The sequence below is a fragment of the Rhamphochromis longiceps genome, linkage group LG5 (assembly GCF_057381845.1).
Source record: "Rhamphochromis longiceps isolate RC_006_pf linkage group LG5, R_longiceps_female_GT1.1, whole genome shotgun sequence".
Classification (NCBI taxonomy): domain Eukaryota; kingdom Metazoa; phylum Chordata; class Actinopteri; order Cichliformes; family Cichlidae; genus Rhamphochromis; species Rhamphochromis longiceps.
This window is the reverse complement of record NC_140561.1, coordinates 20,537,913-20,598,860: the sequence shown is the minus strand read 5'-3', so window position 1 is coordinate 20,598,860 and position 60,948 is coordinate 20,537,913. Positions and strand designations below refer to the sequence as shown.

Sequence of the window (60,948 nt, the reverse complement as noted above, 5' to 3'; positions counted from 1 at the left end):
ACAAGATCTTGCCTGAGAGTTCAGTGCGTGTTGAAAAATGAAGATGACCAGATACTGATGTTCCAGCAGGTTAAAACTGTACAAACTTATTTTTGCCTCATATACTTTATTTCCATGTCTGCACGTTTCTGCATCTGCTTTGCATTTTCCTAGCAAATGTGAAGACATTAGACATGACTCAAGACTCTTGCACAGTACTTTATGTTGTTCCATATATGCAAATGTATTTATTTGCTTACCAGATACTTTGATTTTAGATCCCTGAACATGAACAAGATGCTGTTTGCCATTCACTAATGAATAAATTAGTTCAAGATATTTTAGGCTCAGTGATTTCTGAAACAAACATAAATTGCGTGACACATGAGGAATGAGTTAGGACTGGCTTCTTCTGCTTGGGACTATCATGTTTGGTGACTAATCGAAGCATAACATCTACCTCTGAGTTACATCAGGCCAGATGGACTCCCCTAAACTTCCCTGAAGACATTTCATTCAATTGTAAAACAAGCATGAAGATCCAAGAATAGCTGACATGTCTTTTACGTTTTTTACAAGGTTATGCAGAGTGCAAGTGACTTTTCACATGACCCTGCGCATCACATGACCCCACCAGCAGCAATTTTACTGCTGGACCCCGAGTTTTAAACCCTCCTCCCTGCAGACCAAAGTCCCCTCGGCAGTAACAGAATGCTAGAATGGGAACAGCTTCAGGCTTTTCCTTCAGATTCATTACTATGTTGCTTTAACATAATTACTGGAAACCTACACAGGATCTCAAAGTAAAATCCTGCCAATAGTTGTGATAGCTAAAGCTGTAAACAGAGCTAACGGCATCACTGATGACAATTATATGTTTTATGTTAGAATACATTTTTAAAAACGGAAGGTTAAGAGAGAAATGTATGATCAGTGATATTTATGAAATAAAAGAAATTGTAATAATATTGTTACAAATGTCATTTTTCCAGACAACCTTTAGATTTTTGTTTACAAAGATCAATCAGCCAAACGCGTGAGGTGCCCAGAAAAATCTAATTTACCGAACTGCTATTTTTAATTGAAGAACTTATGAGTTGGTGGATCAGGTCAGAGGTGTGACCAGCAGGATCAGTAAGAGAGGAAATTTAGCAACTTAAATTGTGGCATGTGCCATTTTGCCACCCTCTTGTTCATGTTTGGTTCTTTTGACGTTGTTACCCATAAAGTCACATTTAAAGTTGAATGGTCTCCCTTTTTGACACAGTGGAAGAGCTCCAGCACTTGGCAGCTCGTCAGCAGTGGACTTCTAGATATACATCATAAAATAACAGCCCACAGGAAGGTGCTGTGGTGGTTACCACTTTGAAGCCAGTCTAGGGCCTTTCTGTGTGGAGCTTGCATATTCTCCCTGTGTCTGTGTGGGTTCTCTCTTGTTACTCTGGCTTCCATCCACAGACCAAAGTCATGCATTTTAGGTTAATTGGTGATTCTAAACTGAGCATGCGTGTGAATGTGAGCCTGAATGTTTGTCTGTCTCTCTGTGTTAGCATTGTGGAAGATTGGCAACCTGTCCAAGATGTACACCCTGCCTCTCACTGAATTGATTGAATTGGATAAGAAAAAGAAAATGCAACAACACTGAAAGGGATAGCAGTATTTCAAATCAGATTTAGCGTTTTTGGAGCAGGAATCACATCACACTTAATGTTTCCAAACATAAACTTTACAGAAATCCTTAATTAATAAACTACATAATGACAATGCTGTTTGTTAACTGCTTAAAAATTACCTGAGGCGTTTCTGAATTTCTTGTTACATGACCCTTATTTACATGCATGCATTATCATTAACCTAATACTGGCCATTGTACTGGATAGGGCAATTCATTAGTCTAGCAATAATTCTATGCATCCATGCTACGCTAACAAAAATAAATAAACAGAGCTAAAGACACTGCCACTGCTCTTCACAGTAATCTCAATCAAAGCTGCAGGTGTTTGTGTATATTTGTCTCCTCTCATTCCACTGTATGTGTGAAGGTGCATTGACATCTACTGACACACAGAAAGGTTCTTTGGTTTTTTTTTTTACCAAGGTGATGCTTCAGATGGCCTCTGACTTGGACTGCTGGACTCTGCTGAGCTCAGCTATAATGATCGACTGTTATTCTTCAGCCATCAGCCTCTGCCTTTCACTGACCGTCCCCTCATCCTGAGGTGAGATGAGGAAGGAGATGAGACGATGACAGCAGCGGTAAAAACAGACTGTGTGTGCATGTGTGTACGCCAGGGTGTGGAAACAGTACATCAATAGATTGCTTTATTGAGGTGCCAGCACTAATTTGCATGTTTTTTCTGTCTGTGTAAATGAGAGAGGAAGAGATATGCAAACAACTCAGTGATGATGGGAAAACAATGGTGGTTTTAAAAGCTTTTCTTTCATTATGGTGTTCTGCTTAGGCTTTAAAAAAGTTTTGTGGATAAATCAGCTAATGGGGCTCTTTAATGTGCAAAGGATATAAAGAATTTGGTTTTAGAAGCTGGTTACATGAATAAAAGCCTTTTTCTAAAACTTGCTGACACAATTAATAACTATAATGACTGTTAAAAACAAATTATGTGAAACAAACTTCTCTGGTAAAAACAAACAAACAAAACAAACTCAACACTACAAACTATTAATGAACATCACTGCAAATCCATGAGGAGGGTTGTCCATAAGAAAAGAATGCTTTTATATTATACAATACCAGAAGTGTAATCTCTCTATATGTTTATATTATGATAACACATATGCAGAAGTCTGTATTTTACCTCCCCTTGACTCCTGAGACTAATAATACTAAAATGAATAAAACAGACGCGAAAGAGGAAAAGTGAAAAAAACAAACAAAACAGGGATGCCCAACTTTTATGAAAATTGAAAATAACTCTTGAGCAGCAGCTCACAGCGCCAGCAGATTTATGACTGAAATGAAAGAGGCAGTCTGCACTCACCACTGCTGGTGCCTGCTGCTCCTCATATCTAAAGAAGGGAGTCTTCAGGGAATATTTACGTTTTATCTGTATTATTATAATTATTATTATATTATATATAATTTATCTGTATTAGTATTAGTTTTATGTTTGTTTTGTTGTTTTTTGAGTTCTGGAATTTTTTCCGACAAATAAAAAATGTTCCTTTTCTAAGTGGACACATCCCAAAAGTTCTTTTTTGCAGAGTGTCCCAAATCCTAGCACTTACTGTTTCTGGCTTCTAACCCTTACATTTTTACTTTTTATTTATTGAAATAGCATTCAATATATCACATGTGCTAAAAGTAAATAAATAAATAAGCCATTATTATATTTCCACAGTTTGCATCATTTAAATATCTCTTTTGCCCATAAATTGAAGACCCTCCATAACCACAACTAAAGATTAAGTGAGATTAAGTGGCCACAACCATTTTGGTAATTTAAGTGAATTTCAGTCATGTTAAATTAACACTTGTGCAAGAGTACATGAACATCAAATAAAGTCAGATAGTCAGGTGTGCATATTTGTGGTTCTGACTTTGGCATTGTTGAAGTCAGAAACATTTTAAAAATGACTTGGAATTGCATTTTCACATTGTGCTCATCTGGTTACTGCAGACGTGCTTCAAACTGTTTTGGAAGTGAAATAAACCTTGTGACTTTATATAGGTTTAATGTTCTTCTCTGATCACATCCATATTTTACAAAAGCGCGTGTCAAGAACAAAACACCTAGAAAGACTTACACAGCTGATGGGAGGATCTGAGATAAGCGGCGCAGGAAATGGAAAAGTCGACAGAAAGAGGCCGCGGAGGTATTAATTAAACGCCGCTCATTTTAATCATAGCTAATTATATTTGCATGTGACGGTTCAGAGGAGTGATGAGGCCGAGGGTGATTCTATCCGTCTGTGTCTCATTAGTACGGTGCAGCTGTCTGATGGCAAAGATTCTTTAAAAAGCTATTTTAGACTCATTTGTATGGTAAAAATAAATAAATAAAATACAAATTAAAAAAAAACAAACACAAAGAATATCTGTAATTGCTTGCAAGGAAAATAAGATATAAAACAATGCAGAAGAATTAGTAATTTACCCTAGCCTCCCTGGATTAATTGTTAATTGATGATACAGCCGTTTACCAATCAAATAGTTGCTAATTAGTCTTTTCAAGCTCCTCTTGTCTTGAAATGCTTCTCTGCGGCCCTCCTCCTCTGCCTTGCCAATAATCTACTCTTCCTTCTTTTCTTTCTCCTACCCAGCTTGTTATCAGCGCTCATCAGCGAATGTTTTCCATCTATAAACAATCAGACGCTCAGACGTTGACCCTCGACTCCTGTCTGACCTGGAGGTCACCAGTAAAAAGGAAAGGGGTGTTGAAGGGAAAATGGTCATTGCTGTATTTCATCTCTTTGGAGGAAAACAGAAAGGGGGGAGGGGGGGGGGGGTGTTTAAAGAGAGCACATTACAGGATGTGTGGGAAAAGAGAATATGAGGACATGTAGGCCACAATGTTGCAGGAATAAGTGTAACCCCTCTGTCTCATCCATGCACAACAGGATTAGCATGCATGTTTAAAAAAAAAAAAAGGGGGGGGGGGGGGTGTTCAGTGTGCTCGCTATCACATCTGTATTAATGAAACACAAGATCTTTATCAAGGTAATCACGATCTATTATCTTTTATCCACCATGTTTTGATTTTAATGCTTTTGTTGTTTAAGGATATTCTTATAGTAATGGAGATTATGACATATGGAAACAAACCAAACATGCACACTATTGTTTTGTTACGTTTAAGATCTTAAACTTGGGCAATGACGCAAATATGTGCGCTGTCATGGTATGCCGGTTTAATTGTAACACTGGGGAAATATTTAGGAACCAAAAAGCTAATTTCCATGACAGCCTCATAACGAAGCCAGTAATAGAGAAAAAGGGGAGGGGGGTTCTATAAAAACCAGAATGAAAGAGGGGGAGGTGGAGCAAGAAAGAGAAATTGGAGAGACCAGGAGTAAAAAGCGACAGATTTTTTTTTTCTGTCTGGTTTTCTATAAGAGGAACGAGAGGAGATAAGACTAAAAGGACTGTCACTCAGAGGAACAATCCTTCCAGTGTCCCCTCTTGCTCCTGCTGCTCCTCCTCCCTCCTTACCCCCCCCCCCTCTCCAATTTCCACAGATTCCTGCTGAGATAGAGTCGCTGTTCACAGGAACAGTTTGCTGACATCATCCGCTACATATCGAGCGTCCTGCATTCTCACAGCCCCGCCCAATAACACTGACAGGATGGACACGTACATACACGCATACTCAGGCACAGAGACGTGACCGTGGCTGAACAGCAACTTCTCGATAACTGCTGATTAGCAGCAACACTGATGTCCCTTTTTTTAGGGTTTAAAGAAGGGAGACTAAATCATGTGCAAACCATTTTTCTTCTTGTGTCTGGAGAGTCAGAATGCACAAGACTTCCTTCTTTTCAACTCAAACAGCAATTCTGATTGCTTGCATTATTATTTGACGACATATAGTGTGCATTATATATTTTATTGACTATAAATTTAGCAAAACTAATGTCATTTCTGTAACTTACACTCTGCTGGAGCATTATCAGTATATAAACAGTACAGTAGGGCTCGTATTGAACCCCCAGTGTACTACTTTATGCATAAATACTCCCCCCCCTCCCGAAAAAAAAAACCCCAGTCTTAACAGGAGTTTTGTTTTAATTCTCTGAGATCATCAATATTGAACAGAAATCAAATATCATACAAACTGCCAATGATCACCGATTAGTTAAAGATGCAGCCAAACCCAGTCACTGAGCAAAGAAGACCTGAGTGAACGTGAGTTTAGTATTTCTACAGTGCTAAAGTCTTTATGCCAACAAGTTCTCAGATGAAATTTAAAATAAAAAAACTAAACACACACACATAAACAGCAAAGACAAAAGTTAGTTTCTAGTCAGAATGATTGAATCAATTCTGTTTTTATCAATAAAGAAGAACAAAAGCCTTGATTTCTTTCAAAGATAAATCAAACGTATTGAGATCTGTTGAGCAGCTTTCACCCTTCTGATGGAGCAAACAGGATTAGATCCAGCTCGTTAAACTGAGATAAAACAATCACTGCTTTGCATGCGTTTAGCGTCCCACAATCATTGCATTTCAGCAGACTGTCTCCATCTCCAGAAAAAAAGAAAGGCAATGAGAGTTAACACAGCCTGGCAGTCACCTCTCTTTGTGCCAAGACTTCTCAAACAACTTCTCTATCTTACTCTCTGTCACCAATGGTGTCTGTCTATAAGTGTGTGCAGCAGAGGTCAAGACTGAACCATCTTTTTATGGGGATCAAAGACATATCGCTTGAAATGCAAGTGAATGCTAACAGGCTGAAAATCTGTTCTGGGCTCCTCTTCATTTGCAGTTGCACCTTTGCTCCCACTCTTCCCTTTCTTCTTAGAGGCGGAGGAAAACAGCTGCTTGGTTTCTGGTCGAAGACCCTCTAAAGAAAAACATCAACATCAAGGTCAACTCAAACTGTATTAAAAACTGCATTGATGGAAACACAGAAAACGTTAAGATCGTTACTGTATACTGTCCGACAGTATGAACAGTAGTTGTGATGGCATATGTGATACATGATATGGATCTTTTCATTTATGTGTGCAGTTGATGTTGTAACAATGTGCTGACCTCAAAAACAACTGATGCTTTCGTGCTCCTGATGTAACTGACGACAGTATGTAGAAAAACCAGGTCGCAGTTGCTCCTAGTTATAATCTACACAGTTCCACGTTGTGTCGCATCTATCTGTTAGCTTCTCAGTCATCACTTTCCTCTCATATTGGCCTTATTCTAAGCCATACCAACCCATGCGAATGCTCAGTTTATTGTTCGATGCCAGTTAGGCGTGCAATGCAAGTCCTTCTCTATCATATCTTGTCGTCTGTCTGTATGTCTTTTCGAGGGAACAAACTGAATGCGTGTTTGCTTGCTGCCTTGCACACGGAAGGTAAAAAATGGTCTCAGTTCACTGCTTTACACGCTGGCTGTCTGACCTCACGTACAGCGGCGCCAGCATTCTTCTTGTTATCGTTATGCCAGCGTGAGGGTTGTTATGGTTGCAGCGCAGCCAGAAATTTCTTCTTGTTATCTTTGATCAGCTGAAAATGCCCCGTTCGCCACCACAAAACACGCCCTCCCACACCCTATCACTTGGGTTCAAGTGACACATGAGGATTGCTATTTTGGTTTCTGCCCACAAATGCTGCCAATGTCTTGGCATTTTCCACACACAGCAAAATTAAACTTTACAGGTACTACACAAACTTAAAGCGTCTCTCAAAGCATGACGATTTTTACTTAAAAAATATTTGTCAGATGTGGTTCAAAGTTAATAAGCAAAAAGCATAAAATACGGATAAAAACTGTCTTTGGTGTGAAGATCACTTTGTTTTCTGTGGAGATACGAAGTGACTGAATCAATACAACGACAGCAACCTAATGTATTACACAGTTCTTTTGGGCTTTTCAGTGGTAAAGTACACATGCTTGGAGAACATGTGCAGTGGCAAATATACTGACAGTTTTGTGTCGGTATATTTAGAAAAGTAGTAACAATCAGTAATACTCCGGTCACTACTACTTCTACTCTGTACAAGAAATCTGTGGATAGGCCTCTTACCTATTTCTAACATAACACACAATTATAGGAATATTATCTTAGACTATATGCTCAGCTGAATGATAAAAATAATCATTAGTTGCAGCCCTATGAATAATGCAGGTATGAACAGCTGATTTGAACAGGAAATAATCTGTGGGTGCAGTCTGTGTAAAAGCAGGCACACACATTAGAAACAGACCTGTGCTGGCCGCAGGAGAGCTCATAATATTTACAAGTTAACTTGTGTATTAGAGTAAAAGCATTTCAATACTTTGTTTTGCTTTGTTTTGTTTTTTTTTACACTGAGTGAGAAAGAAACTACTTCAGACTTCCAGCATATACAAACTGCTTTAACCTCCAAACAACTACATATTCGTCTTTTCCTCCTGTTATAAGCTTATTACATTTAAAAATAAAATGTTTCCTATCATGAATTTGTTGGAATCTACATTTTTTCAGGGGGTTTTTTCCTACAGGAAGTTAGATAAGGAACATGTTTCTATTTATGGCCCTTGAAATATATGTGGGTTTTTTTAACATTATAAGCTTTGTCTTTACTGTATTTTTCAGCTTCTAAACATTGCTCTTTAATATTTTGTGGTGTACCATGTGAGAATCAGAGATATCCAGAAGTACATGCAGTTTGACAACTGAGCAACCAGAACAACAAGAGCAACCAGAGCTGGTTGAGGAAATCTGTTTGATCAAGGAAAATTGTTGCTTTTGAGAATATGAGGACAATACATCCCTTCTAAAGCTGAGAAAAGATTTAGTAGAACTGGGATGCTGAAACTCCTCATTGCATAAAAAATATTGAAAACCAGGATTCATTACTTTACATACGTATGTCTGTACATGCTGCATGCTGATGTTAAGTTTCTGAACCATAAAGGGGGCATTAAGAGAGTTTGTCATCCTCCATCTTTGCTGTTGAACACATTAACGATCTGTTTAGACCTGTGTTTAAAATGATCAACTGCTAATCTCTCTTTTAGTTATACTAAAAGAGTGTGAAAGCAACCATAGCAACCTACCTTCTGTGCCTTTCGAGACTCTGGCTGGTCCTAGTAGATTCCTAATAGGTTTTTAGTGGCAATTTTTATCGCAATGATTTACTTGAACTGATTAACAAACTGGCAAATTGAAATTGAATTTTTAGCATGGATGGTGACAAGCTTTTCAGTCCAATCATTTATTATCTGTTTTAAGACCAGACAGTCTCACCACTTCAGAGGCTACTAACATCATGAAGAGCACAGGTGAGGCTATCCAATTTCTACACGCAATCAACATCGCCCACAGAGATCTCAAGCGATTTGTCATTGGCTTATCATACTTATTCATAAGAAATTTACTTTATTTTTCTTTCAACTGAGGGTGATTTAGTTACTAATGTTGTAATCATATCTTTTTGTTAGATTCCTGAATACTCCCAGCAGCCAGAGAACTTACTGTATTCCTGAAAGAGACCCGGTGCCCCCCTCAAGCTCACAGACTTTGGCTTTGCCAAGGAGACCACCTCACTTAATGATGTTGGTAAGAATCTGTATGTAAAGCCATTAAAAAAGTATTCTTATACAAAATATGATGGATTCACTTGAGGGTTAGGAGTACAACTGCTCAAACAGATCATAACCCATCATTCTCTGTCTTATACCCCTGAATGTCTCATGTTATGTTCCTGCCTGAAGATGTGCGTGACAGTATATGTAAGACTTTTGATTATGCAGGAGTAAGGCAGCAAAAAGGATGTAGGTGAGGCTCTCTTTCTAGATATTTTTGTTTTCTCTTCCCTCCTGGTGTGGAGTCGTGGGTTTTGAGCAACAGAAGGTAAAATAAACACTGATCAGGCTTCCCCCGGAACACGTGCAATCCCCAGAGGAATCCTGGGAATGTGGCTCGGGATGTCAGGCCGACCACTTTTACCACATCCTGAAAACTGTCCGGTGAGCCCCAAAAATTCAAGGAAAGACAGAGAATTTCCTCCTGATGTGAGCACTGATGAAGAGGGAGAGACTGTTATGTGCAGCAGAAAACATCAGGGTAGTTGTTTCACTAAATCCTTACCTTGTACGCGAATCTTGAACTTCCCGCTCTGGCCAAACCCACCCTCAATGACACCAGTTTCTCCTGTGGACAAGGTGACCTTTAACCCCACAAAGAGCTGGAGATTGGTCTCCTTCTTGAACAGGCTGCGGCCAATCACAGTGTAATCATCGGTTACCTGGGCACAAGAGAGCAACAATGATGCAAACAGTGTGCAAGGCAGCGTATGATCTAATAATTCATTTATTGCTCATCTTGTGGTGACTTAATCCTCCGTCACAAAGAGCTGATCTGTCCCACATCCTCATCAATTGCACCGTCCAGCTGCATTCTTCGAGTCCCGCGGCCTGGCTGTCTCGCACTCTCTTTTCCATGGTTGTGCACTTAATGGCATATTTGCTTTTATTTCTCGATTATCATCCATCACTAAGTCAATATAACCCGCTGCTAATCTGATAACGTGAGGGCACCGCTCTGTCTCCAACTCGCCCTCATCACCAGCTCTTCCTTTCTCTTCTGCTTAACCCTCATTCATTCTTGAACATTTGACCCTGATGTATCGCAAGCGTGACTGATGAGCTGATAAAAAAAAAATACAGTTGCTGTATACGTCGTTTGACAGACCGTCTGAATTGTGGCTGTTCGAGTTCGTCATATCTCAACAATGCCACTAATGTGTTCTTTTACCAAAAGGACATTCTTTAAGTTTGAAGCATAACTGCTGCATTCTGGGAGACACACGAGTGACAACGTTAACGTCACACGACCACCATCTGACCTCGTGCACATGCTGTTCTGCTCCTGAGTTAGCGAGTGGAGCTGTCAACAGCCTGAGGTGCTAAAGCAGGAAACTAATTCACACACTTGAACCCTGACCTGAATCTGCCTTTCTATGAGGGAAACATGCAGAGAAGCTGCACACACAGAATGTAACACACAGAATGACAACAGCTATTATCAACATCACACTTAGTGTGAACAAAAATTTAAATATAACTTGTTAAGTTTCTGAAAAAATGACAAATCCAAGTTAAGTCAGTTAGATGTTTGATGAAAACCACAGAGAGAGCGGCTCGGGATTCAGGACACAATGAAAAAGCAATCACACAAATATGAAAATAAAGGTGGCGAGAGTATGTGACAGAGAGGAAGAGAATGAGAGCGAAAGACGCCCAGGCAGACAGAAGGGAGAGTTAGGCTAGTTCACAGTGGATGTGGATATTCGTGTGCCACTCAGGTGTGTCCAAACAGCGCCAGCCTCTGACAGCTAGACAGGACTAGTGGCGTCAGGCGGCCACCCACGCACACCTCTGTCACAGCACATGCTAAGGCATGCATACCCATCCCATGCCTCAAATATTGCTCACCAGAGCTGCATATGCATGCTTGTTTGTGTGTACGTGTCTGTTTATGAATATACAATAGGGGCTCTGTCTGCGACACGCTCCAGTGCCACCAGCAATGAGAAACATCCAAAGATTCAGAGCATGCAAAAGGAGCGCAAGGTGACAGAGCGGGCAGAGATGCAAGGAGCGGACTCCAAAGAAGGCTGAAAGGTCACCACACTGATCATTTTAAATGAGAGACAAACTGCTGAGCGTGCACTCACCCTCTCCACCTGTCCCTCCTTGTGCTTGGTTTTGTAAATGCGCAGACGAGGTAGATCGGTCTCAGCGTAGTTTTTATCTTCAAACCCCTGCAGCAGACGGCCCTGGAAAGCCAGCCGGCATGCATTGGCGTGGATGTCTGTATCTAGCTTTGAGCCAATTACTAGACAGAGCAAAGGGCACGTGACTGGCCGCTCAAACTCCAATAGAGCCCACTGCTCTGGGTCAGGCCCCAAACTCCCCTCTCCCTGACCAGTTACATATTCATCCTGGTAGAAGTACTCCCTGTCGAAGGTGAACGGAGTTTCCAGTGAGCAGGGCTCTGATGGAGGCGGCTTAGAGTCTGGAGGGGGCTCTGAGGCACCCACAGGTGGCAGGCCAAAGAAGGTCACCTTTGCCATGACTGTCTCGTGACCCACTGTGATGTGGAACTTGGCACGGGTGGACAGAGAGCCCTTGAAGTAGCCTATCTTCCTTACAGAGATGACAGCTGCAAAGAGCGTGCGCAGGGATTCAGGGGTGCACACCACACCACGCTCCAACAGTTTAGGGTCAAACTGTGTTACGCACACACCCACCCGATCCCCCTGCATGGCCCCAGACACGGGCTTCCGAAACATCTGCACCGACTTTATCTTCTTGGTCACCTGATGTCAGAGAGCATAGAGAAATAAATAACACAGCTCAAAACACATTTAAATACAAACAATAAAGTTTCCTCATGTAAACGTAATAAGAGACTGAGATGTAACAGATACAAAGCTACAACTGCAAAACTGAGAAGGAGAAAGCATACTAGGGCTCTACAGTAAAGTTTACAGCTTAGAATTTAACTTCCTATAGGTTCCTTTTGAAAGAGAATAATGTTTTATATTCCCTTTATCATTTTTATTTTTATCAATGTTTTCATTTTAGAGGTAAAATTTGAAAAACAAACCCAGAATACATGTAGAGATTAAAAAGAAATGAAACATCAGTTATAATAGTTATCATTTTCTCCTGTACTCTGATATTTAAAACACACAAAAACGCCCTTTAACGGAATTTTATCAATAAAACATGCACACATGTAAACAAAAAGCTTGTATAAGTTACAGTTTAAAGTGCACTGTTCATCTCTAAAAGATAAGAACTATTTGTCAGCATATTAGCTTTGATAAATGCAAAGACAAATAATTAAACTTCTTGGATATTTAAAAAGTCCCATTAAAGTGTAAAATATTATACATGACTAATTTCTGAGAAAAGGACCTGAAGAGTAAAAATCATATTTGAATATATATGAAGATAAATAAGACACTGATTGAAAAATAGATGCCAAGCTTTGTTTTGTTACACCAAATACGCATCTCCAAAAACAGGTGAACGCATGGATGATTTAAAGGTGTCCAGATGAGCATCTATGTATACGTATATGTCACACCACACTCTCGATCCCTAGCTTGACACTGAGAATTTCATGGTTGTGTTTGTTGCCTATTACACAGACAAAATCACCCGTAAGCTGGATTGAGGCTCCTTAACAAGTGGCTATCAATCTAGCTATATGCTGCCTCCAAGAGGTGACCATGATGACTGCACACAAGACCACTGAGACATGCTCATAGTTTGCATCTGGTCTAAATTACCCAACTCCTGTGCTCCCAGTCCACCCCCAGTCCCCCCATCCTTCCCTCGTACTAAACTGACACATCCTCTGATCCCAGCCGGCAAGCCGTCCCTTTTTCTGCCCACAGCCAACTCAACTTCTGAACTTCCGAAACTGCGGTTCCTTCGAATGTTTTTCCACTGCTCGGGAATGTTTCGTGCTTGTACATATCAGAAATTCCAAATTCGTGCCCATTTTTTTGGAACACACCTTTAGCACTGGGATTTCTACAGTGTCATTAATGGCCAGTGACCCCTGCAGGATGGTCCCAGTCATGACTGTTCCTTGACCACGGATAGAGAAACAATGGTCCACAGCCATTAGGAGGTCACCTCCAGGGTCTCTCTTTGGTAGGTATGTCTGTTTCTTCAAAAGCTAGAAGGAGAAAGCACATATTCAAAATGAAATACAAAAAAGACACTCTAATCGATTTGAAAAAATATCTGAAGGTCACGTCTATGGTTTCGGACACATACAAGCATTAATGAGATCCATATCTTGTCTTCATTAATCCTGTTTTTGAAGCTCGGCCTCTTATGTTGACAGAGTTGATCCGACTCAGCAGTTTTTCACACTCCAGGAAAATGTACATTAACTCTCCAGAGTACCATCCTTAGGTTACGTTTTATTTAGCTTTATTGAACACTTGACTTAGTTTGACCAGTAAAATCAACCAATTGTTTATCGAAATCAGTGAGCAGTAAAGAAACTCCACGTTCCAGATGTGCCTGAAGTAATGTTTCCATTACAGTTTGACCACCAGAGAGCACTGAGCTTCTTTTCCAGCTGTCAAATGTTGCTCTTATTGCATACGTTTGTCTCTTCAAAACAATGAGGAAAATAAAAAAATACTAACAATAATGGCTTCAAAACTATTTATAATTTAGATACGCATAAAAAAAAGAATAGCCTAAAACATTATCATCACATTTTTATCTCATGGCAGAACTACAGACAAGTGTTGACAGCATTTATTTACATTAGTTAGAATTTATTTAGCTATGGCTCCTTGTGGATTATTTAATTTTCATGTACATCCCGTGAGCCAGTGGTGACACTTAATGTGGCCCACAAGTATGTGATACTCAACCCTACAGTTCATGATATACTGTGCTCAATGAGACACAGGAAGCTTTACTTCCCATGTATAAAAGGTAAAATTTACTCTTACATTTTATGCATATCTTTTCTGGCTTTGTGCTTTTAATATGTTTTATATGTTACATATTTAATAATATTAAATTTTTAGAATATTTGTCTTATTTTCTGTCTTTTATGTGAAGTGTTGGTTTTTAAATGTGCTCTATAAATAAAGTTATATTGTATTGTATTACTCTTCCACTCACTTGACTGAATGAATGAATCAGCACAAAACAAAAACCTATCAACATAAATCCAAACTCAGCAGACACATTCTAAATAATATCTAAAAATGTTTCACGCATGTTAACTCACTGAATTTGGTACTTTGAGAATGTGTGATTAAAGAAATACTTGCTGTGACCAACTCATTTTTAAGCACATCAATTAAGTAATCATAGTAAATTACTGATCACTCATTTATTATTGACTAACTAGTAACAACAGAGTGGAACCAGTCTCTTTTACCTCTATTAACTGTGGCACTCCCTGTGGCTCCTCTGTGTCAGGAGCCTCGGGACCCCCTGGCTTTGCTGCTACGGCAATCACAGGACAATCCTTAAATCTGTCCGACAGAAAAACAACAAGGTGGAATCATGTCATGCTTCAATGTTTTCGTTTTTTTTTTTTTTTTTTTGGGGGGGGGGGGGGGGGGGGGTTGTTTTCTTTAAAGCATCACTGAAATATAAGCAGGCTGAGCAGACTAACTCTGGACACAGAGGGAGAGATATGAAGTGTAATAAATGAGGGAGCTGACATGAGGGTTAGACCTGTGATTACTGCAAGTGCTTGGGATCCCCGTAACCCCACTAATGTGTGGCTCTACATTATGCAGCTGTGTAACCCAATTATCATTTTAGATATAATTGCAGACCTGGTGCTTTCCAGTGTTTTGTGGAGTCTCTTGGTCATTTTCTCAATGGCACTTTGTCTCTTGTTGGGTGGCAGTAGGTCAATCTTATTCAGGACAACAACCATGCGAGGGCAGGTGAGCTCCCCTATCAGCAGACACTCTGCAGTCTGAGTCTGCACCCCTTTCACCACATCCACCACCAGCATCATCAGGTCGATGATTTGGGCACCTAGAGGAGGCAGATGTCACAGAGGTCAAAGAAAAGTAGTGAGCTGAAGGGGAACAATGCAGTGCTTTGTGTTAAAGGCATTTCAGCTTTCCTGCTCTATAAAAAGATGCAAATGCTTAGAGGCTATGTAGCCGACAACAGCAATGCAAACAGGAATGGACACGGACACCCAAAAATAACAGGAGAAAAAGAGGAGAAATAAAGGGAGGGGGTGCACAGAGGCAAAGAGAGAATAAAAGGCTAGAGGGTTGAAACTGGAGCCGCAGCTCACTTGGTTGTCTTTCCTTTCCCTCTTTCTTTTCCTGATTTTGGCAATCTCTCTTTCCTGTGCTCACCCCACTTGGGACTACAGGGGAAGTTTAATATAGACCCCAATCCACACACAATTTTGCTCCTCCATAATCTACAGCATGTGCCACCTAAATGGCTCTTGCATTTTTTTTTTTCTTTTACAGTGCTGGTCACACAACACAAATGCATTTAGTGTTTAATGGGCTTCTAAAACAACCTTTTATTGTTCAGTAAATAAGAAAACAGGACTTCTTGCTCTGAACATCTGCAAATCCTAAAGTTGTTTCTCCAAATACTTCCAACCTTTAAACTCAACATACTTTCAAACAAGCTTTGAAAAAAACAAAACAAAACACACACAGACCCACTGAGGCGTGCTGAAAAAGAGAGGGCGCCCTCTGCTGGACAACAAATTGAAGCTCAAATGTAGCGAGGATGTAGTTACTATCCTATTAAGGCCTGTTGACTGCAGCCCTCACAAAGATCTGAAAGAATGATCTGTTGTGATTGATACAAACATACTAGTCTGATAATGTACACCCTTACACCAAACACTGTCAGTGTTTGTGCTACTGAAGGCATCCCAGACATGTTTTAATGTTTTTATGGACATACTGTTAAAACTTGTTTTGTACAAACTTGTTCATTCGTGACTGATCAGCACTAAATCTTATGATGTTCCAGCACTTACTTTTTCCAATTTTCATTTGATGGTTATATATAAACTTGGGTGATGTTGTGACTGCCTGTAGTCCACTCTGTTTCAAAGGCTATTTCCCAGTGAGTCAGTCATAGTCAGTCAAATATGTGTAAAAGAATTTGTGAATTCTGAATGTTTTTCCTGCATAAATGCCTTTTCTGTTCATCTGGACATAGCGTTTTCAGTGGGAGAAACATTTCATCACTCATCCAAGTGAATTCTTCAGTCTCAGCTGACTGCAGGTTTCCCCAATCTTATAAATAGTACATTTGTATAATGATTGAAACTAGCACCATTGAGGGAACAATGGGCTGGGAGGTCAGTTCCTTGATCAATTAATATGCAAATTCTCATGACAACAACCACTGATCAAAGCCCATTGATCAATGACCATGAGTACCATTTACAGGGAGTTGGGGAATGGCTACAATTACAGCATTGTAAGATGGCGGAGATGTACCCTTAGGCCCCCTCCTCAATTCAGAGATGGTCTTTCCCTTTTCACGTAAAGGGGCTCCTTGACTAAACGCTCAAACCAGCATTCCTCCCTGTCCAGGATGTGTAAATCCTCATCACTGAAAGAGTGTCCACTGGCCTGTAGGTGTGAATAGACTGCTGAGTCCTGGCCTGACGAAGTGGCTCTTCTGTGTTGTGCCATCCGCTTAGCCAGAGGTTGTTTGGTTTCCCCGATGTATAAATCCTGCCAATCCTCCTGGCACTTAACACTTACACTATATTTCTCTGTTTGTGTCAGGGGACAGATCCTTGGGGTGGACCAAGGTGCAGCCACTGAGACGTGGTGTTTTTTAAAAAATGCCTCACTTGGATGAGTGTTGAAACGTTTCTCCTTCTGAAAACGCTACGCCCAGATGAACAGAATCAACTTTTGGGGATTTACTTACCTGGATGATTGAGCATGCATCAATAAGGAAATTATGTGAAATTGAGGTTTATGAAGGTATTTTATGTCTGTGGTCTCACATCCAAACTTTTTGTACCCAGATTCCTGCAAGTTATTTTATTGCCCAAGAAGACAGCATGCAGTCACATACACACACAAAGTAGATTTAACTGACTGCATATTTACATTTTCTGTAAATATCGCGATAAAATCGTTGTTGTCATTTCTTTTGATAATCCTGTATTTAAAATGGGAAATCGTGACCCTCCTACATCAGAGCTCACCTCCAATGATAGTTCGAATGAGAGAAGCGTGCCCCGGACAATCCACCAGGGTAAACTGGAGGCTGTCATATGGCTGCTTCCCCACGCTGTCCCGCAGGTGATCGGGAAGATCCACAGTGAAGGAGGAGAAGCCGAGGTCCAGAGTGATGCCTCTCTCGCGGGACTGCGGGTTCTTGTCGAAGGCGGCAGTGGACGCGGTGCTGCTCAGCGCCCTGGCGAGCGACGTCTTCCCGCTGTCGACATGTCCGAGCACGCCGACGTTGAAATTTAACGTTTTCGTGCGGGTGTCAGAAGATTCGGACATGTTGTTGAACTCTTACCTGGAGCGCGTATTTTTCTCTACTCTGGGAGAGACGCTTAACTCGGCTCCAAAAACAGACAAAAAGCGGGGCTAGTTTATGGCCACAGACTGCGCTTATTTAGCAAAGCCGCAACAAAATATACGAATACTTTGTGGCTTACAGCGTGTGGTTTAGTAATAAATCTGACATAACTTTCGAGGAAACTGTTGAAAGTCTTCCCTAGTGTCAGTGTATTCTATCCCAGGGACAACATGTTAAGGGGGAACTGTTTTTTATTAGCAGACAAAAATCATAAAAGGAAAGTGATCACTCATAATAGCACTTTAATCACATCTTAATTTTGAAATTATTAAAACCCGTCCACCTTTTTTATTCCTGCATTTATATTGTATTTTAATTCATATATTTGCAAGTTTTTGACAGTTTCTACTACGACAAACCAACAGAAACACAAACGGAAATGGGAAACGACAAAAGGGCGGGCTCTGGAGTGTAAATGTGATTGACATGCTCTAATCCAATGAATGCTCAGGGATATTTGGCGTAGCCCAATAGTTTACCACAGTTGTTAGATGGGCGGTACTTAAAGGTATCACTTCCGCTTATTTTCCCTAGTAACCCACATGGAAACAGATTTTCCTGTGTTTTGAGTTTAGGCGCCGATTGAGGCGGTATTTCGTATTAGAGATTATATGTGTATTTAACGCATCTGGCAGACTTTACACTATACATTTTCACAAATAACGCAACTATGAAGATCGAGGAGGTAAAAAGCACAACAAAAACGCAGAGGATCGCTTCACACAGTCACGTCAAAGGACTGGGGCTAGACGAGGCCGGTAATGCTAAACAGACAGCATGTGGACTCGTGGGCCAGGAGGCTGCAAGAGAGGTAATATTCGTGTTTCACGTCATTTGCTTTCTTTTTTCTTTTGGGGGAATATTATGTAAGAAGGGAATATTTACGAGGACAATTGAGCGCTTTACAGGCACTACAGTACAAGCTAATCCTATTAGCATTGAGTGGGGTCGCTGTCGTTTGCGGGTCCGATTTGTGACAGAGAGACGCTAACTTATAAGAAGACGGTATATACATCCCTATAGTTTAACTTAATCTGGATTAAAAGTATGAATTGTGAATTTATAATAACTGTTTTCTAACGGAAAGCAGGGAGGTATCAGTTGTTGATGGATCTAGTTGAGAAAAAACGGATCTGCTGTTGGGTACAGGTACAATAAGGACAACCAGATGAACTACATTTATTTAAAGCCATTTTAACATTCAAATGTGGTTTAATATATCCCTTTTCTTAAGTGGAAAATTAAATGATCCCGAACAGCAGTGAATTATGGGAGCTGATACAAATTTTAATGGCATACAAATTTTTCTTGCTGGCCATTGTCAATTTTTTGTATTTATCTTTTTATTTGCTATTTATTCCCATTTTGTGCTGGTAATTTAAAAAAAAAACATCATTACTAATAAAAAAAGTGGTGTAAAGTTTTTCAGGGTGTCACACTATATTTAAAAAATGTACACCCACAAAACTCATGTAACACACCAATTCAATGATCAGTTGCCACTGACATTGGTAAGTAACATTTATTTGAATGTACAAACTGATATATTTGCCAGTTAGTGTGAGTTTTATTGAAAATTAAACATTGCAGGTTCATTGTTAACCCAGCAAAGCTTTTCACAAACTAAATAGCAAAGTTATGGTAAAGACTAGAGCAGGGATGTCAAACTCATTTCATGTTGTGGGCCACATACATCCATCTTTGATCTTAAGTGGGCTGGACCAGTGAAACTCTTTTCCGTCAGTGTATAACTGCACATTTAATCTCTGAGATATCTTAACATAAGATAAAGACGTGCAATTTAAACAGCATGTCTCAGTTTTTCTACATGATATAGACATTTTACTGTAGTAAATAGTAAAAGAACTCTGTCAACATGATTCTTTAGTCTTAAACTGAAAGAAATAAATGTCTAAAATTGCTGAAAAGGTTCTGGTAGTTCCCTGTTCAGACTGACCTGCAACTATGAAACAGCATTTTTTTTTTAAGTCACAAAAATTATATTTAATTGGGAATCGCTGTGAAAAAAGGAGCCTTTTTAGAAAATAGTGGAGAAAAAAAAACCTGGAAATTTTCTGTCATTTAATTGCTTATCTGTTGCTTTGGTGTAATATGAATAGGGATGTCATTAGCAGCAGGAAAAAGCTGTAAAACCTATGAAAATACAGTTTAAAAAATAATAATTTATTCCACTTTGCACATTTTCCAAAGTCATCCAATGGGCTGGATTGGAGTCTTTGCTTGGTTTATTTTGGCCCCCAGGCCATATGTTTGACACCCGTAGACTAGAGCCTGATTCATTTATCAGCAGGGTAGGTTTATCAACAGTTAATAGCTGTTTAGTGGTCTGTTAGTATTGGCATTTATACTGCCTTAACAGTGAAAATAGGGAAAATATAAAGAGGAGACTAGAGAACGACGTATTGACACTGCATAGTTTGTCCATCAGAGGGCACTCTGCAACTTCCCTGTAATTTGGAACGCCACAGAAGCAACAACCAGAGCATTAATGAATTACTATAGTAACAAATGTTAGGGAAATCTGTTTGTTTTATATTTCTGACAGATAAAAAAAAATCAGATATTAGAAATTATTTTCTTAATATTCTTAAAATTCCTACATTGACCCTGCCCACCTCCGATGTGTACTCTGCTACATGCGCTGCACCCAGTGCTGATGTTTTTGTAACGAATGAAGGTAAAACATATTTATATAGCACATTTCTAGATGAAATGCTTTACCACAACAATCAACAAAGAACAATGCTGATATAAAAACACAACAATAATTTCCACTAGGAAAAAGCAAGTCTATGCAAATAAGCTCCTTTAAAGTTTCATTGGAGTCCACGGATTTTAAATGTAATAGTAGTACATTCTCGATCCCTAATGCATGATTTCCTTTCATTTTCGGTCTTCAGAGTAGAACAATGAGGTTTTGGCCAGAAGATCTCAATCACCTGCATGCTGTATATGGATGCAATCATTTACTAATGAACGCAGGCATTTGATCATGCAGGGCTCTGAAAATGATTGCAAAGATCTTAGTCTGAACTTATGGGGATCCAGGGTGAAGACGTCAAATAGGGTGTCACATCAGAACACTTGGAGGTAGCCTCGCAGCTGCTGGTTGGACTATTTGTAAGCGATCCAACAAATGACCTATTGAAGCCAATGTACAGTGAATTGCAGTAGTCCAGTTGTTTCCATTTCCGATTTGGATGGAATTTTACTGAGGCGAGCAATATTTTGTAGATGATAAAAGCGGGATCACAGGATGGGAACGAGAACAATTAGCATTTCTTAAGTAATTGTGCAAGCTGTTATTTGCTATTCTGATACAAATATACAATGCATTATTCTTTCTCTGACAGTTAATGTGAGTGGCTACAGAGGATTGCACAGATTATAACTAGATTGACACAGCTTGTAGTGCTGCTACAATTCAGAATAACTTGCATAACTCGGTTATAAAGAGCAAAAAATCCTTGGGGCAAATTGTTTTTGCTTCTATGCTTTGTTTAACCCACAGCTCTGTTGTTCTCAGTCATCACCCAGCATCTCACTCATATTTGCGACTAAAAATAGAGATGCAATAGAAAAAAACTAAGCCATTAAATCCACACAGCCCCCAGTTTTTAAACAAAAAGCTCATAACACAACAGCAGCACTTTCAATCACAATCACAAACCTGCAGCAAGCAGGGGTGAATCTAAAGGTGAGCATGGTGTATATTAGGCCATTTATTTCAAGGCTTTCGTAACAGTATTTTTCTGATTTTTAATAACATAAAATGGTTTATTAATAAAATCGTGTTTTCTAATAAAAACCATATAAAAGTTTTTTCTTCAGGCCTAAAAAAAATGTCCACGTGCCAGTAAAACTCTAAACCACTGACTTGGTGCTGTTAGGGTGGACACTTCATTATTAATAGCATCTATATGATCATAACATCTTGTTTACATCAGCGCTCAGGGTGACATTCAGAATGTCGATCTGCTCGCTTTTCTTCATTGCAGCAATGCCACACACCCTTAAAGGGATTACAGACAGACTCACTCACTGATACACTAGCACACTTAAACACGCAGATGCACAAAAACACACATGAACACACAGCAGATCTACCTCATCCATGAGATATAACACCATCGGAACTCTTTTTGCCTTCTACTAATGAGAGAAAGCCCCCCTGTCCCCAAGAACACAGAGTAAAAGAGCTAATGCCTTATTTTAGATTCATGTATATCTTATTTTATGACATTATTGTACTTTTTGACAGTTGTATGCTGTTAAACTTTTAAACACTCTACTAAATCGGATGTGAATTGCTAAATTCTTGTTCCACTCGGTGGGCTTTGAATTGAATTGTTTTTGTCAGCCACATTAAAGGAACGGACGTTTGTATCAGAGTGTGACTTTAGCCACAACAGATGCGTTGCCTCGTGTGCTTTACAGTTCTCCAACAGGGTTGTATAACGCCTGGGTTCAGGAGTGGGGGTTTTGCTAGTTAGTTGTATTGCATTTAAACCTTGCGCGTGTGCATAATAGTCTAATTTGTCTTATTCTCCAGGCTTGTGGTATCATCGTTGAGCTGATCCGCTCAAAAAAGATGGCAGGGAGGGCCATTTTACTGGCAGGGCCACCTGGAACAGGAAAGGTAAGTGTGCTGTGTTCAGCAGTAAGGTTTAATTTAATATAGCAGATATCTCTGCAGCGTTTGTTAACCATGCCTCTTTATTTCTTCCTGCCTGCGCACCTTCAGACTGCCCTCGCCCTGGCTATGGCACAGGAGCTGGGAAACAAGGTACCATTCTGCCCCATGGTCGGCAGTGAGGTCTACTCATCTGAAATCAAGAAGACAGAAGTATTGATGGAGAATTTCAGGAGGGCGATTGGTGAGTGTTGGATAGATTTTTAACCCAGATTTTAGTTTTCTGTTCTCCAGGTTTACTCGATGGGTTGTGACCTGTTGGGCATTTAGTTTGTAGAAGTGAAAATGAGCTTACTATTACCAAAGGCTTAATTGGTAAGAAAATAAGAAACTGGCCTAATGATTTAATTAGATTTAATATTGATATACACCTAAAGCATTTTGTCTTTTTAAAAATAATATTTTTATGCATGTCTTCTATTGTACTGGTGGGAAAAGATCAGGTCATACTAGCAGTAAGAAAGAAACTCTTGCACACACAGTTGTCATGAGCTGAAAGGTAACACTGTAAAGCAGATTTATAAAGGTGGTGAGAAGGAATAGCAGAAAGGGGATCTGAGACTGCTGATGCTACCTGTTGAGTGGGCAGCAAATGGAGCCAAGGTGGAGGGAGACGTGGTCATTAGCACATTCACTCCACCCCTTGAGCAGATTCTTCAGAGAGACCAGGTTTCATTTGAACGTTGTCATCACCTTGTCAATAACAGCACCCTGATGGACAGTCCCCGCCTTTAGAGCTGCTCTGTGCCCCACAGCACCGAGGATTAGACACCTGTGTGCTGCATGTAACAGGAACAAGAGCATGATCGTGTTACACTGAACAATGTCCAGTCATTTCACAGGACACATGTTTCTTTTCTGTAATAAAATACGTTGCTCGGTGACCCAATGGATGCTGCGGCTTAGCTCATGTAGGAATATAAAGACCAGATTAGGTTGTGCATAAGTTTGTATGTGTGTAAATGTGTAACTGTAATGCTGCGCCATATTCAGGATTGCGCATCAAAGAAACAAAGGAGGTGTATGAAGGGGAGGTGACAGAGCTGACCCCATGCGAGACCGAGAATCCCATGGGCGGCTACGGCAAAACCATCAGCCACGTCATCATCGGTCTGAAGACTGCCAAAGGCACAAAGCAGCTCAAGGTCAGACTGAGAGTTTTAATCTTTCCCCTCAGCTTTCCTGTCCTTTCTTCACTGTGTCTGTCAATAAAGCTGAAAAAGGCCAAAAAAAACCCCTATAATGCTGACAGCCAAAGCTAGGCCAGCGTTTTGCTTTAAAACATTTAAAGTTGTTGTGTTTCCTTAGCTGGATCCCAGTATTTACGAGAGTCTTCAGAAAGAGCGTGTGGAGGTGGGAGACGTCATCTACATTGAAGCTAACAGCGGAGCCGTGAAGGTAAACTATTTTACTTTTATGCTGTTATGTTACATTTGCAGCACATTTTGGTTTTTGGCAAAAGCGAGAAACTGATCATGGCTGATTGTTCATTTACCAGATTGTGTATAGTTTACAGATGAAAAATGTTTTTTCCAAAAAACGTCTTAGTCGGGTCAAAGTTGAGGGTTTTTCCATCTTGCTTGTCCTCTTCAACCCTTCATGGTGGCATGCTTTCATCTCTCTCCACCCTGCTGCATTTGTGTTGTACTCTGGAATGAGCCTCTCATTCCTGCGGCTCTTCATGTTCCATTTATCTCTCCATCTCCCACAGTGCCTCTTTACCAACAGTGGGGCTTGCGGCCTGTGCTGAAAGGCTGCAGGAGCGGTTCTTTTAATCAGTGCAGGTGGGCCAGAAGCACAGGTCGGCTCTAGTCAGAGGGTAAAGGAGGAGGGCTGGGCGACACATTTGTTACTGTTGACAGCCACCTCATGACTTTCCTTCTGAACCTCTTTCATCCTTCAGCCACATGCCCTTGTTTCTGCAGTGGGCTGGCACTGAGTTCAGTCATACATCTGCTCTCCCTCCTGCAGTGTGGTACCTTTCCCTTCATTGTTGACTGCAGCAATGTGAGACATTAATCTTTTCTATTACTGTGCCTTTGCAGAGACAAGGCCGCTGTGACACCTTTGCAACAGAGTTTGACCTGGAGGCAGAGGAGTATGTTCCGCTGCCCAAAGGTGATGTCCACAAAAAGAAGGAGATTGTCCAAGATGTCACACTGCATGACCTGGATGTTGCAAATGCTCGCCCCCAGGTACATAACTGCAATAATAAAGTAGCATCGGTTTGGAATAAACACATCTGTATACATCTTAAATTTGATTGTTTTTATATTGGCACTCTTTATAAACGGTTCATTGTTTCATCTCAGGGAGGCCAGGACATTCTCTCCATGATGGGACAATTGATGAAGCCCAAAAAGACAGAAATCACTGGTAGAGACGGTGTAACACCTAACTCAGACTAAATCTCTCAAGTTGTCTTCAGTTCTTGACCCACTGCCAATTTCTCGCTGCAGATAAGTTGCGTGCTGAGATCAACAAGGTGGTGAACCGCTACATAGACCAAGGTATAGCTGAGCTCGTACCCGGCGTGCTGTTCGTGGATGAGGTGCACATGCTGGACATTGAATGCTTCACGTACCTCCATCGAGCACTGGAAAGCAGCATCGCCCCCATTGTCGTATTCGCTTCTAACAGGGGAAACTGTTTAATCAGGTGAGAAGTGCTTTATGGAGAGAAGCACATTTTGTTTTTGTTTATTTTTAAGGTAAAACAAAACAGTTTCAGGATTTAAGTAGTTTTTGTTGACCAGGGGGACAGAGGACATCAGTTCTCCACACGGCATTCCTCTGGACTTGCTGGACAGAGTCATGATCATTCGCACCATGTTGTACACACCACAGGAGATGAAGCAGGTAAGTCTGAAAACCAATTTCTGTGGATTATGTGATGTGCGACATCAAACTGTCTGTGCATGCGTCACTAACGAGGCTGTGGTCTGCAGATCATCAAGATTCGGGCTCAGACCGAAGGAATCAGCATCAGCGAGGAGGCTCTTACACACCTGGCAGAGATTGGCACCAAGACCACCCTCAGGTACGGCCAAACACTCTGGGTGTGGGTGTGTTATAATGAAATGCCTCAACTCAGTTACGGTTTGCTCAACAAAATCTAAAAGTTCATGTGTACTCTTTCTATTTTTGACGTACCGTAATAAATTTGTTTAGCCATAACTGTTGCCAGATGTTTAAAAAAAAAACAAAAACGTTGTTCAAAGGGATTAGAATAGGTCAGCTACGTCACTGAGACCAACATGTATAAAGTTACAGATAAAAGACTGTATACTGTAGTAAAGCTCTTGTAGGATTTGCACCCATTAAACTATCTTCTGCTATAAACAGGTTTACTATAAATATGTGTGTGTGGGTGTACTGAGTCTTTCCTATTTCCTGTTTTGTCTCAGATACGCTGTACAGCTGCTGACGCCGGCAAGTCTGTTGGGCCGCGTTCAGGGAAAAGAAACAGTGGAGAGGGAGCAGGTAGAAGAGATCAATGAGCTGTTCTATGACGCCAAGTCTTCAGCAAAAATCCTCCAAGATCAGGATCACAAGTTTATGAAATAAAACTTGTGATCATTGTATTTGTCCATCCTAGTTTCACTCTAACGTTCATTGCATTTTATCATCTTTGCCCTTCACTGTAACTCACTCCGGTGTCCCTGCCTCTGCTTTCTGTAGTAGTTTTGTTCAGATGAATTTTTATTTGTTCCATTTGTCAATGGAAAGTTTTGAAATAAAAAAGGAAAAATTAAATTTTCTTAGTTTTGCCTCTTATTTTTGGATTTTAGTAGTAAAGTTTACTAGCATCTCACTGTAATAACAGACAGGCAAGAAGAGACAATTTGCATCATTTCAAGAGATTTTATTGCAAAGTAATTTCGTAATCGTTGCTGAATAAATCTGTCTTTCTGTTCATTATTATCATTATTATCATTAAGGTTTTTCTGAAGTGTACTGCATACACTACTTTATACTCCCACTCTGAAACTTCCGGTGTAACAAAAAGTCGTATCAGACAGATCAACAAATATGTTTTAAACACTGAAACTGAGTTCATCAGTTAGGCACCTTTCTTAAAATTCAAGGAACTATCAATATAAATCTAGTGTAAAATTTTGTCATAACAAAATACAGAAAAAATGGGCTTTAAACAAGATTTTCCTTGGGTTGAAGTAAGACAAGAAAACAGCTGATCCAAACACATGAACATGGAGCAGGTGTGATTCAGCCACGGTCAGGTTTTCTCCTATTTCCTGATTGGCTGGCCTGAGCGAGTGTTGAAAGCAGTCTCTGCTCCTGACCTCGCTCTGCTGAACACAGAGGGCGCAACTTTACCCATTTTCTCTGTGAAGAACAGGAAACAGTAGGATATCTCACTGTAAATGCAGCAGTAAAGAGGATTATGTAAGACAAATATTTGCTCTGTAAGTACATTGTGTCCCGCTCCGTGTCAGAGGGAACACTGTGACAGGAATCTCCCATCATTACAACCCCTTTCTTTTCTTTTTTTTCTTCTTCTCTGTATATGGAATGGAAACTTGAGCATCATGAGAAACGCCCCTCGCATTTACTCACGGCTGCAGTGTGGTCTTAGCTTAACCAAATACAGAAAGCAGAATAGTTTCATTCGCTCTCATCTGCTGGTTTAGTGTCCTTACCGCACTCCTCCATTACTTCCATTGTCTTGCTCTTGGGAGGCCCGGCAGCACCCAGCTTGTTCTTTGCTTCAGTCAGGTCTTCTTCTCTCACTTCAGGACGCTGCATTTGCTCATCTTCCTGATTAGGCTGAAAGGCAGTAAAGGGAAAGTAAAACACAGAGGTTACTGACAGTCCCCGTGTCTGCAACAATTATGCCCTGCTTTGAAAGCTCAAACACTGCTCTTACTTGAGACATGATTGTTGAGTAGCTGAAGATGGCCTGGAATAAATTCTCTTTCTTTCAGCGGGCTCTCTTTCTCCAACAGGCCGAACCCAACACACACTCTCATATATATACACAACCTAACAGTGAGTCAGTCTCCAGTGGGCAATAACTCTGTTCCTAACACATAAAAAATGACGTAATGAGGGAACTGACTCCTCCTCTTGATCTCTCCCTCCTATTTTTCTCAGGGTCTGCTTCTTCCTTAGAAAATGAAACACTTCTACAACTTGTGGCATTACTTTTTGTCGAATAAATCGGCGGTGTAGGAATCTTGCAAGCGTGGTTGGGCAGCTGCTTTCTAACAGCGCTGACAATAAACAAACCATGCAAATTAAACTCAAAGTTTATAAGATGTGAATCAAGAGATAAGTACTTGATTTTCTTAAGAGGAGACTTAATTTTTCCTGCTGTAAAAGAATGTCACCCCACCCACACACCCATCCATCCATCTTTGTGAAAAAATTGCTGGGCTGATGGGATAGGTTCATTTTCCATAATTACATCATTATTCAACCCCACGGAGACCCCAAATTCAGTGGAAATTAGTTTAGGGGCAAGAAAAGCAATTAAATGGCTGTCTTATCAGACAGGGAAACAATTACAAAGTAGCTGAGTTGACTTAAGCACTGAACTCAAACTTTTCTTTCAAAAACAAGGAAAAAAAATACTAGTGCAAATCAAGGCTCAAGAACGTAACTACTTCTCACAATATAAACAAAATATTTGGTCAAGGTAAGGTAGCAGAAGTCAAGCATTTCATTTCATTTTAGTAAACATGTTGTACTGCTTCTTAAATACAACTCTACTCCAATCAGTCAACACTGAGAGCGCCTGCCTTAGTTTGTGCACAACTGTTTCACCAAAACAGCTACAGAGGTAGGTGAGCAACACAAACGCAGTATTTAAAACCAAACTTTTTTCCATTTAATTCCTGGAAAAACACCACAGATATAAATACAGTGGTCATGGTGTAAAACAATAAAGAGTTTTATTAAAATACATCCACTTTTTTAAACCCACAACTAAATTCATTCATTTTTTTATATAAAACTCACAGATTCACACACGCTCATGACACATGTGAGGTCCTTAGAAAGAAAAGGTTGTTCCCCGGCTCAGTTTGTAGTGGAAACGCACGACTTCTTTGAGTCAGGTGTAACAGTTTTACGTCTAATTTAAGTGCGCTTCTTTCTGAATCGAGGCAGCAGCTGAGTGCTCACAAACTGAACAAGCTTAGTCTCTGTGAGAAGAACAGCTACAACCACACCAAGCAGACATATTGCCCCCACGCCGATATGGACGAGCCTCAGAAGCAAGCCGCTGTCGCAGCAGAAAAAAGCCTGGAGACAAGAAAACAGATGCTCCAGTTAGGATCACAGACTTCTACAGAATAAAAATAATAATAAGTATGTTTACTAAAAGCGCAGCTCAAAAGTTCCTGTTTTGAGAAAAAAACAAACCTCAGAAACTGCTGTGACAACTCCACTGACGCCCAACGCCAGCAGTATGAGAGGGGAGGGCAACAGGCCTCGCAGAGGTTTCCACCGACTCAACTGGAAGTACCGGTGTATGTAAAGCAGGCTGTGTAAGATACGGAGGCCCATATTGAGGCAGTTTGCCAGTATGAAGCCAACACTGCCAGCCCAACTTGTCAGTACGTATGAAAGGAAGAGGAAGGAGACAGACAGGGCTAGCATGATGAAGTTGTACCTGAGGACATAAACTCAGTGTTAAATGACAGTTTACACGCTATAAAATAACTGTGTGTCTATATACATATATATGTGTTTCTGCATTCTCACTTGTCAACCTCTTCTTGGCTCATGACAGCAAAAACAAAACACTCTGTTACACCATTCACAGCAAGCAGGAGGACATAGCAGCTGTAGCATTGCAGCAAACTGGGCCCTAAAAAATAAAGAAACACATTTTACAAATTCCCAGCAAAGCAAAATGTCATATACTGGTGTCTCCTGTCACCGGATTGTAGCTCACATACCTGACCCACTACTAAGGAGAGAGCCACCATAAATATCCAGAGCCAGGTGAGAGTATGCATAACCAAACACTGTGATAATCAGACCAATCACCAGCACCAGTTTCAGCAGGCACTCCAGGACCTCTGCGACAATGGCAACTTCTTCCTATAACAAAAACCAGCAAAAAGAGGTCAAATCAACAATTCCAGCATAGCCACTCACAAACATTTGTTTGAGATAACGTCCACAGTTCAGACCTGTTTCTGACTTTTGACATTGCGCCCTCTCTCCAGCACTTTGGCAAAGAATATGTAGAAGCTTTCTTCAATTGGCAAGAAGATGAAGCGCGCCACCATGGAGCCCAGATTATTGACGATATCATAAACACCCTGATCTCCAAAGCTGAGGACGTTCAAAAAGGTCATGACGTATCGCTCACCCTCGGTCAGGATCTGCTTCAGGAAGGATTGCTTGAAGAAGCTCCAAGTGAGCCGCGCTAGATTCCTGTCGACTAACGGCTTTAAACACAGAAAAAGGTTAAGAATATCCGCCGTGAATAGTAACCAAAATATAATTAATAATCACAAATAATCAGATTTTTACAACATTTTCTGCTTGACTGTCTCTAATTTACCTAAAACATTATAGCACAAAGCTTGGATATAAATTTTTAGCTTTATATGCTAAATGCTTTTCTAGATTTTTTAATGGCCTATCCACCCACTTTCAGGGTGTTGTTTCCCTGAGGCATCTGAGGCAGTGTAACCCAAACCTAACCTTAACGCCAGAACTTCCACAGGCAAGCAGGGATCAGATAATCATCATGCTGACTGCTGCAACGAAGGCTGCTGTCTATGATATTATAATATACATGAAAATGATACATTGTTGCATTTATTTTAAACCTAATCTGAATGATTTGATTCCTTCAGGGCAGAGTGCATGCCTTAAAAGTGGGTCTCAAAAATGTAAACTTTGCACAAAATAGAGTTTTCTTCTATTCAGGTTAGACTGTCTGCTATTGTTTTTGTGGTACAAATTGTCATATTTGCTCTACCAGCATGAAAGTTGAATGGTAATGCCATTTTCTTAATTTTTGCGACTAGGAATTTCATAAATCAGAAAAAGAGAGAGAGAGAGAGAGAGAGAGAGAGAGAGAGAGAGAGAGAGAGAGAGAGAGAGAGAGAATGATTTGATCTTCAGTGCGAATATTTCACAGCAATCATCACATACATCCAAACTTTGTACCATAAATTTAGCATGCAAATTTGGAGATGGTCGAGCAGAAGGCACACAGTGATTTCAGATGCAATGACTCAGTGTGACTTTGATGGGATCAGTGATGAGTAATGCATAATGACGTGCAAGGTCAAGTACCTCTCCATACTGTCTGCGGGGCAGCAAATCTCTAACACGGCGCAGTGGGAAACTATTCCTCGCTGCCTCTTTGGAACCCAGGAAATGAATGAAGTAAACAGCATAGCATAGCACCAGGATCCCTGTGTACACCAACTAGAAAAAGTGAACACAGCACAAAGTCGTGAAAAGTTCAAACAAATATCTGCAGAAATAAAGCAGCTGATACTTCAGCTGATTTCTTACATGAGCAGCAGAAAAGATGTAAAGGCCCCATTCACGGGAAAACACCACCAGCACCACAGTTATGCTGCACTTTGCGATCATTGCCAAGCTTTCAGCCACCACTTTCAATCGGATAAACATGTGAGCTTGAGCCAAGACCCACAAGGGTTCTGCCAGGAGCTCCTGCACCCCAGATAAGGCAAACAGCACCACAGCAGGACTGTAGTAAGGGACAGTGTGAGCATCTGGGACCTCTAGGAGCCAAAGCCACACATATGACAGAAGTACTGCCCATAACACACCAAGGGGTACCCTGAAAAATTAGAAATAACATGTGAGCATCAAAAACTGAAAATCAGAATGCCTATTTTATCATCTAATCAACTCACGTCATCCATAGGAGATTGATAACTGGTCTCCAGCTGTGGTTTTTGCCCGATTGCCCGCTCAGACAGGCCCTCCGGAAAGCCTCTCTGGACAGAAACACTAATGTGGAATACAGCAGTGTAAGCCTGCATAATAAAGACACACGTAAGGACACATGTTACAGCGGCTGGAGCCCGAAAACCATTGTGTTGTTTTCCTGCAAACTTTACCTGACATTGACCACCCCAATCAGCTCTTTGGACACAAACCGCAGCGTAAAGGCATTCAGAAGAAAGGTGAGCACACGGAACATTACCTGAGGACATAAAACCGGACAAATAAATGAATAAATAAATTTAAAAAAATGCTGTAAATGCTCAACACACATCAACTACCGTGTTTGTTTACCTGTAGCAACACATTATAGGACGCTAGAGTGGACACACTCTGCAGTATGTCCTGAGAGCTCATTTTGATCTTCCTTTGGCTCTGTGAAAACTGTAGTCAGGTGTGGAGTATACCAGGTGTCCGCTGCTTTCTACGAAGAAGAATCATAATGCTGCCATAGTGTGGGAACTCTTATCTCGACCGCATTACAAACCGGCGGCACCAGACATTATTCCAGTAGAGCAACTATGAGCTGTCAGTTGTGCCCGGCAGTTAAAGCTGTGGATCGTACACCAATACTTCCGTAGACATTTTACGCAAGCGCATTACGTAGTGACGTCACGCAACGTTGCTTTCACCCTAGTGCCACTAGATAGCGTCATAATGCTTAGGAAAAATCTATAGATGAAATCAAAAATTAATGCTCGGGAATTTATTATGTACTACAGGTCCACGTGGACCACGTGTTTCTGGAAAATGCATTACTGGTTAATATCTCCAAATTCGACTTTCTGACTCAAACCTTGGTTGTTGATGTTTTAGTGGCAGAAACAAGCATCCATAGGGTCTCAATATATTCTCTATATAAACAGATATATGCATTTCTGATAAAAATAATAATAATAATAATAAGTTACGGGAAAATGTGTCTAATATTTCCTGTCCAAATAAAAAGATTTATTAACAAATAGAAAAAAAAATATTTTGTCGACTGATACTGATTCTTGTTTTGGTTTGTTTATGAATCAAATTTAATCAAATGATAATGGGTTGTTGATCAGATCCAAAACGCTTTTAAGTGAAAAGCCTTCAAAATTTTAATTTGATTTATATAAAGATTATATTGCTTTAGATCGCCTCCAGTCCAGCTCCTGAAAGTCAATTTGTTTAAAACCTTTTCTATTACGTGCACTTCAAAATCACACAAAAGGAGCACAGACTTGGGAGTTTATGTTTTTTTTTAATCATATGGGAAATATGGAGACAGTAAAAAAAAAAATACATCCTTTGCAAACCAATATACATGTTAACAACAATATACATAAATATTATATACAGCGTTTAAGTGGCTCACCAATTAGTCATTTCACTACTCTTTTTGTACCCATGGCTGCACTCATTGCACCTCCATCCACAAAACAGAACTTTTCTGTACAGCTGAAAACAGCTGGAGCATTAAAGTTTGATCATTACATGGCACTGTTCAGTCAACTTTACAACCACAAGTTCTTCTTAGTCAAAGGCAAGAAGTTGGATGTTTGAAATTATAACATTCATATTTAAGCCACAATGCTAAGATTGATGGATTTTTCTTGGTCTCAAATCTCTAAACATGCAGTCACCTCATTCACAAATACGACCTATATCTGAAGCATGAAGTAAAATTAGTTCCTGTAGCCTTTTTCCTCCATTTCATATTTTCTATCCCCAGTGGAGATGATTTTCAACATGAAAGGGAAACATGATGGCAGCAGATGGTAGCAATGACGTCAAGTGGAATGTAAGGATTTTTCAGACTCCCACTCCCACAGTATATTATTACTCACACAGGTCTTCATAACCTATACAAATAATAAGCATGCACATAAATGAAACATCCACATATATATATATACAGTACACGGGCCGTTTGTTGTTTGATCGTACCCAAGAATAGTTTGTGCTTAAAATAAGGTGAAACAAATACTGATTGTGAAACAGCTTGCTCATCTGCAAGCAGGCAAACTGTTCCATAAACATGAGGAGAGTAACATGAGTCTGACATGGATGACATCATTTTTCTAAAAGATGCTCCATCTTGGGGTTCATGAATGAAAACCCAGCAAATGCCGACTGGTCCATGGAATCTATGAAGTTCTTATCACTGTAGGAAAGACGAGCCTTCTCGCTGAGGAACTCCCGGTCAAAGTTGCTGCAGTCATTCGGCGCTTTCTGGAAGTTTCCACAAACAAATCTCAGCAAAATGTAATCATAGCACAAGAGCTACAATTTTTAAATCCTCAGTGACGTGTGTGACGTACCACTTTGGGTTTGAAGGGGGGCTCAACCTCTCTCATTTCCAACGCCTGCCAGTTAATGCTCTTGAAAAAGGGGTGTAACCGGATATTACCCACAATTCCTATCCTGCGAGTTGGGTCTCTCTCAAACAACTGCAGGGAAGGAAGGTCAGAAAGGTTGCATAAGGAATATATGTGATCATGTGTCAAACACAAAGGATTTTCAGTTAAATGGACTGCTTATGTTCTCAGACCGTACCAGCCAGGGACTGAACTTGGTGCTTAATGTTCCCTCCACTCAAGTGCATCAACAAGCTAATTTTTTTACCGTCATTTCCTACTCCACAGACAATCTAAGTTATTCAGGTCAGGACTCTGCGAGGTCTTACAACTGGCAGAGTAACTGCAGGTGGAGTAGACCATATTAACAATGGATATGTTGCACTAAGTGTGACAATTAGAACTTGTCCAAATACTTTTTGTTAATATTTGGAGGGCTTTTGGATGCTCCCTCAAAAGAAAGGCTGATTTCATTTCACTAAACCTCAAGCAAAGCTTTAGCTCAGGCAGGCCCACAAAGGCAAGTCTTGGAACAATCCCAGCAGACTAGCTGATCCCAGTATTAGCCCACACCAGCAGAGGACTAAGCTCAGTTACCCTAAAACCCTTTCAAGTGGTTATTTCATATAGGATATGAAATGTAAGCAGCTTTTTCTTGCCCACTGTTTCTGTGCATCTGCAAGCTGCTTCTTTTCATGTTTCTGACTTGTTCAATGTCCAGTCTGTTGCCAGTGACACAAATACTAGTTTACCTAATACTTTGTGAAATAAACACATGAAACTCACTTGGATGAGTGATAAAACATTGCTCCCACTGAAAACGCTACGTCCAGATGAACAGAGTCAACTTTTTGGGACTCATGGACATTTCGTGTCTGAACGCTTTTTGGGGTTATTATATTTAGTATTAAAGATATGATACAAACCCGCTCAAGCAGATCTTTCGACTCCTTGCTAATCCATCGGGGGTAATGGGGAGTATCCATGCGAATGGACTCAAACAGCTCATCCTCATCATCTCCATGAAAAGGTGACTGACCAATCAGCATCTCATACAGCAACACCCCAAATGACCACCAGTCAACTGAGAATGAGTATTTCTGTCCCAGCAGAATCTAAAGTTAAACAAAAAATTATAAATAACAATTAAACCAGACAGACGTTTAAAAGTTTTGTTTTTAAATGCAGATTTGATTATTTCAGCACAAGAGAGAATTTTGGAAGAAGACTGCACCTCTGGAGCGATGTAATCCGGAGTGCCGCAAAAAGTTGTGGCGCGATTGTCACCAAATACATTCTCCTTGCACATGCCAAAGTCAGCAATCTTTATATGCCCATCGCAGTCCAGCATCACATTGTCTAACTTAAGATCCCTGAAAATGAATAAAAAGTAGAACCAAGTTACGATATAAACATGAGTTATTGTGATGATAACGTTTTAGAAAACTATTTTGTGTTTGTTAGAACAGAATTTACCACACAAATAACAACTTACAATAAAAGGTTAAATAAAATTTTAAGGGGATTAATGTTTGATTACAGATGCATTTGCACTTTGAACTGTGAGATTTTTTACACACTACTATTCGCTACACAAAGCAGCAGTTTTGTAAAATGCAGTAATTATATGAGTTTCTTTGAGGATATTGAATTTTTACTATACTTATAGGTGATTTCACTATAATTAAAAAAAACAAAATTATGCAGAGATATGAAAGGTCTTTGAGATATGCAGTCCAATTGAGTGGTCTACTGTTTCTATGTTCATTTACTAGACATTTTGTAACAGTTATCTTAGTTTTGTGTTGTTCTGAAATGTCAGGAGTCTGGTTTTCTCAGTGTAACAAATAAACACATTTACATTTTCCTCTTCCCAAAATCTTTTAAAAAAATTTTAAATCACATTTTTGTACTGCATCCAAGTCCACAGTTTTCATAACAGCCCTTGCTCAATGCATGCCACACAATAATAATTAAACTTTCAGGGGGAAAAAGTGTCAAAAATGCGTGGGATTACCTAACTAAACAAGATTGGAGACTTTGCAAATTCATTTTCTCATTACACTTGCAACTGAAATCATTGGCGCATTAAAAAACAACAACAAAATAATGTAAAGAAAACAGATTTTTAAGTGTATTTTATATTCATGTGAAATTCCTATTCTGTGCTCTGACCTGTAGATGATGCCTTTGGAATGTAAAAACTGAAGACCACAAATGATCTCGGCAGAGTAGAACCTGGTAAGACAAAGGAGTCAGAGACAGAAATATCAGACACTCATCTCTGATGGAAAGCTACAGGCCTGTGCGGAGCTATCTCAGTACATAGCTGGAGGCTTAACACTGGTGTAACTGCAGACTCATTTCAGTGTACACCTGAATTATTGAAGAGGACATTTGTATGGAGTAGGAGACAGGTGAATAACACTCTCATAATGTGAAACCCAAGAGCTGCTGCGAGCCGAATGATTAGCCTATCGCTGACCTGCTTCTCTTGTCATCTGTGTCGAGTGAAACAACCAGGTCCGGAGAGCACACAAAGCCATCTCTCCAGCCCAGTTCCTGCACAGTGACACTAAATGACCTGCTGAACAGGACTGAATAGACTGTCAATATCTCTCACTTAACATCATTAGAAATGCAGTCCTCATAGAATAGGAGTCAGACAGTACAGGCATATGTACAAGAACGTCTCAACCTGGATCACGAAGAACAAAACAAAAACACACAGTTGTAAGAGGACACCTCGATATGCATGCAAGCTGAAGGAAAGTTGAAATGGTGCATGAAACTAGTCTTTGTCAGGTTAGCAGCAGCCTTTGTGGTGGCAACGAGCTTAACTGAGACTCTGCAGTTCAGTCACTGCCAAAGGAAAAATGTTGCATAACCAGATCCAGCACATGCCTTATATTCTGTGACAGCCTGTGCAGCAATATACAACACGACAGTTTAGACACATTAATCTTGTGTGTCATCAAGTTTACAGAAACTATTCTATTATAAATAAGTCACCAGAAGATTATGTATATTGCAGGTACTAGACGACTTCCTGACTGGCATGGCGGTGGAAGTGCAGGTTGATGGAAGAATACTGCTTTGTCTTTTTCACAACAATAATGAGCATTCCTACAGAAATAAGAGGAAATGCCACTGGAGGAACAGATAGATAAGAAAATGAAAGGAGGGGATCAAAGCCATATCTCACCTCTAACAGTGCAGGAAATTATGTTAATGGCATGAGATTGACAAGGAAATGAGCCTAATGAGTGTGCAGTTACGTTTTACAGAGACATAGCAACAGGGTATATTTCAGATCCCTTGATTACCATCAACCGCTTTCAGACAGTTCGGGTGAACAGGAATAAATCCAAGCGTAATAAATAAAGATGTGGATGATTTGCCACTTTTATTAACAACAGATGGTGCCACCCTTGTCACATTACTGTGAAGGAACGCTTCTGCAGCCCACATATTTAACATGGGGCTACTTCCACACTATATACCCACAGACTTTTCACATGCCAGATTGGCTGTTGTTTACATCGCGCTCTCCAGCAAACTGGCAACTCCGTGTGACATCATCCACACTTGCATTGAGACTACGGACTATGCATCCCAGTGATTTCTTGTAGTCCTGTGTTGTGTTAGGCTTGTGGGATTTTACAACTCGCCAGTATTAGAGCTGTTACAAAATAATTTCCCTGCAGAGAATATTAAAGTCCTTATTTTAATCCATCCATCCTCATTTGTTTAACACTTTAAATGTGTATAAATGCATCATCTACAAGCATCCTATTTTTTTTTTTTTTAAGTTTAAACAACCAACCTGCTCCACCATGACTATAACAGGCAATGTTATAGTCATGGTGGAGCTATGCTGTTTGTCAGCAAGATAGGCAAAACTACCAAAGTTAACTTACATAAAGTGCACTGCATAAAAAAGCAACAGCTCATAGCATGAACTTGCTGCTCTTACTGATATTAACATTCAGTCTTCAAAAACAATGCATGGTTAACACCACAGACTGTAAGCATACATTTAAATTAAAGCAAATTTGTTTAATTAATTTACTGCTTTGCTGGAATTGACTTAAATTCGGTCTTATGAACCACAGAATTTCTGCTGTCTTGTTGAGGCATGTTTGTTTTAAGCATTAACATAAAAAAAGATGCAAACACGTAAAGGAATGAATAGTAGGGAAATAAAATAGCCCACTCTCTCTCTCACTCACTGAGGATAAATTACCCAGAGTGAATACAGTCACTGAGTGAGGAGAATTCTAGAGGATGCCAACAAAGGATCAGGTGTCAGTGTTTGCAAAGTACAAAATTACTCCTGTCATCTCAAAGGTACTGGACACAGCCGCTGATTTAACTACAGGAGATGTAAGATCAGTGACTAAGCACAACAGTTAGAAAGCAGAACATGAAGCATTTCAGTGGTTCATAAGAAAAAAATCCAGCGAATGCATTCAGTCTTAAAACCCGGCTGTACACTCTTTGTATTTTTCTGCTACATACAGCCAAATTCTGTCAAAACTCTTCAGCCAAAACATTACTTTTCAAAAGATTTCTGCACTCAGTGAATTAAATTTATAACTGACTAAAAAGCAAGAATTTCATCGGTTCTAAACACCACATAACATGATTATTACTCTCATATTAATCTCTCTGAATCCTTAGCACTTGCTAAGAAATGTCAGCAGGTTTGTAAAAGTGTAATTTAATTTAAAAAAGTAAAAGTTTAGTTGGCAGTCAAGGTGCCGCCAGATTTTGGATTCATAACGCTTTATTTCACCAGCTTGCGATTGTTTTTCTCTGGAGAGATTCCCATAGTGTGATGAGAAGTGGGTGTAGTAACTGATATCTCCCCATACACAAACATTAAGAGCTGTTCACTCCTTACAAGGCCTGTCTTCTAAAGAACAGGAGCTAATAGATGCCAGCATTGCCCCAGTCCTTCAGACTTTATACATCATATAAAAGAAAACAAGATGCAGGCTAAAAAAGTGACAAAGAGACAATAAACATATGCTCATCTTTACAAGTATCTTCTGTAAATGTGAGTCTCTGGGCAGCTAGACAAGCATGTGAACACTGAGTAAGGATGGCAGGGATTGTGTTTCCACTGAGTAATGTACAGTATGTCATGATGGCTGTGTGACAGGTGGAACTCACGTGGCTCTGTAGAGCTCAAAGCGCCCTTTTTCCTGAATGTGAAACATCAAGTCACCTCCATTCAGATACTCCATCACAAAGAACAGATGCTCCTAGAGAAACATTTCATTTTTTACTATTAAAGGCACAACGATGTAATGTAATGTAACTACTGATGCAGAATAAAATACAGTCATTAATGACATGGAGGGGAAGTACCTTGGTCTGAAAGGTGGAGTAAAGGTGTGTGAGGAAGGGGTTTTCCCAGGCTAAAGCCAAGACTCTTTTCTCTACCATCGTGCACTCCACATCATCATCCATAAGCACTACATCTTTCTTCAGAGCTTTCACAGCAAAATACTCTCCACGCCCTTTCAGCTCTGCCAGCAGGACCTACAAAGAGAAGAGAAGAGAAGAGAAGAGAAGAGAAGAGAAGAGAAGAAAAGAGAAGAGAAGAGAAGAGAAGAGAAGAGAAGAGAAGAGAAGAGAAGAGAAGAGAAGAGAAGAGAAGAGAAGAGAAGAGAAGAGAAGTATTAGTATTTTAATTCGCTGGTTGATGAAACACCCACAGTCCATGTAATAAGTTCTATAAGAGAACTACAGCCTCCATTGTAATGATGACAGCTGATATGGGTTGACTTGAGTGTTGTTGGTTCACTTATTTATATTCTCTCTTTTTCTCTCTAGTTTTTAAGATGGCAGTCTCACAGTTCGTTTCACACTGACGTCATTGCTCCGTACCTTTCCAAAACTGCCTTTTCCTAAGACTTTGTGGAAGATGAAGTTGTCCATGTTGATCTTGGTTAAGTGGGTAAGACGAGACGGTACCCGTGGGATGGAACCTTCCCAAAGTTTGCCGTATGTCGACCCATCTAATGGACAAATACATTACCACACACAGAAATGACATATTTACACAATTATCTCAAACCTTTGCATATTTTCTGCAGTTTTTATTTGCATAGCATTTGCTATCAGTACAGAACTTTAACTTTCTGCTTGAATGTTTGGAGGAAAAAGCACCAACAAATAAAGCCTCACTCACCATTGATCTCAAGTCCAGCAAGTTTATTCACTTCGTCATAGATTCCAATATCCGGGAGATTAGGCAGATTTGGATCTGAACGGCGAGTGGATGATTTCTGATGGAAAAAAGGAAGAAAAATAAACACATAAACAAAAAATAAACATGAAGAACTCAAACAACTGTTTCCTAACAATGGTCGACTAACAGCCGTGGTACATTTGAGTCAAAAACTTGTTTGATTCTTCTCTCTTTAACTGTCTTCAAAACTAAATAGATTTTGGGTTGAACGACAGGCCTGTAATGACAGAACAGAATGAGTCAGGCGTTTAGCACAGAAGGGCAGGAAAATTAGGTCAACACACACCAGTAACTTTGAGTTTCACATTCAAGTGAAACAAATAAGATACTTTTTTGCTAGTTAGTTATTATTAATCAGCTTGTTATCTTTCCACTTCAGGTAAGAAGCCTGAAGTGGAAAGTTTGGGTAAACAAAGAAAGTTGATAACTGTTATCATGACACCCATTATCTCTATAACCAGTTTTAGGTTTTGTTGAGCCAACAAACACAAGCATCTCTGTGTACTGGCAACATTGCAAGCTAAGTGCCTAGATTTGATTTCAGATCTATTTGAATCTTCTCTATCCTTTCAAAACAAACATTTACACATTATGATAAATAATGTAAATACTTCAAGAATTTAAATGCTATTTCATTTCTTAAATGATGATAAAATATAGAGATGTAGTTATAAGGCTTAAGTATTCATTTTATTCAGAAAGTTTATAAAGTTATAAAGAAATTTGCTGCTAATATGTTTACTAATATTTCTGGAAAACATCCAAATAAGTGCCACTACATAGAAAACAGAACAGCAACAACCAGTTTTTAAATTATCTTTTTTATATAAAATTTAATAAAGTGCTTATCTATATTTGTTATTCATTATCATTCGGAGTCACAAAATCTCCAAGAGCAAAGTCGCGTTAGTAGAATGACACCTGAGTCACACTTCTTTCTCATTGTAATGTCATCCATCTTGATGTGGACTTGAATACCAAAAGATACAATCCACTGAATGACTCACTGAACTCACCTGACTGACTTGTGTGAGGGCTTCGGCTAGTAGTTTCTGATTGATACCACAAAGGTTGGCTACTTTGTCCTGACACTTGTGATGGACATTCATGGCGCAGTCTGCAAAGAGAAAAAACAAGTCTGCACTGAAAAAAATTTTCTTGGCCCCCATAAATATGAAGCAATAATTTTGAGTAAAATAAAAATGAAATCTATAAAACTGAAGGGTTATTTTTTAAAATAATCATTAAGGAAAATATGCTTAGGATAAACTAAATGTATTTCAATACGGTAAATTTAATTTGACCAAATCCAATAAATTTAATGTTTTACATGTTTTATATGTAAAAAATACACAGAAAATTTACTTTTAATTAAGTTGCTTAAAGTCAACATTTTAGGCGTAAATATTTTTTTAGTCTGTAGAGTACAGAAGCACACGCTCCTGTAACCATCCAGTCAATCATGTCTCTGCTGTACCTTCACACTTCAGGCCTTGCTTGACCAGACCCCACAGAAGGCTTCCACAGTGGTCACAGAAGGTGGGACTCATGTAGTTGTTGATCTTGAAACGATGCGGCATGTCGATTTTAAATCGCTCCTTCTGGAACTTTGGGCACGGAGAAGATTCATCATTGCTATGTATGACCAAAGGACTCACGCTCACAGGCCTGTAACATCTAGCTTTCCTGCGCACCTTCCTCATCCTTTTTTTCCCCCTTGTCTTCTTCTTCCCTCTCTAACTTCAATGTGTCAAAAGTCACTACAGCACTGTGTAAAAAAAATTCTCAGAGATTACAACTTGTGGGCCAGATCTGTCCCTGCTAGTTGAATTTAAAGTATTTCCCTAAGACCACACCCCATCTGTTAGTCCCACAATGTGTGGGGGTGCAGTGCTCATTCCTGTCACTGCTATCTAGGTTAGCTGGACTTTGATTATCCCCTAATATTGATGGACATTGAAAAATGCTTCACTGGAAGTGGAAACTAACAGGTATGTGCCTTTGTGTTAAACCCTGACCGAACTATACACTTTAATTTGATAAACGAATCATTGTTGATTTGCTAAGGAGGAATACATCAAAATCGTAAATCACAGAGGAAAAAAAGCCCACACTAAACTGACTATTGCGCACTAATTGGGACACATATGGCGAACACTAACAGTACATGGTGTACAGAAGAAATGTGTGTTACACACCACAGTATCCCGACTGTTGGCAGCAGTACCAGTACATCTGCCGATGATTTTGTCTATACATTTCTTGTGGATGGCTGCATTACATTCTGAGAAAAAGAAACGATATAGCAGATTAATACTTTAGTTTTTAAGCTGTACACACACATGCTTTCATAAACATGAAGCAGTGATTTTGAATAAAATTCAGTGAAAATATGTCAAATCAAATTTATCTATATAATTAATCTTGCAGGAAAATGGTAGTCCACTACATTTCTTTTGACCAGACTCCTTTAAATCTATCATTTTACCTTGTAAAAAAAATTACATGGAAATATTTCAGCAATCAGCATATTTTTGAGTGCATAACGGTAAAAGAAATGAATATGTACATTTCACAGTTTGCTTTTATGGTTAAGTAGACATTTTTTATGTTTAACATCTCAGCCATTCTCACTCCCGAGATGTGATATACTCACGATATGTTAAGTCCCGAGGCATTCCTGAGGAACGCGAAAGCATAAGAACGTGTATTATGCTACGCGCCTGGTTATAGATGAATTCCAGTAGAATGCCGGTAATACACATTCCAGCCATGTATTCCAGCCCTAACCATAAACTTATCCCGAACCTTAACCAGCACTTTGATGACATTAGATAGTGTTTTCTAAAGCAACTTAAGTAAAATGAACGTACATGTGTAGATTCATTTCAAACGGTTCTCATGTTTTCTCATTTTTCCGATCTCATAATATAGGGACGTGTTGGGTGCCGGAAGCGTAATATACAGACGATTTGTCACCTAGCGTAAAATGTAACGCTTTGGGAGTGAGAACGTGTTGAACATCTATGTTGCTGTTTTAGCTATAACACAATGTATTGAGATTTTTTTAATGAAGTACACTTACGTCTGCATTTATAGCCTTGCTTGTTGAGTCCCCTGTGTGAGACAAAGACAGGCTTTGTGAATGATTTCCCAGTTTATCACTCAAAAGCAATAAGGAACAGGTACTGCATTGCATACACTTTATAACTTGTAAATTCTATCTTAACTGTGTGGTAACGATGGTGATTAAGTCTCATTAAGGTTAAAACACTTCATAGGAACAGGCCCTGATTTGCTACTCTACCTAAGAATATTAAAGTGCATAACACAAGTAACATAACCTCCCAAAAGCACAAGTCTCCTACCTTTAGGGTAATCTTAGAGCTACACTAACAATCCCTCTTCCATCAAGTAGAGTGAGTAAGTACAGATGTGTGAGGAAGGGGTTAGTGGTAGTACTTTATTTCTGAACTTCATTTAACTAACGTGGCAACAGCAATCATTGAGAAAGCTAATGGTAACAAGGATGTGTGGAGCTCAGTAAGATGGAAAAGTACCAGCGGGTGGTCAATAATGGGCTTAAACGAGATGTTGGGGTGTATATTTATCATTTCCTAATCTGAAATAAGATAAAGTGAAGTCAGATAAGATAGGATGCCTCCTATATTTAGACTTTACTTCTGTAGAATCAATTTGGGAAAATAATGTTAGGCTTATCTAATATTAGGCCTAAAATAGTACATTTCTGTAATGTGGCTCCAAATGAAGTATGTAGTTTTGTGTATCTTTTTGCACAAAATTTCCAATTTCATCAAAATGTGCTTCATATCAGATAACTGGACAACTAAAGTCTTCAAAGGAAAACATGAGCATTCTATGTATAACATCAAGAAAATGGGTCATCAAAGTCTTGGGTCATGGTCTGGCAAACAAAAATAGTTATTGAGAGTTTCTGCCAAACTATGTCAGGGGATTGTCCTCACTTCTTTTTTAATTAGAGAGCTCATATTTCCAGGAACTGTTCACATTAAAAGTGTCACATACAAAACAGTGATCTAGAAAAATAATTACAGTCTTAATCAGAAATAAGTCTGCTAATACTACATATCCACAAGTTCCTGAACACTAGATTCTCAATATCCTGTTTCCTAATTTGATGAAAGTTTTAGACGGGCACTGACCAGACAAATTCTCTGCACACAGAGCAGAAAGTGGGCTGTCTGAAGAAAGTTGCAATGAACTCATGGTTCTTGATGAAGTGTATTTTGGCCTGCTTTATGGCCCCGCGTCTACGGTTCAGAGTAGGAGCTTCCTCCTTCACAGGCTGCTTGCTCTCTTCCAAATAAAGAGAGAAAAACAAGTCAGTCATATACAACACTGTGACAGAAAAAGAGAGGTCATATTACAGATTTGTTACAGACTGATAGCCTTATGATTACAGTAGGGAATCACACGTTAAAGTGTGTGTAAGGACTACATTAAATTAGCAGCTGAAAACCAGAGATGACTGGTGTGGGTGAGGGGGATACCCCTCTAACTGTCTTTGAAGAGGCTGCAAAACATACTTAAATAAAAGGAAGTGCATAGAAGAGAAAATAAAAATAAATAATATAAAAATATAATGTAATTTAATCTCACCTGCATCTGCATCCTCCAGAAAATACTGCACTGCCATCATTACTTTTCCTGAAGGATGGAGATCCATCTGAACACAAAATATAAGTACAGTTAAACAGGATCCTGACATTTGCTCTTAAAGACAAAGGACAGTGTGTAATGACTTACCCAGAATTCAGCACGCCCGTTGGCTTTCTTGCAGCGCTCAGCAAGGACAGACACACCGACAGACACTTCAGCCAGCGGCTCCTCCGCTGTCTTCATCAGCAGTACCTCGAGCACACGACCTTCATAGATGTGTGCATCAAAAGTGGACTTCCAGGCTGGGTACATGGTGGGTTTACGCTGAACCAGGGTCTTCCCTCTTTCTGAGAAGCAGATGGGCAGATAGAGGAAGTAGAAAAAATATTTTTGGCATGTTTTCAATTTAAACAAAATAAGATAACATAATTTGTGTTTGTTGTTTGAGCAGAAGTAGAGACTTCTGCAAAAGACAAAAAAATGATCTCACCAGTTGTCAAGGCTTCCTTCATCTTGATAGCACAGAAGGGTGGGTCAGTCAGAGGAGGCAGGATACCCAGGTCGTACGAGTTAAAGGCAATCCTCAAGAAAGGAGCCATGGTGAAAGTACCAGGATCGCCTGTTCTCAGACAAGAACAACCACAAATTTATTACTGTTAAAGTGCATCATCGCATTGTCTCAAAATATTGCAAAATGTCAAGCAATAGTGCTAAGTTCTATCTGAGCATTTTGACCCCAAACAAAAAAAAGACAGAAGATAAGATAAGCGGTCTTTTTACTGGTATTTGAGAATTTCCTGTCACTAAGCGAGACACCTGCAATGAGCAAAATTTGCCTCTGGCTGCAGCACAAATTTGTATTTTGCTTTCTCTCACTGCAAGATTTACTCTGACTCAATTTTTTATGGTGGACTGGCTATTAATCCAAATGACTGCTTGTTGGAAGCAAGTTACGCACACATTTAGTACATGACCTGAATTTTATGTCATGTATATATTTTCCATATTTTTCCTAACTGAAGAGAAAAAAATCATTCACTTTTTTACCTACAGAGGAAATACCTGAATAACTGGATTTCTTTTGCATTAGAAGTGAAATTCCAGTGGTGACACATAATGAGCGATCAATGTCCCCCTTTGTGCTGGGTGCTTGTTACCTCACGCATGATTTGCTGCTTGCATAACTCCACAAGTGTTGCAGACAGTGCCACAACTTTTCTCTATAACAACCCAAACACCACTAGTTTCAGTATGTGCAATACATTAGGTAACCCCTGTTAACTGTTACACCCATGGAGTCTTTAATTATTATTTTCTTATTGCCACTGATACACATTTAAAATGTGAGCACAAAGTCACATTTGTTTGGTTCCTTATCACTATGCGTGCAGTTTCTGACAGGTTGCAGCTGCAACACCAGAGGTGTTTCCTAGCACTACAAAGTCAGAGCTAGTCTCAACATGTCACTGATCCAAATGCATGCTGTGCTCCAAAGAAAGCCTAGCTGCTATCACAAGCCTGAAACTGTAACCACCTACACTCAGACTCAGAAAAGTAAGACGGAATAAAAGATGCAGGCAAGTAAAAAAGCATGCAACCAGTTTCACTCACGTACTGCAGCTGGGAGCTGTGATGCCAGGGCTTTTGGGAGTTAATCAACAGCAGGCATGCTGTGTGTTTCAGGCCAATAGTGATTGATTTCCCAACCAGCTGTGAGCAGTTTCAAATTGTCCTGTCTAGTTACCTCCCCAGCATACTGTAACTGGTAAACATCCTCTAGAAGCTTGTTATTCAACTTTATGTTGTCTACTTCCTAATGTCTGACCTAACAAACCACACAATTACTGATTTCTGTTATTATTGCTTAATAATTGTATCAAAAACCATTACACGCTGTTCATTCACAAAGGCAATGTGGTAAAATCATTACAAAAAATAAACCCCTGAGCACTGAAACATAATTTGATGGCTGTACTCTCCTCTGAACCTTTGCTTAATTTAAAGTTCAATTAAAATTTTAATTTTCTTCCACACAGAAGAATACTAACATCGCTTTTACTGACTGAAATGGTAACATAATACCTGATTCTGAGAGCCTGACTGTGTTTCATCGTGGTATGGAAAAGAGCCTTTCTTCCTCGACGTAATTACCCCCTCATAAACACTTTTGAACGCCTCATGTGATCGCGCAGAACACCTAAACCATTGCTGAGGTTGACACAGGTCCTATCTAGATTTGAGTCTTGCGCATAATGAAAAACTAAACTCTGACGGTCACATTCACCGAGAATCAGTCAGTGCATCTGATTCTCTCTTTATTCTCTAAAGGATGTGGTCGATTGTCAGTTGGCTGAACGCAGATGTCACCCCACGTCTGACTCAGACAGCAGCTTGCAGCCAGATTGTCTTAATGACAAGTAAATAACTGTTCCTTCTCCCTTTTCTCCCTTTTCTTCTTTTTATCTTTACTCCTCCATCCTTGCTGTCCAGACCTGCTCACATTCCTCCTCATCCCTGGTGATATTCTGTCACTTAACGGATTCCACATAAGCAGAATTACCGACATACTGCATGCAGTTACCGACTGTGTTAAGACAGGGCCGCAGATGCTTGCAGATGTTCCAGTCCAGGTGGGTATAGATCAGTAGGTCGCGATAATTCACCTGTCAGTACCTTTTGTGACCCCGTAGCGTCAGCAAGTGTGACGGGGTCACGGATTCCTGTGCACTGTTTCACTGAAGCAGCTCCAGTCGCTACTCGGAAAAGTTGTCAGGGGTTATTATTTTAACCAAAACAGCTGTGTAGTGCCAGCTGCCTTGTTGACTTTTCATAGAAATGAAACGTGTCTGGCTAAACTTTCACTGCGCTACAACAGCTAACGCTTTCAGCGAGGAAGAAAAACTGTAACCAGTTAGCCAGGGTTTAGCGTTACTCGCCTCACCCTCACAGTGAGGTTTTCCAAAGGATGAAAGAAGCAGACGAAACGGTACTGTTTTCTGTAACTTTCTGTAAAGTTTAGACGTAAAACCCGTACTCTGCTACTAAAAACCCACTCGACTGAAGCCTGAAAAGGATTGTAATGGCAGACTCACCTTGTCCTGCAAACCAGGCGGTTGTTCTCGACGAAAGTTGCTCTTTTTCTTCCTCTAGTGTTTTTTTTCTCTCTGTGATTCCGTCGATTGAGGAAGTGTGGCGCGCGCTCGCAGCGCAGGGGCTTTCTTTGCAAGCTGTGACGTTTACCTGGTATGCACACAAACACACACACAGACACACACACTCACTCCCCCCCTCTCTCTCTCTTTCAGACACACAGACTCACACAGGGTAGTCTGTGAAGCGGTGGCGGGGCACTGTACACTTAGCTGCCCTCATTGAATTTAGGGCCGTGCCACTTACCATAATACTTTTTTTCTTTTTTTCTCCCCCCTCAGGGGTGGGAGTATTCCCTTAACACACACAAACACAGCACAGATGCAGGCAAATACACACATAGTCTATCACTTTTCAGTCACGCGTGTCACTTGACATGTAAGCCTGTTTGAAGTTAACGGGCGTGTTCGTCACAGCAGACCTGTTGATCATATATGAGGCTATATGAGTTATAAATATGAAAAAGCGACCCAACACATTATAACTGTGCATAAAGATCCGCATTGCTGGTGAGTATGCCCTAGATTACAGTATGTGGGGGAAGAGTCTTTTTTTTTCCACGTGAAGTGTTTGTGTGGCAGGGGGTGGGGTCACGTGGCTGGGACTGTAGGCTGCGGGGGTAGTTTTGAGGTTTGCGCTAGGTTTTGCTGGTGAGGAGGTGGCAGATTTGGCTCCGGTACCAAGAAGGATCTTTTCTTGTTCTAAACAGGCACTCCAGATTATCCACACTCTTTATTTGTTTCATGCCTGTGTTCACCCCCACACACGCACACATAGATCTAAATAATTGTATGTCAGCACAAGTAAGGGGGGGTTAAGCCCAACTTGGTATTCATCGTCATCTGATTAGAGGCAGCTATAGAACATACTGGCTGATTGAGGGCCTAATTCCTCCAGGATGAGTCATAGTTCAATGACTGGGAGCAATAAGTAATTGCTGCTCTGTGTCAAAAGGGAAGGAAAAAAAACCTGGACAGGAGCAGGCTGGCAGGGCACAGGTGTGCCGGTGTCCCCCTCACTTCTCTGTGGATTTACATAACAAGCAGATTCTGACTCATGGTAGACACAGGAAGTCTGCAGACTAGGTGTGTGCACTAAAGACTTCAATGCTCACCGACTCTTCTGACTCTCACTGAGGCACCCTCAAAGCTCAAGAAACCCTGTTATTCTGTTCTTTTTCCAGCACACACATGCACACATACACACACTGTGATGATCCACCAGTGGGATTCATAGGCTGGAGAACAGGCGGATGTTAAATTGAGCCTGCAGAGATGGAAGAGAGAATGATCATCTACATAGAAACTCCTTATGCATGCAGATGAATGCATATGGCTATGTGGCTCTGTGGGCTAGGAAGCTAAGGAAGAGGCTTCGTCATTTGAAGCTGAGGTTTCTTTCATGGGTTTTAGTGCATACTCAGTTGTGAGTTTATTATTTAAATGTTTATTATGGTCAACTACAGGTGTAAGACTTTTTTTTTTAATTGTTTTGGCCGTCAGGTTATTCAAAGCTGCTTCTTTTGTTGCTGTAAATAGAGGATACATTTGAATTTTAAATTTAGAAAATATTATTTTCTCTATTTTGTACAATTCAAAAAATCAAATGTAAAAAGGCACATCACAACTGCTGATTTAAGCAGAATAGCATCAGCTATAAAATAGGAAGAAAAAAATTTGGGGGTGCCTGACAGTTGCAGATAAAGACTGTGTGATGAATTAGTTTCATGCATAATGCTAGAGAGACACAGCAGCATCTCCCGATTGCTCTGTGGAAAAGACATTTAGAGCATTTCCATTTACAAGTATTAGGATAAACAGATCGTTTCCCATGTTTAAGGGATAAGTGTGTAACATCAGCTTTCTTGCTTTTGTGGCGGAAACTCCACCACAACTTGACTTTGTGAATTAACACAGTTAATGTTATTAAATCTGTACAAAAACAAAGTGGAAAAGCAGTGCTTCATCGTTTTTATGGAGGCTATATAGAATAAACCAGCGGGTGCTTGAACTCTGTGTTGGTTGCAATTTCCTCCAGCTAATATATTGTCTGTTACAGAGATGTCTGATTCATACAACCCAAAATTCACCATCTGGGTTGGACCAGTGAAACTCTGCTTTCTGTCAGTGTAATGAATTTTACCTACACATCTGCTCCCTGAAATATCTTAATATCAGAAAAATAAGTGAAATTTGACCAGTATGTCTTAGTTTTTCTGCATAATGCAGATATGGTACTGTGGTAAATGAAAGAAATCTGCCAGCACTACTCTTTGGGCTTACATTTTAAAATTACTCATTGCTCAGCCATTTACATAGTAGATAGTGAAAAACAAGAATTTATCTGTCACTGGCAATTAATTGTTTGGAAAACTGTTGCATTATTTATAAAAAATTTAAAAAAAAAATACTATTAAAAGCACAAATTCAGTTCAGTGGAGTGTTGGCCCAGTCCTATTTGGGCCACCGAAGCTTATGTTTGATTCCCATGGTCTTCTAAATAAACTCCAAGCAAACTACAACTTGATGTTTTTACACCTGAAGTGCAGTGCACAAAAATAAAAAATAAAGCCTTCACGTCTGGATGAAGGGCATGAGGGTAAAACATTGTGATGTTTGTTGACAAGGTCACCTTTTCACTTCTGCATTTTCAACTAGAAACAAGATTCTTGTTAGTGAGCTCCATAGATTTGAAAGGTATTATTTGTTTGCTTTGAAAATCTATTTGTTCCCCAGTCGTCACACTCTTTAACCTATCAGGCTTTTCTTTATTTTTATTAATTAAAATGGTTCAAATAAAGTGATTCTACGGTCAGAATTAAAAAAAAACTAAAACAAGATCCACTTTAAATGGAAATTCCCGAGTGTGATGTCAGTCTTCTAAATTAACTCTCATTAACACAGCTCTAAAGCCTGGTCACCAAATAACAAGCATTTTTTAAAGTGTTTGGAGTTTGCAAAAGCCTCCTCTGAGATGTCATATCTCAAAGCCTTTTATTGTTGGATGCTGGTCCTGCTGACATATGTTTAATTATCTCTTTCTAAATGTTTATGACACACTGATCACCAGAGAACAGAAGGCACAATGCAGACTACCCGTTTAGGCAGCAGGAATAATGTATGTTCAGTCGGAGGTGCAGAGTGTGCTGAAGGCTGTGTGTTTCTCTCTGGTTTGTCCTTTTGAGGGAAAGCGGGCTATTTAAAGCTTTAGGGGAGGTGGAATAGGTGTAACATTGACTTGGCAGTGTAGGCTGCAAAGAGTTTGCAAAGTGGGACATAAGAGTGAGTCCCTCTATTCTTCCAGCCTCTCTGTATCTTTTCTTTTCTCCACTTCCTCTCCCCATCTCTGAGTGAGAACGAGAAACACAAGGTGCAAACCCAGAAATGTCAAGCCAATGTCAAGGGGATGGAGTCTTTCTTTTTATTAAACATCCAGCTCTTGCGTAATAAACTCTTTTCCTTTCCCCTGAGGCAATGCTGCCCACACAGCACTATGAAAGATGAGAAGCTATCCTGTTGTAGCTCACGACATCAATGCAAACGCTGCATTCCCTTCTCAGACAAAGACTGGCGGTCCGAGCGTGTCAGTGTGAGTTTGTCGTTAAATAAAGTCGAGTGTGTGCTGTTGGTGCGTTGTGAGTAAAAAGCCACAGGTAAGGAAGCTCACCTCAGAATAGATTTCAAGCGGCTCCGTAGCATCAGTTGTTAATGGTAACAGACCACATATAACAGAGCTGCCTGCATCTGACCTTATTGAGTAGGCTGTGTGTACGATTGATTATTTGCTTCACTCTGCATTGCTCCCGCCTGCAGCAATGTGGAAGTAAGACCGGATTATGACACCATTCCTGCCTCACTGAAAAAGACACGTCAAGCACACAGAAGGCTTTCTTTTTGTGCTTCTTAACTAGCACATAAATAATCATTAAAAGTGCCACCGGATATACCTGTTCTTGTCATATATGCCCTCATATATGCCCTTGCAATGAGTTCCTGTTTTTAGAAGAAGGAAAAAAAGTTAAGGGGAAGTATTTTAAATACGGACACACTAAATTTGCATTTGGAAGCTGACAGAGAAGTTCTACATTTAGGTAAACTAGGTTTGTACCCTGCTTTCCTTGTGGCATCTGGCAACTGCTATGCAACGTAGGCAGAGAAGTCCCAACTGAAGATATGTGATGAAAGCAAACAGAGTAGGGAGAAAGCAGAACTGGGGCTAGAGAGGAAGAACACAGTGATGAATGGTCTCTCCTTTATGTAGGACGAGGTGTCTGCAACTTTTCAGTAGCCCCAGAAAGCAAACTTTCTGCCTGATATTATTCTGGGTCAGGAAGCCTCAGGGGTAGATGAGAAGCAGAACAGGCCTGGCCTGTCTTTGGCCCAACAGCACACTGGTCTGTGTATCACTTAGTCCCACTGTGTCTTCCCGAGAAGCTCTGCACGTGAGCTGAAAAACTGACCAGCTTGGTCTCGGAACAAGCGTCACATGGACTATTTGTCAGCCCAGGCACCTTTAGGTTTATTTAGAAGCTGCTGCATGTTGAATTTTTCCTATTTTAATCTAAAGTATGTGTTGTAAACCACCAGCAAGGACACGGTAACAGAAAATCAATGACAGCCTGCCACCTGCTTTAAAATATAGTCCACCTGCCATCTAGAGGACACGAGCAGAATGAAGAGAAAGCACAGACACTGACTCTTTGTATGATCATATAGTATCTTTTACTTTGTTTTAAAATTATTGTCTTGTAAATAAACATAAGAAAACATCTAGTACAGTACAAAGTCCAAAACACTGATTATGTAGATCAGTGCAATCAGTGATTCATGTTTCAGTCCACGTCTGCAGATCCGCTCCAGCTCAGTGAGTCTTATACAAACATGGATTTATAATATACTTATTATAGGGATTTAAAATGTTAAAGACATAGTTTTCCACATTTTCCCAGTAGCTAGTATATTAAGTACAGTAGTTGAACCTTTTGGTCCCAGTAATGAATGACACTCATTTGTACAATCATTTCTTTTTCAAATCAGTGCAAAAGGCATAGAAACTACTTATTCACGTTCATCTCCACAATACAGTACATGGCAAAGCAATAGACACTATTATACATATAAAGTTACTCCCTATTTGATGCAGCCTGTGCTTCAGAGCATATTTATGGAGATCCAGTGCAAGAACAAATGTTGAAATTAAGGCATAAATAATGCATGTTTGACTAAAGATGAGGCCATTTCTGAGTTACGCTGACAGGTGTTATTATCTTTTCAGCCTCTTCTGAAGTATTCAACATATTCAAAATATTGTTAGTAATAAAACTTGGAAATAATCGACAGCATTTCACCACAATTTGGAGGAGTGACGCTGATCAGCTGCTGGGGGAAATACAGGTCACATCATTGTAATGTTCCACACTGTCAGGTATCTGGGCCAGTGCATCTCGTGGTTCTCAGCATCACACCTGCTCTACCAGCAGGCAGGGAACACTTGGAGGTTGACAAAGTAGGTGATCATGTCCCTTCTCAAAGAACACAATGTCTTCTTTTCTTCAGTCCAGCTGGCAAGTTATAACTTGTAAACCTGCAGTAATAAAACAGTGTTTGTTCCTCTTCGCTGTGGTTTCACAGTCAGAAGTTTTTTGAGGGGCGCAAGTGTGTAGAAAGAGAAAGGCAGACTTTTCTTTCAGCTTATTCTATAAAACTGTGGCTTCCTCCATGGCGTTTGCCCATCTGCACAAGGAAAAGATTTTAGATCAGAAAAGAGTCATTTTAGTCTGCACCACCTAACAATAACCAGGGCTATCGGGTGGCTACGTTATTCACTGAGCTAATTTTATGTCTTATATCTCAGTTTTTAATATTAGTCTATCTTGGCCAAGGATGGTAGCTTTTCTGTTTTCTCCCCAAATTTGGTGCTATTCATGCTTAAACTGAGTTGAAGAATTGCTGTAGATGGTCTGTGGGTTAAGGTCAAGTTGTTCTCCCAGAAAGCAACAACCCGTCAATGCGAAGCCATCATTTAGTTATTTTTACTGGCAAAGACACTGTGAGTTCCCAAGATCAACACCAGCATCCATACAGCAGTAATGCTTGTTGTGTTTCAAACTGAGTCAGGCTAAGAGCTAAGCCTCTTTCCATTTTATGGGCTATCAGGTAAATGTGCTTCTCACCTCTGGGCTGTGTTGTTATCTTCAGCTTTGAAAGTGTAGTACAAAGTGTTTTTGTGGTACAGCTGGAAGACATTAGCCTCTTCATCTCCCCTCTGCTTGTCAGGCAGCCTCACTGTGAAACCCAACAGAGGTAAACTCTCTGACGCTACCTTCTCCTGCAGATGGAAGATAAATCAGAGGAAACTAAACAGGTTATAACATACAACACTTTGTTATTAAACCTCGCCATTGCAGTCTGTATAGGTGTAAAATATGTGTGGTTTAGGTTAAAGGGGAGTGCATATTTCCCCTCACCTCTTGGGCTCTGTAGGTGTAAAGCACCTTGTCTTTTAGGAGGAACCACAGTCTCTTCCAGTTCCTTTTGCTCTTCTTGCTTCGCTGTAGACTGCCACTGATTGAGCCCTCCTCCGACACTGTCACCTGTGTAACAATGGCAGTTTTACTTAATAAAATGGCATAGCTGTCACTTCATTACCAGCGATTCATTAACCTTCATAATGCACAGACTCTGTTGAATTTACCTGTGTGAAGGATGCAGTGCCTTTCCGATGTCTCCAAATATTGGGAGGATGAATGTTCTGGAACACGGTGGAGAGCGGACGACTGGAGCGGTTTGACCGAGGGCTAGTCTGCCCTGACATCACAGCAGCATCTCCGCCTGTGGAGAGAGCCCACACTCTTTCAACCAGCGTGAAGGACAGCTGCTACAACCCAATCAAATGAGAACTCACAGCACAGGCATATTTGTTGTGACTATGAAGACGTGCACGAATAACGATGAAAACTGCACAGTAACAACTGTGTGAATTCAAGTAATATACTAATGCAATGATAACACAATCACATTTATTATTTTGTCTGACCACTTACCTGTAACAGGTAACTGTACCGTGGTGCAGCTGACAGTAAAAAAGCTGTTGTACATAATAGCAGCCCAGGAGTTTCATCTTTAATTTAGATTGTTTATTTTATTTTCCAATAGTACAACTTCCTGTCTTTTCCGAATACACATTTCAAAGGTCCTGAGCTTCATTTCTTTATATTTTGCTTCCAGACTTCCAGAGGAGCCAGACTTTCTTGATTTTTTGTTTTTTGTCGTGGTTTTGAGCTAGGGGTTAGCTCTCCAGGCTTTCTCACAGTTCTTTGGATGTTGGCAGCTTTTTACTCAGTCCCATCCACGTTCTTGACCATTTTTGAGAGAATTTGTTAATTTGTTTGTTTGTTTACTGACCTATGAATCATTTAAGCATACAAAGACACCTAACTGAAGGGATGAACCAGCAGTTTTAAACAATATTATAAGGTACATATTTCCCTGTATTTTCCTGTTTGTTTGCACACGTTTCACTAAATCAATGCATCTATTTCAGATCTTCTGGCAAAATATAAAGAAAGGAGGGGCGACTCAAGACTCTTGCCCAGTATTGTACCTTTGGTAAAATAAACATTTTAATCTTCCAGCTCTGTTTGACTCCACTCACACTCAGTCCGAGCATAAACTTAACTAATCAAAAGGACCTGCATGTACAGGTGAAGACAAAGGAGATGGTTGTCAAACATATGGCTCAGTGCCCCAAAGCGGCCTGCCAAAGACTCCAATCCGCACCGTCACATGTTCGATTGATTTTCTACTTTTAACTGTATTTTCAGAAGTTTTACAGCCCCTATGGGGGCATTCGTACTACACCACAGTAATCAAGTAATAGGTGAACATTTAAATGAAAGAAATGTTTCACATTATTCACTTAACTACAACAGAAAGTATTAAAGTACATTTCAATGTAAGTATTTCTTTGTCATGTAGAGAAACTGGGACATGTTTTTGAAATAGCACTTCTTTTTCTTATATATAGATAACTGAGGGATTTAATGTGTGATTAAACTTCTTTATACTTAAAAAAAAAGGGGGGGGGCTTCACTGTTCTAATCCATTTGAGGTCAAAGTCGGCTGCATGTGACTCATGATGTAAACTGAGTTTGAAATTCTTAATATATGATATTCAAATGTATTTGAGCACATTTTTCTCACCTCTCTTCTTTAGCTCGTTGTAACAGTGATCGCACACTTTGGCCATGCGATCCTTCATGTACTTCAGAGGGTATCTGTTCCTGGAGCAGCTCCGACAAACAATCTGTGACACAAATATACGAAGGAACCACAAAGCGCATTAAAACAAGCTCTAATGACGATTAACACTTGTGAAAGCTACAGTTTGCTGCATCCTGTCTAAACTGTAGATTTTAAACTATCTTAAAGCTCAGTGTTTTATTTGTATGTGGCTCACCCGTCCACAGCCGTGGCAGTGGTGTCTGCGAAGAGTGAGACTAAAATCTGAGGTGCAGTTCATGCACATCATCACTTGTGAGACGGGAACAAGTGTGGGAGCCTTCTCTCCTAGAGTCAGCCGGAGGCGATCTCTGGCCTGGCACACACACACACAGAAGCACACAGATATATCAGTCTCATTGTGGTTGGTGCGGTTAAGCATGACTGAAGAAATATCAGTAAAGTATTAACACAGTTGTTTGGAAGCAGGGTTTGCTCACCTCTCCAGAGCAACTGCTGAATGTCACAGAGCCTCTCATATGTTCAGTCACAGCGCGATTAAGAGTGTAAAACCAGTCCTCTCTTTCAAAAAAGGAACTGCAAAATATACAGACAAGCTCAAAACAAGCTTCAATTCAACTAGACACCTAATGTGATAGTATCCACATTCATCTCTTTAGTTTCAAAGGTTTTAGACTTCTTTGGTAGCAAAATCATTGTTTGTTTTTTTCACCACCATCAGTACCACAGATATTATCGATCATTTTTACAGGATGCTCTATATTTGTGACCCACCTTGCAGACAAAGTGATGGAGATGTCTGCTGCCTCTATCTTCAGTGCATTTTGGACATTTTCAATAATGGGTTTACTGACCTGAGCAATCATTCAAGATCAGACATCCAGACATGAAGAAAAAACGTACAAGAAATTCAAACACATTCTTGAAATATCCATGTGCTTTTATAGATGTAACTTGCATGTAAGCCGGCGATTGAGCATTACTGACTCTAATCTTAAGACTGACCTTCAGCCCAGTGAGGGGCAAAGTGTTTTTCAGTCTATATTTGCCATCCTGCTGAGGGTAGGTGTAAAGAAGCACGTCATTCATCTGACAACAGGCAGACATGAGACACAGTTAGTGAGTGTAGATGAAAGGCTTTGTTAGAAGCATAAAAACAATAGTCAGCAGTTAAAACAGTCAGCTGAGCAGTTCATCGTTCATGTATATGCAGCTTTTCTCCAGTAGGCGTCACTCTAATGCAAAACTTGACCACCGTGTTCACATTTAAAAAAGAACAGGATTTTTTTTCCCCTTTTAATTATCAGCCGTTTTCTTGCACAAAGTAAAAACAGTCACAGTGTATTTGAATGCTTACAAACAATAATTTCTCATGCATGAAAACACAATCAGACCCTCTTCTAAAAGAAACCAATAATCGATTTTGACTTCATTAGGAACTTATCGGTTATTCTGAAACATGGTAAATAAAACTGTGAAGTCACCCTCTATGTAGGTTGCGTCTCATGTGTCATGTCCCCTGTATGTTTGCCCTCCAATGAGAACACCAACGTACATGCATAGTTTGACAGTAGAAGATCATTTTTAGATTCATCTCCTAACAGGGAAAGTTTCCCTGTGCTTCCAATGTGTTTTTTTATGAAACAATATCCAGCAGTTTGAAATACCAAATTTTTCAATTTTTCAATGAGGAAATCCAGGATTAAAGTTGTGCGACAACCAATAAAAATATGCAGATTATTATTTCATGTCTGCAGGGGATCTGTGAATTGATAACTCCTACTTATAAATGTTTATGATTATACATATGTGAGATATTTGAGACAACGGTTATCAAAGTCGGTGTCAAATTGCATCATTAAAGTTTTTATTATTTTTCCAGTACATAATTTTATTTACTGTCCCTCTGCATTTTAGTACCGTCTTTGAGGAAACTGCCAGCTCCTGCAGTCTTGTTTTATTATGCTCTCCCCAACATTAATCCCAATAAGCTTGGAAATAAAAGTTATGCTGTGATGATTATCAATATTCCTCCAGAAGAGACATTTACGAGGGTTTTTTTAGTGTCGAGCTCAGACCACAAATTTCAAAAACACCACAGGAGGGAAAAACAATCCACCTCGGTCATGCTCTATGGATAATATGCGAAGGCGTTTAATTTCCCAACCTCTCTTGATTGCAGTATTTCATATTTCATATCTTTGTATTGATTTTTCAAACTGAATTTTTAGAGTAAATAAACAGAGCAATTGTATTAAGGTGGTTACTAAGTTTATGCTTTCTGTTTCATCAATGACATCCTTCTCTACTTCTTTATCATCATATCGCATGAACTTAATAAGGATCAACTGAAGGAGCTAAACGCATGCTAGTCTAATATTTACCAAACACAATTAGCCTTGTAAAACTCTACATGGATCGCTCAGCTTTTAAGGAGCTCTTGTTGACCTTCCCTGTGCTGTCAGTAAAGAACTGGCTCAGGAAGCCAGCATTCAGAAACATCCTGTCAGGAAACCCTGCTCTTAATAGCTCAGTCTGGACATGGAAATAGACCAGACAGAAAATGCCTCACTCTACATTTTACACATTTAATAAAAATAAGAAGTTCTAATTAAGCAAATAGCACACATATCTTAAAAAGTTGGTATAATAAGAGACTGGTACATGAGTCTTTAATACCAATGTCCTGCAAACAGGAAACAACATTTACCAAAAACAGATGGCGGGGCTGTCGACTCTTCCTGCTGACCTTCATCAGCGTGCCCTCCTTCACAAAAATCTGACGGTTAAAAAAAACAAAACAAACATGATTTAATCAAACCAAGCATTTCACAACTCATCAAATCCTGACACAAAGAGGGCATCTGCGGTAATTAATGTTATTTAACCAGGCGGTGTGGGGATTCCCAGCTGAATGATTGTGTAAAGGGCAGCAAGGAGTGGTGCAACACAGACAGGGTGGGCTGGCAAGCTTTAAGCAGAAACAATACTGTTATCAGACACATACCCTGCCAGGCTGAAGCAAGTCCCGCTGGCCACGAACACTGTACTCTATGTTGACCAGACGCAACAAGTTCTCCTGAGAGACAGAAAGAAAGGAGAGGGGTGAGACGCCAAAATAAGAGACGGATGGATGAAAGGGCATTATCGTCATTTTCCTGACAACATCAAGATATTTTTATATTTTGTCTGACTCCAGAGTGGAGCTATCTCTTAAATCAGACAAACATACCATATATGTTTCGCTTTAGACCATACCCAATCAAAAATGTCATTATGCCAGACATGTGACTCCAACTACACAGTTGTAGCTGGATGCTGATTTGAGTCTCTACTTATGACTCTTATTACTATGAATGTTTGATTTAAGATTTCACTCTCAAAGCGCAGCTGCAGCTTTTAAAGGTGGGGAAGAGTGTGCCCAGTTTCCTGTCAGTACATCCAGCAGTTGTTGCACTTTCAGGTATTTTCAGACGGTTCACAAAGGGTAAAAGGATAAAGTAGATGTAGATTAGAAGAAATAAACAAATATATACTACACAACGTGTTTTATTTCTTTTGGGGGGGATTTCCTGAAATTTTAGCTTATTTGCTTCTGACTGAAAATATCAGATTTTTCCTTCCAAAAGCTGGAAAGGTTGGGAATCACCAAATATGTCTCAGTTTAGTGTGGCTGCAAAATGTCTTCATGACAATAAGAAAGGATTAAATGATATTTGTTCATATTCCAACATGAGAAAGAAGAGAACTGTTTAAACAGTGTGATTTTGATGATATCTTGGGTTGAATGCATTATTAAATGTGTGCATTTAATAATGCATTCACATTGAAAAGTGACACTATTAATAAGGGAGCAGTGAACTTTCCTTCTCAACTAGGTCTATAAACCAGTATCATTGATTGTACTCCTGTATGAATGTTGCATTTGTGTGTGTGTGCTCTTAATAAGATTTTTTAAAAAGTGTGATTCTGCATCACAGGTGGTGTTGTGTGTACAAGAGTTAACGTGTGACCCTTACCCCATGTTTTAGGCTGTCATTCACTTGATCTGCGATGTCAGACATGATTACTACGGCAGCTGAGTAAAACAAACACAGACAGAGGGATCAGGGTAGAGACGTCAGAGAGGATTGTTTGGTTTCTTTCTACAATATCATAAAGTTAAGGTGTCAGTACTATTGTGACTTCGCATAAATAAAGCTGAACTGGATTTATTTCGTTTCAGTCACGACCACAATCACATTAAAGGTTTGTATAACTCATGAGATCTTTTTTCCTTGCTTCTGTGTGCAAAGTGATTAAGTTAGGAGTCTGGAAGTGTCTGCATGTTTGGACTAGGTGGCTCCCTTATGGGAGATACAGCAAGAGATAGTGTTGCTTCAACGTGCCTTCTCATGAATTACACATTACTGTCTTCAGGCAGAAAATACTTCGAATGACTCCTCGGTGGGTTACCACCAAAAACAAAGAAATCTAAATTGGCTCTCTCTTGACCATTTCTACATGCCAAATGAGCACGAATAAATTCTTTCTAAACACACAGCCACAAACAGAAGCTGGCAAAGCTCTCCTGTGAGTAGAAGAGAGTGTGAACTTTGCAGCCTCTGTGCACACTGCTGCCTGCTCTTGTGATATGTTTACTGTACCCTGAGTGTCTTCATATTCCTTGGAATCTGGGGAGAGATTGTTCAAGTAATCTGCAAGAGAAAGAAAAGAAATGAATTCCTCCAGAGAGTAAAGAAGACAACAATGTTGAGTAAGATATTATCTAAATACTGTAGGACGGACGCTTTGTCCTGATTTAATTAAAATTTGGCTCACCCGTGAGGAGCATACGATACTGAGCCACACGCACGATGACCCGCAGAAGCTGATGTTTAAAGGAGGCATTTTCCCCAG

The 60,948-nt window shown here is 39.9% G+C and overlaps 6 protein-coding genes across 9 annotated transcripts in view; 1 reads left to right on the top strand and 5 right to left on the bottom strand.

Moving 5' to 3' along the window:
• Positions 1-5,683: 5,683 nt before the first annotated feature.
• On the bottom strand, positions 5,684-17,923 carry eefsec (eukaryotic elongation factor, selenocysteine-tRNA-specific). The gene is made up of 7 exons (XM_085406511.1): positions 17,364-17,923; positions 14,980-15,187; positions 14,574-14,670; positions 13,176-13,340; positions 11,320-11,964; positions 9,732-9,888; positions 5,684-6,500 (listed from the first exon to the last, which is right to left on the bottom strand). The coding sequence occupies exons 1-7, from the start codon at positions 17,665-17,667 to the stop codon at positions 6,319-6,321; spliced, it is 1,758 nt and encodes a 585-aa protein (XP_085262637.1). The 5' UTR covers positions 17,668-17,923; the 3' UTR covers positions 5,684-6,318.
• A 347-nt stretch (positions 17,924-18,270) lies between these two features.
• ruvbl1 (RuvB-like AAA ATPase 1) lies at positions 18,271-26,215 on the top strand. The gene is made up of 11 exons (XM_085406514.1): positions 18,271-18,557; positions 22,320-22,406; positions 22,512-22,644; positions 23,454-23,605; positions 23,769-23,858; positions 24,506-24,655; positions 24,773-24,836; positions 24,920-25,118; positions 25,216-25,318; positions 25,408-25,499; positions 25,867-26,215. Exons 1-11 carry the CDS (start codon positions 18,417-18,419, stop codon positions 26,024-26,026), a joined length of 1,371 nt encoding a protein of 456 aa, XP_085262640.1. The 5' UTR covers positions 18,271-18,416; the 3' UTR covers positions 26,027-26,215.
• A 131-nt stretch (positions 26,216-26,346) lies between these two features.
• Positions 26,347-28,580, bottom strand: mustn1a (musculoskeletal, embryonic nuclear protein 1a). Of its 2 annotated transcripts, none has more exons than XM_085406515.1 (3): positions 28,442-28,580; positions 27,121-27,247; positions 26,347-26,806 (listed from the first exon to the last, which is right to left on the bottom strand). In XM_085406515.1, exons 1-3 carry the CDS (start codon positions 28,457-28,459, stop codon positions 26,709-26,711), a joined length of 243 nt encoding a protein of 80 aa, XP_085262641.1. In that variant the 5' UTR covers positions 28,460-28,580; the 3' UTR covers positions 26,347-26,708. The 2 variants fall into 2 exon arrangements, with proteins under 2 accessions (XP_085262641.1, XP_085262642.1); XM_085406516.1 differs by lacking the exon at positions 28,442-28,580 and adding an exon at positions 27,348-28,211.
• On the bottom strand, positions 28,358-32,016 carry rft1 (RFT1 homolog). Its single transcript, XM_085406512.1, has 10 exons — positions 31,721-32,016; positions 31,543-31,628; positions 31,336-31,458; positions 30,968-31,259; positions 30,743-30,877; positions 29,623-29,883; positions 29,386-29,530; positions 29,189-29,294; positions 28,847-29,096; positions 28,358-28,726 (listed from the first exon to the last, which is right to left on the bottom strand). The coding sequence occupies exons 1-10, from the start codon at positions 31,781-31,783 to the stop codon at positions 28,562-28,564; spliced, it is 1,626 nt and encodes a 541-aa protein (XP_085262638.1). The 5' UTR covers positions 31,784-32,016; the 3' UTR covers positions 28,358-28,561.
• Positions 32,017-32,646: 630 nt separating this feature from the next.
• Positions 32,647-47,924, bottom strand: prkcda (protein kinase C, delta a). Its single transcript, XM_085406510.1, has 18 exons — positions 47,752-47,924; positions 45,150-45,278; positions 44,807-45,006; positions 44,660-44,726; positions 44,203-44,356; positions 43,104-43,135; positions 42,217-42,302; positions 41,496-41,625; positions 41,035-41,135; positions 39,959-40,055; positions 39,655-39,785; positions 39,133-39,306; positions 38,935-39,026; positions 35,932-35,994; positions 34,991-35,129; positions 34,683-34,871; positions 33,721-33,849; positions 32,647-33,631 (listed from the first exon to the last, which is right to left on the bottom strand). Exons 2-18 carry the CDS (start codon positions 45,256-45,258, stop codon positions 33,473-33,475), a joined length of 2,052 nt encoding a protein of 683 aa, XP_085262636.1. The 5' UTR covers positions 45,259-45,278; positions 47,752-47,924; the 3' UTR covers positions 32,647-33,472.
• Positions 47,925-52,518: 4,594 nt separating this feature from the next.
• fgd5b (FYVE, RhoGEF and PH domain containing 5b) overlaps positions 52,519-60,948 on the bottom strand; it is a 21,905-nt gene continuing 13,475 nt past the window's right edge. For 2 of the 3 annotated variants that reach the window (XM_085406507.1, XM_085406509.1), the window contains 14 exons: positions 60,871-60,948; positions 60,696-60,746; positions 60,069-60,127; positions 59,057-59,128; positions 58,760-58,828; positions 57,055-57,138; positions 56,824-56,903; positions 56,529-56,625; positions 56,267-56,404; positions 56,011-56,113; positions 54,503-54,639; positions 54,276-54,401; positions 53,982-54,136; positions 52,519-53,541 (listed from right to left, as the gene is read on the bottom strand). The exon at positions 60,871-60,948 is cut by the window's right edge and continues 13 nt beyond it. In XM_085406507.1, coding sequence (XP_085262633.1) covers positions 53,505-53,541; positions 53,982-54,136; positions 54,276-54,401; positions 54,503-54,639; positions 56,011-56,113; positions 56,267-56,404; positions 56,529-56,625; positions 56,824-56,903; positions 57,055-57,138; positions 58,760-58,828; positions 59,057-59,128; positions 60,069-60,127; positions 60,696-60,746; positions 60,871-60,948 — 1,286 coding nt within the window. In that variant the 3' untranslated portion in view covers positions 52,519-53,504. The remainder of the gene's footprint in view (positions 53,542-53,981; positions 54,137-54,275; positions 54,402-54,502; positions 54,640-56,010; positions 56,114-56,266; positions 56,405-56,528; positions 56,626-56,823; positions 56,904-57,054; positions 57,139-58,759; positions 58,829-59,056; positions 59,129-60,068; positions 60,128-60,695; positions 60,747-60,870) is intronic. The other variant, XM_085406508.1, reaches the window with a different exon arrangement.

Excerpts from the sequence above, each read along its gene's own strand:
- eefsec (XM_085406511.1), bottom strand. The coding sequence starts at position 17,667 with ATGTCCGAATCTTCTGACACCCGCACGAAAACGTTAAATTTCAACGTC. Across the intron at positions 14,671-14,979 it reads AAAACACTGGAAAGCACCAG|ATTTAAGGATTGTCCTGTGA; the intron begins GTCTGCAATTAT and ends TCTGTCGGACAG. Across the intron at positions 6,501-9,731 it reads GTTCAAGATTCGCGTACAAG|AGGGTCTTCGACCAGAAACC; the intron begins GTAAGGATTTAG and ends GTTTTTCTTTAG.
- rft1 (XM_085406512.1), bottom strand. The coding sequence starts at position 31,783 with ATGAGCTCTCAGGACATACTGCAGAGTGTGTCCACTCTAGCGTCCTAT. Across the intron at positions 31,459-31,542 it reads ATTGGGGTGGTCAATGTCAG|GCTTACACTGCTGTATTCCA; the intron begins GTAAAGTTTGCA and ends TTTATTATGCAG. Across the intron at positions 29,295-29,385 it reads TCTCCTTAGTAGTGGGTCAG|GGCCCAGTTTGCTGCAATGC; the intron begins GTATGTGAGCTA and ends TTTATTTTTTAG.
- mustn1a (XM_085406515.1), bottom strand. Across the intron at positions 26,807-27,120 it reads GGAAGTAATGGAGGAGTGCG|AGAAAATGGGTAAAGTTGCG; the intron begins GTAAGGACACTA and ends TGTTCTTCACAG.
- ruvbl1 (XM_085406514.1), top strand. The coding sequence starts at position 18,417 with ATGAAGATCGAGGAGGTAAAAAGCACAACAAAAACGCAGAGGATCGCT. Across the intron at positions 24,656-24,772 it reads TTGCAAATGCTCGCCCCCAG|GGAGGCCAGGACATTCTCTC; the intron begins GTACATAACTGC and ends GTTTCATCTCAG. Across the intron at positions 24,837-24,919 it reads CAAAAAGACAGAAATCACTG|ATAAGTTGCGTGCTGAGATC; the intron begins GTAGAGACGGTG and ends TTCTCGCTGCAG.
- prkcda (XM_085406510.1), bottom strand. The coding sequence starts at position 45,258 with ATGGCTCCTTTCTTGAGGATTGCCTTTAACTCGTACGACCTGGGTATC. Across the intron at positions 41,626-42,216 it reads CCAACAGTCGGGATACTGTG|TTCCAGAAGGAGCGATTTAA; the intron begins GTGTGTAACACA and ends CCGTGCCCAAAG. Across the intron at positions 35,130-35,931 it reads TCCAAAGGCATCATCTACAG|GGATCTTAAGTTAGACAATG; the intron begins GTCAGAGCACAG and ends ATTCATTTTCAG.